The sequence below is a fragment of the Borostomias antarcticus genome (genome assembly GCF_949987555.1).
Source record: "Borostomias antarcticus genome assembly, chromosome: 7".
Classification (NCBI taxonomy): Eukaryota; Metazoa; Chordata; class Actinopteri; order Stomiiformes; family Stomiidae; genus Borostomias; species Borostomias antarcticus.
The window spans coordinates 24589772-24661860 of NC_140240.1; the positions used below are offsets into that span (position 1 = coordinate 24589772).

General features: G+C 45.7%; 2 protein-coding genes across 4 annotated transcripts; both read right to left on the reverse strand.

Annotated features, from left to right (window-relative positions):
• Positions 1-15451: 15451 nt before the first annotated feature.
• Positions 15452-19007, reverse strand: cep20 (centrosomal protein 20; the record flags this gene model as incomplete). Of its 3 annotated transcripts, none has more annotated exons than XM_084441492.1 (4): positions 15452-16087; positions 16288-16372; positions 18446-18643; positions 18980-19007. In XM_084441492.1, the coding sequence occupies 4 exons, from the start codon at positions 19005-19007 to the stop codon at positions 15934-15936; spliced, it is 465 nt and encodes a 154-aa protein (XP_084297618.1). In that variant the 3' UTR covers positions 15452-15933. The 3 variants fall into 3 exon arrangements, with proteins under 3 accessions (XP_084297618.1, XP_084297617.1, XP_084297616.1); XM_084441491.1 differs by lacking the exon at positions 18980-19007 and having other exon boundaries at positions 15452-15734; positions 15918-16087; positions 18446-18839; XM_084441490.1 differs by lacking the exon at positions 18980-19007 and having other exon boundaries at positions 18446-18839.
• Positions 19008-20798: 1791 nt separating this feature from the next.
• abcc6a (ATP-binding cassette, sub-family C (CFTR/MRP), member 6a) lies at positions 20799-46573 on the reverse strand (the record flags this gene model as incomplete). The annotated part of the gene is made up of 31 exons (XM_084441489.1): positions 20799-20907; positions 21254-21448; positions 21598-21764; positions 22013-22171; positions 22319-22465; positions 22819-22920; positions 23179-23305; positions 23576-23775; positions 24274-24584; positions 25307-25514; positions 25664-25781; positions 25912-25993; positions 26093-26279; positions 26473-26640; positions 26762-26938; positions 27112-27238; positions 27333-27402; positions 27975-28062; positions 28260-28406; positions 28648-28851; positions 29557-29649; positions 29776-29937; positions 30381-30558; positions 31427-31633; positions 32221-32352; positions 32472-32533; positions 33719-33841; positions 36742-36879; positions 39586-39711; positions 40640-40816; positions 46532-46573. The coding sequence occupies 31 exons, from the start codon at positions 46571-46573 to the stop codon at positions 20799-20801; spliced, it is 4533 nt and encodes a 1510-aa protein (XP_084297615.1).
• Positions 46574-72089: the final 25516 nt, after the last annotated feature.

A 72089-nucleotide genomic window follows, 5' to 3' on the forward strand; every position in this document is an offset into this window, starting at 1 on the left:
TCCCTCCCTCTACTCCTCTCTCTCCATCTCTCTCTCTCTCTCTCTCTCTGTGCTGCTAGGCTACACAGTCCCATGCTGGGATGACCATATATGGCTGCCTTCTCTGAAGCGGGCTGCTTTTCCGTGGACCTAAACAGCCAGGCAAGTGAACTCCCAAACAAAGCCCTTATAGGGAATAGTATGTCTCCTGCTGGACTTGCAGTTTACTCCAAAATGATAACATGGGATGCGGAGAGGGAGACTGGTGGGGTGTGTGTGTGTGTGGGGGGGGGGGGTGGTAGGCGGGCACAGGGCTTTAATCCTCATGCTTCATAATGATCCCAGTGGCGCAATGTGTGTGTGTGTGTGTGTAATGCGGTGCCACTGATAACCGATATTGATTGATGATTATATCATGCATGACTTGCGTTTCAGCTATTCCTCTCCGGCAGACTTGACCGATTAAGGTCGAAAGGAGGACTAAAGATAAACGTTGATGAAAAAAGTTGGAAGTAATATGAAGGACTATTCCCAGGAGTTTATTTAACGTTTATCAGAAGATTCTGATGAAGATCTACTTTGATCGAAACGTTAAATAAACTCCTGGGAATAGTCCTTCATATTACTTCCAGTGTGCGGACTCTACTTTTTTCATTTCCTGTTTGCTGGTTTGTCCTGCACCTGGCCCACCCAGTGGATGTGCAAGCTTTTTTCTCTTTCTCAAGATAAACGTTGACCTTAGAGTTTCTTAGACGAAACTATAAGTTTGTTTTTTACAGACTCGGACTATGACCCGCTCTGGTCCAGAGGCTTAGCGCCCATCAACCACCCCCTTCTCCATTCAGCAGTCAGTCAGACAAGTCAGACTGCTATGCACTTTCGAGGACTGGGAACTATGCAAACAATCCACTTTTCCTCCTGGGAAAGATTATCACTGCACTCCCTTGGGGGTTACAAAGCCAAACTACTGCACTCATAAAACCCTTGTATGTAACGCTTGCATAAGATACTCTTCTTAAGAGATGGATAATGATGGATAATGTCCATTTGTAACTTGTAACGTTGGTTACAACGCGCAGGAGTAAATTAACATCATGTAATAACCAGGAGACAGATACCAGTTATCCCTGTGTTGTGTATCAAGACGAGATAGAACAGATGATTTTTGGATGATCCCCTATGTCCTGGACATAAGTGGACTCTTCCTGACACTCCCCTCACGCAGAGGCAAGTACACAGCCAGCCCGCGCCCGCCGCACTCCCTTTAACTCCCCCCCCCCCTCCCCTTCCTCTCTCTTCTGCCACCCCCTCTCCACACCTTTGTCTCTCTCCCCTTCTCTCACTCCTTGTCTCTCCTTGTTGTGTCAACGCGTCAGCGTAGTTGTCACTCAGTGTACACTGAGGGCAGCTGTCTGACATGGAGTGTGTGTGTGTGTGTGGGGGGGGGGGGGGGGGGGGGGGTCAGGGTTCGACAAGCTGACAGTTTGCTGATAGGCCTCAGGCTGAGTGGATAGTACAGGGAGAATGATAAGGGCCCTCAGAAGAATTTGATCGTCAATGCGAGGGGGCGGAGGTGCAATCAAAGTCCATGGAAACGCTTAGGTCTCAGCGGAAAAACACGATAACCGCACAATAGTAATCAATGTCCTTAAAATACCCTAATGAATGTACAATAGCAAAAAATGACTTAACTCATCCCCGGATAGAACAGGTTAGTAGATTGGAGGGTCGGCCATTTGATGGATTTGAGGCTGGCCTCCGAGCGTGCGGTCACTAAACTGCCGAGTCTTAATCACGATAAAGTTCAAGATATCCCACTTCTGCTAGCATAATAAATCAGCTTCTTGTCATTTGATATTCCCACACTTCCCAAATGCATTCTATTCAGCCCTGAAGTGATTTAAGCCTATACAGAATCAATGGTCTAGCTGTATTTGATGTTGCATATAAGAGTAGTTTATAAGGTGGTCTCTTTGTATGTATGTCTTATGTCTGAAGAGTGGTAGCTCGAAATGTCACACTGGGATGTTAAATTAAATGTGCAAACTCTCTATGTGTTAAGTTAAATGCACAGACTGTCTATGTGTTTCTGTCTCCATGTGTTTCTATGTGTCTCTATATGTCTCTACTGTATGTGTCTGTGTTTCTATGTGTCTCTATATGTCTCTACTGTATGTGTCTCTGTGTTTCTATGTGTCTCTGTGTTTCTATGCGTTTCTGAGTCTCTACTGTATGGGTCTCTGTGTGTTTCTATGTGTCTCTGTGTGTCTCTATGTGTTTCTATGTGTCTCTGTGTTTCTTGGTCCAGCACCTGCTATGGAGGTTTGTTTTTGGGATGTGCACGACATCTTCACTCTTTGGATTTGATATAGAATCATACACTTTTTTTAAATCAAGGAAATGAACAATGGATATTATGGGATGATAAGTGGAGGCCTTTCAACTGTGCATCAATGGGCCTGCTTCCTGGGAGACCGTGTGACCTTTCTATTTTGGGGGGCGTGGGGTGACCGCTGGGCCTGTGAACGGTTCCATATTCCTCCCCTTCCTTGGCTGCCTCACGAACCCATTTCCTATGTCCTGCTCTCTGCTGAACTCTGTACCCTCATGCGCTGATGTTTCAAATGAATAATTGGCACTAAAATAAGGCCTCATAGTCATCCTGATGATGAAAAACTGTCACTTTGGCTTTTGGCTTGGTCTGAAAAAATGATAATAATCACCTAATAAGGTTTTGATTGATACTCATGACTAGCATGCAACTCATGTAAACATTCAATATGTGATTAAACAAACAAAAAACTAAGCTAAATTCCACTGCACATTATGACTTAACTGTAGGTGGAACATGCCTGTATAATTGAAAGAAAGGAAGAGAGAGAGAGAAAGAGAGAGAGAGAGAGAGAGAGAGAGAAAATAGCCTGTGACTTCAGAATTGTATTAAGATCTTTGAAACCCAGTTAAGCCCACCGCTGGACGCCTGTCTAAAAATAGTGACAGGAACGAAAAGCACAACAACAACAAAAAAGAGGGAGGGGGGGGGGGAGCGTCTCATCTCTGATTGGTCTGGTCTGATAATCTAAGCTTCTTAAAAGGCGTGCTCTCGGACAAGCTTGTGAGCACCACAGGCCTGTTCTGCTTGCAGGACGGGCCTGTTCTGGTTCCTCTCAAGGTCTCTTCCAATTAGGGAGTTCACCCCCCCTCCGCCCGTTTCAACGTGTTCCAATAAGGTTTACTGGGCCATATGAAGCACTTTTGTGACCAAACAAAGTGAAACGTTTGACCGATAAAGAGTACTGGCCCGAGTATTCAGGTCCGCCGTTTTTCGGTCTCCGGTTTCACAAAAATCTTCGTCCCCATGAGTGGCGAGTTAAAAAATTATATCTTCCACACGAAACAGCAAAATCCGCTACCAAGGGATGTAATATACATGCCAAAGCAGTATGTGGCGGTGTAACTTCAAACGGAAAGGACATTTAACCAATCAGAAGCCAGAGTCAATACCGGAAGAGGAGCGCGGAAAGGCGGAAAATACAAAAAAAACACAAACTACAATGGCCACTCGCAGGGCAGAGTAGGTAACATCATTAGAATGTCAACAATTTATTTGGGATTCAACATTCAAAACTGAATACTACCTGAGTAGGCCTACATTTCAACCTGCTGCCAGTGCCATCAGTGCTCGGTTTGTTTACATTACGCGCGCTGCTTGCGTCCATGAATATCCGACGGAATGACGTTCCATCTAGTGTCCGAAAACCGTTTAATCGTTCCTTATGTAGTTCACTATATGGGGAACACTACATAGGAAATAGGGAGTGAACAATTTCAAGCTACTGTTTACTTCCTGTGTATACCGTCGCTCTGACGTCAAACAATAGAGACGAGCAATAAAAGACTGCGGTTATCATATCCACACACAACCGCTGAAACCGGAATTGTCCAAAAACTTCACCCTGGACTCCGGTTTCAAACGAACACGGTTTCAGGGGCCCGGAAGAGCGATTGCATGTGGACGAACTGGCAACCGCGAAGACAAATGCACGGTTGCAAAAGTACACGGCTCGTGTGGACAGGGCCTACTGGCTGACCTGTTGGGACCTGTGCTTTAAACGCCACCTTGGGGTGGCCCCAAGACCCAAGGTCCTTGGGGCAGTGCTTTAGCTCCATGGGAAAGAAACAAAAAGAGGATGAAAATTAATTTCACTTGCTTCCAGCTGCTGCGTATAGAGCACAAAGGTAGACTAACAACATACTATCAAAATGACAGTGGACCAGACAAAACCACACCATTTCTTCAGTGTTATGTGCTTGACTAGAAGTGAATCTCTTACTTTAATTAAGAACCTCGTGTTTTGTCACCTCTTTCCAGAACACCCCGACTTTTCAGAACAGGTGTCTGAAACTAGATTTGAGCATGAGCTCATTCCAGGGTGAGTAGGCTAAGTGACACTCATTCTGTAACCTCTGATCCCTGATGTTCTCCACTGTCACGTCTACCACTGTACGTCATTACAAACGGATAAGATTCAGTTCTCAGTGTGTCTGACTGAACCACAAACCGCAAAGTTCAGCAGCAATGCAGCAGGCAGCTTAATACAGCCATATTAGGAGAAGGGGAAACATGTTTCGAAGCCCCATCCTTGTTTTCACTGAAACAGTAAAAGCCTACAAGTTCGTTTACTTCCTACTGTAGCTATAAGTGCTTATAATGCTGCAGAAGCAAATGTGAATATTCACCCCCATTAAGTAGGTCATAACATGTTCAAAAACAAAATAGAATAGTGCATTGTATTTGCTTCCACAGCATTATAATATGTGTGTGAGTTATTCACTGATAAGTCAGAATTCACAAACATCTTACTTTTCAGAGAAATCAATTAGCCTATGCATAAACCGCTCCTTTTTCTTGAAGTCATGCATTGAAGCAAAGCTATAGCATCTTAGATGGGGGTTCAATCGTTTGTCAATTGTGCATTGAACTGATGCAAACCTGTTTATAAATACAGTGTGATTGATACAGTGCCAGTGCTTTCTCAGGTCAAAATCAGATCAGGACAAAATAAATTCCTAAACTGTTATAATGTATGACATGTTTACAACACACAGCAGACCCTATAGCTGCAAGCAATGACAACACACATATATTTCTATAATAAGATAACAGCTCATGCATCTCATGTCCATCAGCTGTGGGTAAAAAGGAGGAGCGCTCTTAACAGCAAGTGCACGACAACTTGTAGCCGTGAAAACTATCTGGATGCGAGAGACATGAAAATACTCACGAATTTAGCAGACTCGAGCAATCAGCAGGGGGTTTTGGATTTGGAAAGTTAGGGTTTGGAGCGTCCTGGGTAGACGGGGTACTCCAAAGACGACCAGTCCAAATTAGACCGGTATGATACCTCGTATTGCCATTTAAACTACGTCGGCGGGGGCGGAGCTGTGCGGGCAGACCCCTCTCCTGCGCGCACACTTGTCAGCATTAGAGATGGGATTTATGGCTCTTTGAAGGGAGCCGGATCTTGAGGATCCGTTCCTTTCAAAGAGCCGTTCAAAAGAATGGCTCATTTTTATATTTATTTATTTGTAAAAAGCCAGCCTTGGGGTGACCCATTTTATCTGGGAAATAATCACTGGGAGGAATGATAGGGTAATATGTGGATCAGAATCATTCAAACTTAGACCTCCAATATATATTCTATTGGTGGTATATTCTGAAATAATGATTAGGCTATAATTATATGTCATTTGGTAGGCTAATGGCTTGTGTGGACATTTGTGGTAAACATTCCACAGGGTGTCGCCACATGCCTCTGCTTTGACAGCAAGATCATTTTTTGGGGATTTACTCATTGTATAAAATGTGTTTGTGTGTAAATAAACCTGACGTATGTTATTCACGCAGTGAAGTAGTAGGGAGGAGCTTGAGTGAAAAAAGAACGGCTCCCACAACTGCGAATCGGTTCCCATCGTTCGTTTTAAAGAGCCGTTCAAAAGAATCGGATCGTTCGCGAACATCACTAGTCAGCATCCTCCAGCGAAGCCAGAACAGACGGGCTTGACTCGCTTCAAAGGATCTGTTTGATTAAATCACCCAGTATCGAGAGCTTGAGAGTTACTTTATCTTAAAAGGATAACCTGGCTTACTGGAATAAAACACGACTGGTTGTTGAATTATTTTTAGGTAACCAATTAACTATACAATTGTAGGGATGGTGGGTCGCCAGTGCTATGCTAATATGTTAAAGGGGTCCACATTTGCAAAACTAACTTTTTCTTTGTTTTTGCATGTACATGTGAGTCTGATGGGCCTACTAACACAAAAATTATGAAATGAAACAACCCAGTAATTTTGTTGTGGTCAGCCGAAATGAAAATATTTGGAAAAAAAAGTCAGTCCCTACAAGCCATTCAAATCTCCTGTGTCAACTGCTAGTTGGTGTACTGTCCTCCTTAAGGTGTTAACTAACCACAATTTGACAGACAGCCCTTGAATGACACGATGAGAGTCAGGAAATAACGTCCAAGTTCCTTTAATTGTGCTTGACTCAAGCGCATGTATCACAAAGTGGAGTGAAACTGTAAATAATACAGAAAATATATAAATTAAGATCTCCATTCTAATCAACAGAATCATGTACTGTAAACTGAACATATCATGTGACTATGAGCCTACAATCATTTATCACAATCAACTAAACACAATCATGTAACAAACTAATCATCACATACCAAGGACCTAATGTACAGTAATGTAATCAGGTATCCTAAATTTCACAGATAGTATTTTAAATACTATGCTTAGCAAGAGTTATGCATCATTAGCTGAATCCCAAATCGCGCACTTAGGCGAAAGTGCAGAGAAAATTAGCATAATATGACTCCTTTAAAATTAAGTTGAGGGAATAATGTAAACTTTGGAAGCTAAAGTTTATTTTAGATGGCAGTCAGTGTCATCAGCTATGATTTGTGAATAACAGATTGATTTAAAAATTGCACTACAGCAGACTCTGACAAAGTGAGTTAATCAATCCTCAGACAACACTGTATGTGATGCATTGACTTTACTTAAATTGGTAGTGTGCTATTTTGGACATTTAGCCCTATTTGTGGTCTGTCTTCCATGAACCTGATACAAAGATACCATAATTTCACTGATCGTTCCAGTATTGAGCTGGCTGCAGTTTTTTTTCCGAGATGGGATGCACAGGGTATAATCTTACCAGTCTCTGTATACTCTCCTGTGAAATGTATCGCAATCCGAATGTTTATACATGTTTGGCATGACTTGGACATAAGCATTCCCCTGGTGCTTGTTTTCACTGTTCCCACAGAGGACCATGTGCAAGTCATGACAAACACCTAAAAAATATTTGGATTGCGATACATTTCACAGGAGAGCATACTGACACTGGTAAGATTACACCTGCGCTTCCCATCTCAGAAAAGCATAGTTGTTCAACGCATTTACGTATGCCCCATTGACTTCCATTGTAGCTCAGTGAGAGTCTGCAAAAAAACTGCAGCCAGCTCAATACTGGAACGATCAGTGAAATTATGGTCTCTTTGTATCAGGTTCATGGTAGACAGACCACAAATAGGGCTAAATTTCCAAAATAGCACACTACCTCTTTAAAAAAAAAAAAAAAAGTGAAGTTACCCGTTGCCTTAAAGGAGAATGCTAGTTTTTGACAACTTGGACCTTATTTACGGCATATTATAAGACGTTTGACTCACCGAGATAACTTTGGTGTAATTCGGAGGCCTGTAGAAGAAATTTAAAATCCAGCGCGAGCCAAGTATATCCATGTAATGGCGGCAGACGGGGCACTGAGAATGCAGCTTCTAAAAAATCTCTTTTCTGCCGCGAAACGGTTGTTTTCATCAATCTGTCTTTATGAATCGCTAGTTGTGCTTGCATAGAGCGAGGGCTTGTTGTGGTTTTTCACATGCCTCTGTAATATGATCTTTAGAAACGTCTTTAGAAACGAAATAGCTTCCCCACTTGCTCCAGCACGCATGCGCACAGTGCGCAAACTGGCTATTCTCCGTCTGTAGGCTACACTCGCGGCTCACATTCTCTATGCTACGATCGGCGTCCATCATATTCTAAGTCATCTTCTATATCCTCAAAATCTGATAAATATTCAGGCATATTGCACACAATATTCCAGGCACCAACAAGCCGATCGTAGAGTAGAGAATGTGAGCCGCTAGTGTAGCCTACAGACGTAACGGAGAATAGCCAGCCGCTGTGCGCATGCGTGCTGGAGCAAGTGGGGAAGCTATTTTCGGCCTGTATTTGCACTATGTAACTTTTGACCGTGAGCCACGGTTTTCTCTTGCATTAACGTTCTGCTTTACCTTTAGCTCTCCTCTTCGAATTTGCCAGCAGATTCCGTTTTCCTCAGCTTGTCAGTTGTCAACAAATGCACATGAGAGGCGTAACAGGCGTCTCTCAGTGTTTTATGACAATGTGACTGCGGCTGTAATGGCTCTAGTGGCCTTTAGGGGCCGCTAAAGTGCACAAAACTGGACCGCTACATAATGGGGCTTTAAAGGAAAATTCAAGTCTAAGTCCATTTTGTAACCTCTAAACACATGCAATATGTGTCTTATTTACAATGAACTTTAACCAATCCATAAAATGTCATTACTTTTAGTAATAAGTTCAATAAACTGAATGTGGTGGTTACAGAACCTGTTATTTTTAATGACTCAATTGACCAGCATGCATTGCCGAAACTGATCTATCGAGCGGAGGAGAACGGAGTCGGAATTCGGCAGGACAACAGCAGTAGCCATCTTTTTCTCTCGAGCGAACATTTGTCACTCAGAACATTTGTCAGACCCTGTATCTAGCTATATTTTCTATTGAAGAACCAGGCCAGGTCAGGCCAGGTCTGATAAATTAAGATAGGTCTTGTCGCCTGGACACATTAGTTCCAATGCTTCCAATGCTAATCCAGCACAATAAGAGCAGGATAGCCAGTTAGCTCATGAGCTCACAACAACTAGCAGCAGCTTCCGTATCATTAATGGTAGCGGTCATCATCCCCACCAGGTCTTGAACTCCGGTCTCCCGGGTGGGAGTCCAATGCTCTGATCACTACTCTACTTGTGCAGTGGAGATCGGCGGGTTGATTTTGGTGTCCTTCTTGATTAAAAAAAAAAAAAATTGCTGGGACTATTGCCTCTTGTGGTGCCAACAGAGAGATGCAGGCCAACATTGTCGGGAGGGAGGGAGTGATAACCCGACAAACGCTATACTAGGTGCGCTGGCTTCCAGCCACGCACAAAAACACAGACAATGTCAAAATACTGTGCAATTTGTGGAATCAAGGATTTACCTGCACCGGCGGGAGTTAGTTTCCATCAGTTGCAGCAACACTGCAAAAAGTCCAAAGAACTCAGGTAGCCTAAATGAAACATCTGTGCGTCGGCTGTCATCTTTTTTGTGTGTCAACGATCGCATATTTTTTGTTTTGTTCAACTAACTTTATAGGGTAGGCTAGAGCCAGAAGGTTAGCATGATGCACCTGCCTCAAGTTTTTTGTTGTTGTAGTCCTAGTTATTTTGCTTACAGGGATTTGTCGACGCGCCAAATCCCGGGAAGTGCAGACTCTGTGAACATGCTTTTTTTACATGGAGCAACTATAGTCAAGGAAACCACATTTTTCTTTATTGTTTGGCGGGTGTCTAGTTGTTGAGCCTAATGTTCTAGGTTCTCCTTTAAGAAAATTACGTAAAGGAACTTTTCGCAGGAGCACAGATAACTAAGTTCAGTCAAATAATCTGAAATGTGTTCAAGAACAATTAATTAAAAGTAGAACAAACTCAGTCAAAATGGGTAATATCAATAGCATAATGCAATGTAACCGCACACTCAAGCTCTCGATGCTGGGTGCTTTAATCAAACAGACAACGTTTCGGCCTTTTGGAGTATTTCTGTGGGAATTTTTACCCATTCATCCAGAAGAGCATATGGGAGATCAGACACCGATAGTGCCTTACATCACAAAGCCCAATGCCAAGTGTCGGATGGAGTGGTGTAAAGCATGCCGCCACTGGACTCTGGAACAATGGAAACGTGTTCTGTGGAGTGACAAATCACGCTTCTCTATCTGGCAGTCTGATGGATGAGTCTGGGTTTGACGAATGCCAGGAGAACGTTACCTGCCTGACTTCATTGTGCCAACTGTGAAGTTTGGTGGAGGAGGGATAATGGTCTGGGGTTATCTTTATGCGGTTGGCCTAGGTCCCTTAGTTCCAGCGAAGGGAACAGATATTTTGTCCAGTTCTATGCTTCCAACATCTTGAGAACAGTTTGGGGAAGGCCCTTTTCTGTTCTAGCATGACTGTGCCCAATGCACAAAACAAGGTCCATCAAGGCGTGGTTGGATGAGAGCCCTTACCTCAACCCCATCTAACACCTTTGGGATGAACTTGAACAGGGATTGCGAGCTAGGCCCTCATCAGGCAAACATCAGTGTCTGACCTCACAAATGCTCTTCTGGATGAATGGGCAAAAATTCCCAAAGACACACTCCAAAATCTTGTAGGAAGCCAACCATCTTTTAGAAAACATTCCCAGAAAAGTGGAAGCTATTATAGCTGCAAAGGGGGGACCAACTCCATATGAATACCTTTGAATTTAGAATGGGGTGTCATAAAAGCTACTGAAAGTGTAATTTGTAGATGTCCCAATACTTTTGTCCATATATGTTTCTACAGTAAGTTAACAGGGCATCTTTTACTGTGCCTATTGGCGTAGTGGTGTGAGGACCTATTCCCAGAGGAGGAATCCCCTTAGCTGCCCAAAGACAGAAAGATAGAGAGAAGAGAGAGAGAGAAAGCTTCCCCTTGACACACAGCTGGGGGATGATGGGTTGGGATGGGGGGGTTGCAAGCATCTCGGTGTGTTCCCTATCATTACGCACATCGCATTCCACGATCAGCACCCCCTCCTCTCTCCCTCTCCACTGCCTCCAAGCCACTTCCAATCTCCTCTCTATTGGAACGTCCTATATAAGGACAGTTTTCTGTTTGCTCCGATAAATCAGGCACAGCGATGGCCGCCGCAGCGTCTCTGTACCGAGTGTCAGAAGGACACATCGCCGGTATGTGTGTGTGTATGTGTGTGGAATGCTGTTGACAAGGTGGAAGATGGAAGCGCCCTGGGCTTGGTGATGGCCCCGGTTGGACAGACCTGGTCAACGTCAAGACGAGAAGCGCAGAGAGGGGGCAGAAGCAACAGCGCAGAAACTGTCCAAGAAAGAGAGTTAAGTGGAGAGTGGGAGAGAGATGGAGGGTGGGGGGGGGAGACAGGGGAGAGAGAGGTAGGAGGCTGGAGAGTGTGTGAGAGAGTGTGAGACTAAGAGAGAGAAAGGGAGAAAGAGAAAGAGATGCTGTGCACATAGAGAGTGGCGTGTGTGCCGTATAAGGACAGCGGGATCTGCATGGAATCTCGGCAGCTTTCTGTGTTTGAAAGCATATCACGGCCAGCGGGTCCCAGTCCCAGTGACTAAATATGGTCCCGCCACCAATGGCACAGCTCAAACAAACATTGACGCTTCCACGGGGAACATCACTCCACCTTATTTACCTGTAACCTCACTGACGGTGATCAATGGTTGGTGCCTTATCAACAGACAATATATCAGTTTTGGAGAACACATTAGCATCACGCTTCGACCTGTAGATACTAGTATACAGGAGCAGCTGCATACCTGTGCCCCCCCCCCTCCCCATCCTATCTAAGGCCTAAGGAATGTGCAGAGTTTGCAAAGAGCCCCTGAACAGCTTAGGTTTGATAAGCACAACTTCACACAGGAGAGTGAGGAGCTGGCCATCGACCTCCTGTCAAATACACTTACTAAACAAAACATACGGTTTCACCCAAGGGATGTTGAAAGGGTGCGGGGGTCAGGAGAATGAACCCTAACAAATCTCCAGGGGTCCCGACAATATCAGTGGCTGTCATGAGAAGCTGGCTGAGGTCATCTGTGATCATTTTCCATCATCTGAATCAGAATCAAAATTATAATCAGTTTTAGATAGGACAGTGCAAAATACAAAATGGCATGCGATGTGTACATAAGTAAGTAGCCTTGAGAACCAATGGTTCTCGTGCCTAGTGGCCCATAGGGCAGGAGCCTATCCCCTGATTCCTTAGTGTGAAGTAGCTTGATGTACAAGTACACCAGACATGATCCTAGTATGTAGCAGGGACTTACCCCCAATCCAGCCATTGATTCTGAGTGCCAAGCAGGGAGGCATTGGGTACCATTTTTTATAGTCTTTGGTATGACATGGCCGGGGATTGAACCCCCAACCTCCCAATCTCAGGGCAGACACTCTAACCTAACTCACGTCCCCAAGAAAATTAACTCCACCTGCAATAATGACTATTGCCTTGTAGCTCTAACATATCTGGTGATGAAGAGCTTTGAAAGGCCCGTTCTACCTCATTTACAGAGGGAGGTTAATGGGCTGACAAACCCACTCCAATTTCCAAGCAGCAGAGAGGTGTGGATGCAATACTGAATTCACACCCACGCACATCTGGAGAAGCCCAAATCACTTGATAGGATGTTTTTTGTGGATTTCTCGTGCATTCAACAGCGTGAACCCTCACCTAATGAGACATAAACTCCTTCAGATAAATATCAACCCCCACCTTCCATACTTCTCGTCCTCTCCTTCCTCACAGACCGATACCAGACTGTCGAATTCAACGGACACTACAGCTCCAACAGAACCTTATCCACTGGGGTGCTACAAGGTTCTGTCATCTCACCAATCCTGTTCACCCTGTACACAGACGACTGTAGGAGCTCAGATCCTAAGACGCTGTACATAAAGTACTCTGACGACACATATTTGTCACCACTAACTCCAGAAACCGAATCAGTAAGGAAGTCCACAGTTTTGCAAGGTGGTGTGAAAACAACTACCTGGACCTAAATACCAGCAAAACCAAAGAAATGCTGGTGGATTTCAGACGTGACCAGCCCACTGTCCCCACTATCTTGGCACTAGCATCGATCACAAGCTCACATTGAAGACCAATGGTGAGCTGATACTCTCCAAGTCAGGAAGATGAGGAAGATCCAGCTCCAGCCATATGTCTTGCAGGCTTTCTATAAAGCTGTTGTGGTATCCATACCGACCTTCAACATCACAGCATGGTTTGGAGTGATGAGCGCTATCAACCTGAACCCCTTGAATAGGACTGTAAAGATCAGCAGTAAGATCATCAGGCAGGAACAGGAGCCACTCAGCAGCATCCATAAGAAATGGACCAGTAAAGAAGGCCTCACAAATAGCTGAAGACACCACACACACCCTCCACACCTCTTGCCCTCCGGACGCAGGTACAGATCTCTGCCCCTCAGAACCAGGAAGGCCACATCTTATCTAGTTGTTTTGTATACTGAACTCTTAATCCCCCCCCCCTCACCATTCCCTTCAGGGAAACGGACTGGCTGACTCTCTGTGAGGGTTCGGGCCAAGACACACTCTCGAGATTCTCCAGGCTGGGGTTCAAGCTCTGACTTAGGGCCTGTCTGGTAAAGAGTGGGAGTCAACATTTTTGACTGGAGGATGGTTTAAGAAAAATAGTGGATATGGCCGGTCCAGACAAGGAGGAGTCTGTGTATGTGTGTCACTCACAACTGCAAAAAAGTCCAATGATATATGAGCCGCATGAGAAAAAAATGATTTCCCTTCGAAAGCATCTATGGGATCTGAAAACACAAAAGATGAGACATCTGTGTTCTGTCTCCAATAAAGCAGTTACTGTACATGAGATTTGTGGTAGCTCACCCTACCATGTTGGCCATAGAAGGACAAACTTTAGAGAGAACTGTGTATAATATGCGTATGGATGGGCTATATTTGGCCATGTTGGAATGTAATTGCATTCTAATTTGAGCTGAGAACAAACAACGCTACTATCCGTTATGTCGCAATAGCACCGTCGTCAATCGTATTTATACAGCTGTTCCACACACTTCCAATTTATAATGTGGAACAATGCAGGCAATCGTCCAAATGAATAACAAGAGTTCCTCAATTTCCTCTGCATATATAGTTGTAACTGAGTGCCAGCCTCGGTGCAAGGTACCACGCCGCCACGTGAGGTCTGTGACGTCTGTAGGGGGAGAGTGAGTTTAAAAAACGATGGAGGTGAGGAAATGACTTCTTGGAGGGGTCATCGACAGCCCTCTACTGAACGACCTGTTGAGCCTCCCGTGCGAGCGATGCATTAACGCTCCATAAACAGTGAGGGAGAGGTAACAGTAGGGCTTCGCTACTGTGCAGCGCTGCCACAAGTCATCTCGGGGCGCACGTCTTTATATAGTTTCGCCGGCGCTCAAGACGACACTCCGTAAAACACCTCACTACCTCACCGCACGGCACGAGATGAGGATAGGGAAAGTTGGCCCTCTCTCCTCAGACTCTGTTCCCAGTGCCTCTAGCAGCCAAAGGCGTCCTCTGCAAGATAAGAATGTCGAGTTCCCTTATATGGCGAGGCAGGAAGTGGGGATGGGGGGGCGGGGGCTGGAGGCCGTGACCTGCGCCTGTTCTGGGGCCACACACACAGGGGGACGTCACTAGGGTTCTCCAGCAACGTTCCCCAGAGCCACCCCCGCGGAACAAGCCAGGGAGGGGTGTAGTGGTGGTGGTGGGGGGTCTCTAACGGAGGGTTTCCCCATTTCATAATTCGGATACACATTAGGATATAAACTGAAGTGACGCTCTACAATGCCAAGTAAAACGAGAGCTATATGACCAGAGTGCACACCACATCTATTTGGCGGTATAACATTTGATTTTACTATTCATTGTTTCTTTGAAGGCAATGAAATGGGAGATCCGTATGGAATACAGGTCTCTGAATGCGTATGTTCTCTATCTGTCTTCGTGACAGTTTTACGGTGCACAGATACATCTCACTGCTAAGGACATTGTTACAACCTTTTAGTCTTGGCAGCGCTGAAGGCATAGTTCAAACCTCTCCTTATACAGCAACAGTGCTCTGTGATTGTCCTCAGGGAAGTGAGTTATGGCAACCCTTTATAACACAACAACGCAGCTCTGTTAAAAGCGGCCTTAATGCACTCAAGCCCAAGGGAGGCATCTATGTGTATGTCGATAGGGGAACATCAAACGACAAACATAGCATAGGGATGAACTTAACTTGAAAACAAAACAGTAAAAGAAAGAAAATGTGCAGCTTCATTAAGTCTGGGTCTCTTTATGTTTTCTCTGGGGGGGTCAAAGAGATCTGGAATATAAAACCATGACACACCCATCTGATAATCACAATTGCTCAGTGCTGCTGCCATCGTGTGATGAAACGGCACCTGCAGCTCTCAGACCCTCAGAAGACACAGAACTCCACATCCACGTCAACAAAAATATGTGAATATCATAACTTTATTTATAAAACGATTTAGGTGTATACAGTTAAAAATGTGAACACAGATTGTCTGTAAAGTGAGAATAGATCGATAAAATTGCCATGGAACTGTCCACTGAAACCTATTTCATCGACAAGGCAGAATTAAACGTACAAAACAGACACAAAGCAAAGAGATAGATCTCATCCATGTTTGGCGATCAACTGTATAGTACTGTGTGTGATACAGTTTAAGGATTTCTTCACACTAGAGCGTTCTTCACACTACTAATTAAGCGATTCTTCAAAACCTCTTGGCAACTTCCTTTTAAAAACTGCTGATAACCTGCGAACACAAGGAGAATCGTCGTCCATTTCAAACCATTTCCGACCGCATCGCCACAGCCGCAGACAAAGTTTCACGACGAGGTCGGTGGCAGCGAGTTGGGAGTGACGGCGACATCGCACAGCTGCTTTCCCCTGCCGTGGCGTGGGAGGACACCTCTACCACTCTGCCCTCTCGTCTCACCTGCTGCGCGGCTGTGTCAGGACTCGGGACCTCCGGGGACCTCGGGACCTCCGGGGACACCGCTGGCTTCCCTGGTCCCGGCCGGAGCCGCGTGTCTCCGCAGGAACAGCTTCCCTCCGCTGTCGCCGCTGCTGTTCAGGAAGTGAGACAGCAGGCCATACAGCAGAGGCCTGGGGATGTACATCCGCACGCTTCCATGGTTAAAAAACACTGCCTCCTCTCACGCACCTGCACCCTACTCTCATTTTCCCATCTCATATCGAGCATCTTTATGGTCTCATCTGTCATCATTCTGACTTCTTAAACTTGCTGTGTGGGCCGCCGTCAACAAGTGTGGCGTTTTACTCGACGTTTACCCTTTCACACTTACACAGATGTGGAACTAGGATCCTCCACGACCCTCAGCTGGTTGGCCAGGAACTGTCTGTCCAGGGGAGCTTCAGGCTGACCCGATTCTGTGAATAGATCACAAATAATTCAGTTTCATCGTGTAAATTAGAGAGCACAGGAGCTCAGCCAAACAGCTCACTTATCTCTGGACAATTCCTAGCTAAATATATGTGACAAATTAAAGGAAAAACCAACAGTGTCTTAGTAAGGTGTTCGGCCACCACAAGCCACCGGAACAGCTTCAATGCGCCTTGGAACAGATTCTACTAAGTCTCTGGAACTCTACTAGAGGGAGGGCACACAACTCTCCCAAAGGATATTCCCTCATTTGGTGTTTTGTTGGCTGTGGTGGAGAACGCTGTCTAACAGGTCGGTCCAAAATCTCCCATACAGTAGGTGTTCAATTGGATTGAGATCTGGTGACTGCGAAGGACATTTTCATACTCATGAAAGCATTCAGTGACCCCGTTGTGCCCTGTGGATGGGGGCATTGTCATCCTGGAAGAGACCACTCCCATCAGGATAGAAATGTTCCACACAGGTATACGGCATATATGGATATTCCATTTGCCAAGAACCCAAAATCCACCCACGGGTATCATCTGGGTGAGCAAATTCCAGTTGTGTTTTTTGACTTGACATCTTTTTTAACTTCCTCAACATCTCTGGTTCACAGTTTGGCATGATAACCATTACGGTCTTGTAGCTTAGTGGTAGTTATCCTGCGCTGTATCCAACTAATCTAGATTTTTCCTTGTATCCAGATCCCTACTATATTAATAATAATTGATTCACCTTAGGAACACGACTACACTATGTCTCAGAATTAGATGAAAATCACAACATACTGTACCCATGAAACAAGTCTTTTACTTTTCTGGCAAGAACAAAACGTGTACTATACACACAATTAAAATGAAGTAATGAGCTTGTTCCTTAAGTCACTGAGAATCAGTCTGTCAATGAGGGGTCACTCCTTCAGATCAGTATTGAATTTTCTAGATTGCTAAAAAAAATAAGTATTGTATTTTTAGTTTGCTATTCTTGCACTTTGCCCTCAGCACTAGATTATGTTCTTAGTCACTTGTTTTAGAAAGGAGATGCACTTGTGAGTTCTGGCAAGTAGTAGTACATTGACTTTTCCTACGTTAAATGCAATTATTGTAAGTCGCTTTGGATAAAAGCATCAGAGTTTCAGAGTCAGTTCAGGTCTGCCTCTGTGATCATGGTGTCGCTGACTTGCTGAGGCAGGAGGCACCTGACCAGAAGGTGTGGTAACATTTCTTTGATCAACGTTCTGCTTTATCATGTGGTTAAAGTCCTCTGATTCTGTCTATGTGAGATGATTAAGACCTGTTGTTTAGAATGGATCAGCCCTCTCTTTTGGAATGTTTGCATATAGATAAGGTCAGATCATGATCAGGAGGGTATTTCACAAAGCTAACTGAGTAAGCCTGACCTCTGCAGTTTTATTTTATTTTTTTAAAACCTGCAACCTATTTTTTACTTCAGTCCATGTTCCAGATTTGAAGAGACTCATTGCAAAAGTCAGGCTTACTCAGTTAGCCAGCTTTGTGAAATACCCCCCAGGTCAGACCACAGTCATCACTGTTTGGGGTTTGAGGGTAACCTCCATAATCATCCCTTCCTTTGTTATCAAGGTCAGAGGAGTTCGATTTTACTACCTGAAGAATGTCCTCTGTTCACACTGAGTGGTCTCAGTCATGTGTCATTCTATGACTGGCTAAAGATAGTAATGTGGGTGTATCTTGAGTGGGTTATTAGGGTCCTGGGGATGAGACCTCACTTTTATTGGGATTCTTTTCACGAACAACACTCTTGTGCTACTTGTAAACCCATCCCCCTTTGCAAAGGATATGAATAAAACTGATTTATGCTATTGGAGAAATAGGTCTGTATTTTTTGAGTTTATTAGAATAATATCCCCCGACAAGCACGCGTGCTTGTGTGTCATAATGATTAGGAATAAACGACGTGAAATGTCGCCATGTTTGTTGTTTTTTTGTAGCATGCAATACACCTGTATGGAAGCGTCTGCTCATGTTTATCCACTCATTTATTCAGGTAAATTGTCACCAGTCTGTAGCTCGCCACCCTGGAGGCGCGCTCCCGCTCACCTGCAGTCAGGACAGAGGCGGTGTGCCTGTATTTGTTGTAGTCCAGGTACTCTCGGACGAGCTCGTTGATGAGCAGGTTCTCGTGGGAAAGGGCGGGCCGGGGTTCGCTCCTGTCGTCCAGCGCGTTGAACACCTCGGCTCGGATGCGAGCCTTCATCTGCCCCAAGACACCCCGGGACTCCAGGCTCTCCCTCAAGGCTTGAGGTACAAAGTTCACACAGGGGTGACAAAAATACAACTCTGCCAGCAACATTTTGGCAAACAACACAATGGTACCCGGCGGGATCCTACTACTGTATAAAATAGCGACACTAAAACGTTAGATAGACAAAAGACAGGACAGTACGTTAGCTTAGCTAGCTATGCTATCAAGTGGTCGTGTTGTGCAGGTTCTCGAGACAAACGCTGTGGGAGCCATATTCAGAATGTCTCTAACTGTGGACAAACTATATAGCTGCTTTTACGGCATCATATCACTTCGTATTTTTAAGTTTGTGTTTGTGTTTCTAAAGTCAAGTATATGACAGAGCTTACCACATTTCAGTTCTGTTATGGTCGCCATTGCAACAGGTATAAACAAATGACGTCCACTTTCCCTCAGAGTTCAAAGGGGAAAACTGTCTCCACGGGTGATTATCTGCTCCCACCTAGTGGTGTGAATTGCTCACGACACTCAAGACGTCCTAGAGTCTACTCAGAGGAGCCTTCTAGACTACTTTGTATGGTCTTCCCTGAGCTAAGGAGGCATGAAACAAATGGGTGTTTGAATATCTTATAAGATAAACCAAATGCTCTCAAAAGCATTTCTGTCAAGAATTATTCAGGAGTGTCTGTAATATGACATGCATAATTTCAAGGACTGGGCCCTAGGGCCTAGGTATGCCATATATACTGTAACAGGCCCTCCTAAGAGCATTCCTGCACCTATTCACTTTTCCATGAAGTTACTTTCAACTGTGATGTTGTTACCGGAGGGAGCATTTAAAACAATGATTTAGCAGATGTGACCAGTATTTTCAAAAAAGGTTTTATTGTTTGAAGTATTGTACAGACATTTCATACAGTAAATTGGCAATCAAAAATGAACAGATTGAATATAAAAAGTATAAATATAATACAATCTTTAGAATTTTAAGAACACTTACATTTAATTATACATAAATATAGTATATAATTTCTTAGCATATTGTCTAAACCAGTAAGACAAAAACAATAAAGTCACTTCTCTTGGAAAAGTCCATCTCTAGATTGGGATATAGTTATAATTATATGTACAGCCTGTCATATGAAATTAACACAAATAACATTGACATTAAAAATGATATCACTTCCAAGGCCTAAACCTTAGCATTGACAAAAAGGTGACTTGTTTGTGTTTGCATGTGTGTGTTTGTGTCGGTGGGTACTAGCATCTAGAAGTCCTGGATGTACCAAAGTTGTGGCCATTCCTGACTGTTTTCCCCACCAGCAACTTTTGAAAGGTCGGCCGGTCACACATCTGACCGATCCATTTCCACCAACAACTTTTTATGTGTTTACATCGACTGAAATAAAGAAACACCGCAACATAGTTGGAGTGTGTGCTAGCACCTTGGCTCACTCTGCTGTTTGCATTTTTTTCCCCGACTCATAAAAGGATCAAATGGTCAGTTAGGACCAGACTGTCAAAGCCTTGGCTTTTTCTGGGTCAGCCTTTTTGAGGGTAGTGTGTCAGAGAATATCTCTCCTCCCCAGTTGTTCTCGTACTGTGTGGTCTGCCTGAGAACGATCTGTGCAATGATTCTATTGTATTCTTTTGGTTTTTATTTTCTGCCTGGAATTAATGCGGACAGCATAGTTTAGCCTTTGGATTTAATATCAACAAAATGTACTGTACCGTGTTCTTCATAAAAAAACGCTTCATAAAATATAGCAGAGCTATAGAAATGAAAGTCCTTTCTTTCTTTCTTTCTTTCTTTCTTTCTTTCTCAGTACCTACTCGAAGACACAACTCCACGGTCCATTCTTGTAAAATTACTTACAGCTTGGGTCACTTTGATAAGCCCTTTCGAAACCACGTCAACCCATTTTGTGCCCAATACTGTATGAGCACTTGGGTTTTGACCAGGCATGACGTCCTCTTTCCCTTACTGGAAGGAGCACCTGGATGAGAGTCGGTGAGGCGATGACATCGTCAGTTTCACTTCCCGGTCGTCTTTCCGAAAACCAATGCCCTTAGGTAAGAGTCTGAGCTGCCTTGCTGGGAGCACTAAATGGCCAAATCTACACACTGGAAACGATGGAGGTCGGGCCGGGGTCAGTTTTGGAGTCTACCCCAGACAGTGAGAGCTCCTTGCTTGGGTTCCTGGGGAGCCTAGACCAGTCCAGCCTCCCTGCACATCCGGTAGAACTGCCCTCTCTGAGCGATGAGGTTGGCCGGGGAGTCCATCTCTGAGATGTGACCCTTATCCATTACTATCACTCTGTGGACGGAAGTGAGAAGAACAGGGCTCAAATATTAAGTAGATCATAATATACAGTATATTGATCTATCATCCTTACATGAAGACTACTCTGTATTTACAATGACCGGGTTTCCCGAACGCATTAAGAAGCACTTAACTCTAAAGTACCTCTTAACTCCCATGCAAAGTTGGGAGTTAAGAAGTACTTTGGAGTTAAGTGCTTCTTAACTCGTTCGGGAAACCCGGCCAATACTTGTCTCTGACATTGAGATGCTGTGATTAACATAAAATATTGAGAAAGGGGCTTATACCGTATCAATAAGAGTACCTGATAAAAGTAAGCATCTCATTCTAAGTTAGTTACCTGGTGTAGTCCATGATGGTGTTGAGGCGGTGGGCGATGGTGAGCACAGTGCAGTCCTCGAACTGGCTGCGGATGGTGGACTGGATCAAGGTGTCGGTCTCCAGGTCCACGGCGGCTGTGGCCTCGTCCAGAACCAGGATCTTGGTCTTCCTCAGGAGGGCGCGGGCCAGGCAGACGAGCTGGCGCTGACCCAGGCTACGTGGGACAAGACGATTGGAGCACGTGTTTAAAAAGACAAAACGTCCGCCCTGCTCTCCATGCCTTTGACCAGAGCGCAGAATTGTGTTGAGGACGAATAGAACTGTATTTGGAGGTTGGCCGCATGCGTCAATGATTGTTTTTACCTGAGGTTCTCTCCTCCTTCGGAGCACTCGTGGTTGAGTCTGTCGGGCAGGCTGCTCACAAAGTTCTTGAGGTGAGCGAGCTCCAGAGCGCTCCACACCTCCTCGTCGGTGTAGGCGTCGAAGGGGTCAAGGTTCATTCTGAGGGAGCCAGAGAACAACACGGGATCCTGGCGGAGGAAAGGACACGGTCAGTCATCACGTCACATGACCGATTCATATTGGAACTTATTGTACTTTCATTCCTGTCAAAATATATTTACACACTGCATTTATTTAACTACACACCAGCTATATATAGATATAAGCCTTTATTTAGACAGGGAAGAACATACTGAGACCTACTTACAAACAATATATACAGTAATTCAGTGTTGCCAAATATCAGGCCCAACGTGTTCATTTGACCGCATATTACCTGGGGGATGATAGTGATGCGGGACCTCAGGTCGTGCAGTCCGATCTCTGCGATGTTGACGCCGTCGATGTAGATCTCTCCCTTGGCTGCCTCCAGGATCCGGAAGATACCCAGGGCCAGTGAGGACTTCCCTGCTCCTGTCCTTCCCACGATGCCAACCTGACAACCGAAACAAACAAATTAGTCTCTGTTCTTTCCCCCCCGCCGTATAAAACATGAGCCAACAACTAGGTACCAAAAAAGGGGCATTTGCAGGACTCCTGCTCCTAATGTTGACACGTTTACAGTCAAAGGTAGGACGCTGACCTTCTCCCTCTCCTTGATGCGCAGGGTGATGCCCCTCAGGGCCCAGTCCAGGCCCTTGCGGTACTGCAGCCCGTACTCGTGGAACTCGATGGTTCCTGTCTGAGGCCAGGCCAGGGGCAGGGAGCTGTCCTCCACAGTCCAAGCAGCCTGGAGGAACACAGGGTGAGGTAAGGACATGTTATATAAAGTAATGGGTGAGGTAAGGACATGTTATATAAAGTAATGGGTGAGGTAAGGACATGTTATATAAAGTAATGGGTGAGGTAAGGACATGTTATATAAAGTAATGGACGAGGTACTGTAAAGACATGTTATATAAAGTAATGGGTGAGGCATGGTCATGTTATATTATAAAGTAGTCTTATACTGCATGTGCCCTTGAGATTCAAAATTATTTTGCGGCCTTTACGTTATATAGCCTACAGATATTGATGTTCTACAGTCACTGTTCTGAGTGAAATATCTCTTTAAACTATGGGCTAAACCAGTGAAACGCTCACCTCTTTAATGGTGTCAGAGTACTCCTTCACTCTCTCCACTGCCACAATGTTGTTCTCCACATCCGTCCACGCACGCACGATCCAGCTCAGAATCCCAGTCACCTGCGAAAGACGACAAGGGTCAAATTAAAATAAACATACTCTCGCCTGTAGCAACGCGTGGTCGGGGCATTGCATAAACATCTCTGACTTTCATTTCAGAGAGGCATACCGCAAAGTGCCGATGTTCTGAGAAAAGAAATTGCCTTAAGGGGTCATATCAAAATGACCATTCTGGATAAGTATGTAGTGTTTGTGTACGTGTGCGTATGTGTGTGTGTGCATGTGGGTGTGTGTGGGTGTGTTTGCTAGATATCTCACCTGGAGGGAGTGTGACACCGCCAAGCCAACTATGCCAGGGCTCAGAGTCTTTTTCCCCATAACAGAGAGGATGGCTGCAGCCAAAACCACACCGTTACCCACAAACTCCAGATTCACTGCCAGCCACCTGCAAACATGAGATTGGATAACATCTTATTAAGTTTGCAGACATTTTGAATCACTGGGGCCTCAGCACAAATGAGAGAATAACTCAATCACAACGTTAGCACTATGTGTCACAGAAGCTTGATATAATTTCCAGACCAACGGCTATCCGGGTCTGTGACGTTTCGCGCCGTCAAACGCCATACGTTTAGATAGAAGATCTATATCTAAGATAGAAGATATCCAACCGAAACAGACGCTCCGAAACGCGCGCGCGCGGTCCGACTCTCACCTGGTCGCCACGAAGCGGGGGAAGTAGGACTTCTGGTTGAAGTCGACCCTCTTGTTGGCCTGCAGGACGAAGCGGGACTGCTCGTCGAAGGCCCGGATGACGCTGGCGCCCTGCACCGTCTCGTTGAAGTGGGTGTAGATGGGCGAGCGGCTCACCGACTCCAGCCGCCGCAGCTGGCAGGACGTGGCCACGTAGAAACTCTGTGGCCCGGCGAGAAAACAGCAGAACGCAATGAATGAACTGAAACGAGGAGAGGATACTAGGGGAGGTGCTTCCCAACCCTTATGCAAAGAAAATATATTCCCCTGTATATTGACTGTCAATATATTATAGTTGCCTATGTAAAATATATGGAGGAAATATACTGAATAATATATGATACAAACATAATATATTGAATAATACATACAGAATTGCTGCTTTTCATCTATTGAAGTATATTGGAAAGTATAACCACTAGTTTCCTATATATGGAAATGTATTATTTGATATATTACATTATATTTACCAATCGCAATATATTTTGGTTTCATAAGGGAAGGCCTAGCATTCACAAACCAATGACTGGATCAGCACGGTTGGATTTAGAGTCTGAAGGCTTTCATTTTCTACACGCCATGCTGGTGCTGGGAACACAGCCATCACCTTTAGGTATGTTATGCTCACTGACCTAATGAACAGCGGGGGTTGGCGCCTACCTGGACGAAGGCGTAGAGCAGGGCGAGAGGCAGAATGACCACGGCGGCGATCGGCGTGGCCAGCAGCACGATGATGCAGACCTCCATCAGCTTGAAAACGTAGCCGAGCATCATCTTCAGCCCGTCGGGGATCATGCAGTCGATGGCGTCGATCTCCTTGGCGAAGCGGTTGAGGAGGTTGCCGCTAGGCGTGCACTCGAAGAAGGACATGGGCGAGTGGAGCACGTTGCTGAGCAGGTCCATGTGGAGGTGGCGTGAGGCGATGATGCAGCCCACCGATATGGCCACCGTGGTGCCGAAAATCGCAATGCCTAGAAATTACAAAAACAAGATGTTGATCTGCCATTTATGACTTAGAATAATTACATTTCCAAGCTGTTTGTGTCATTGTTCAGTTATTATGTGTACCACCACTTTCAATTGATATGTCAAATGGAGCATTTTTTTCTCCTAAAGCTGCAATCACTGATTTTATTCACATTGTCAAAACTAATTAAAACCACCTGATATCAGATTGTTTCACTGAGCCATAGCGCCCTAATCGCGTCCTACTTCAAGGACTCATCCCTACTGGTCACCACGTCTGTTGTTATTCCAGGATTTCTGCCTGTGTTCTAAATAGCCATCCCGTACCTTTGCTCTGCCCCAGTGCCTTATATGGCTCTGGGGCCTCATTTATCATTGTGGATACACCCTTATTCATTTATACCAGATTTTTGTACTTGCTTTTCTCCGCAAAAAATGTGATGTATCATGCCAAAACACGATGGGAAATATTGGGTATATATCTCACAATATTTCCCATCGAGTTTTGGCCTGATACATCACATCATTTGCGGAGAAAAACAAGTACAAAAATCAGGTGTAAATGAAAAAGGGGGTATCCACAATGATAAATGAGGCCCCTGGCCATTCGTTTTAGCCTTTCGTTTGTAAACAAGTCTCTTTTACTGCCATCTAGCGGAATCTATTGGTAAAATAAAACAACTGATTGGAGCTTAAATGTTTTTTTCCCCCCTTTACGCCAACTCACCTTGTGCGAATCCCAGAGCCCCGTAGACGGCCAGCCTCATGTCGGTGTTGATCTGGGTGCCGTTGACGATGGGTTCGTCGGCCCAGACGCTGAGCCAGTAGTTGTACGCCACCGAGGCGCCCTGCTGGAAGGCGTAGAGGAAGACGACGGGGAGGATGAAGGCCAGGCCGATGGTCTTGAAGTACTCCATGTACATCTCCAGACGCACCTGGGGTAGAGAGAAGAAGAAACGTGTGTGTGTGTCAACGCCCTGGCTGTTTATATCTACATTGTCATTGACATTACATGGTCGATGAAGAAGAGAAGAGAACGTTTTGTTAAAAATGGCTTTCATTAATCAATCGTTTTTTGACTAACCCGTCCAGTATAGGCCTTGTCCACCTGAGTCAGCTTCCCCAAGTCCTCTGGAACCTGCTCCTGGTCAGCCTCAGACATGGGCTCCATACCCTGGAGGCTGGTGCTGTTGGTGTCACCCCTGGATGACCTAACGACAGGGGGTCAAGGGTCACTATGACCTGTAGGATCTTGAGACCATAACCGTGGCCATGGTTGCTTTTCCTGGACAGGTCACATTGTTAGGAAAACCTCCGTCTCAGCTAACTTACTGAATGAGCTGCTCTTGGGAAAGGTCTCTGGAGAACGGCATGAAGTCCGTCACACTGAGCCGAGCAGTAGACTTCCTGGAACCTGCATCGTCACAGATGCATAATTAGCATATGTAGTGAGAAGATTATTCCCTCTGTTGAGAACCCATGGCGTGATAGTGACTACAGCGGTCCTACATACCTCCTCTCTGGATGGCGCTCTCTTTGCGGTCCGTGTTGGCGAAGGTGTGAATGAAGTCGGCGAAGGCCCCATGGCGGCCCAGCAGCTCCTGGTAGGAGCCGCTCTCCGTGATCTCTCCGTCCACCAGTACCAGGATGAGGTTGGCCTGTGGCAGGAAGCTGGTCCCGTGGGTGACCAGGACGCGAGTCTGCGGGGGAAAACCATAAAGAATCAACAAAATGGAGGATCAAGATCGGCTAAATTGACACAAAATGGAGAGACTATAAAGAACCAGCCCAATGGTGCTTCTCAAAGCAAGTAACAACAAAGGGTTGTTATGTCTAGGCTTTGAATAAACAAACATGATTGTTGTTGTACACTTCGTGGTGGTATGTCGTTACCTTGTCTCTGAGCACTCCCTTTGGTCCGATGACTTTGTCGAAGATGTGCTGACCCACGTGTGCGTCTACGGCGGACAGGGGATCGTCCAGCAGGTAGACGTCTGCCTTTCTGTAGACGGCCCTCGCCAGGCTCACCCTCTGCTTCTGCCCCCCCGAGAGGTTCAGACCCTTCAAGGAAGGAACACCCGCGGGAAAAGAATTAGAACATTTGTGCATTTGTCCTCAGGCGTTCAAAACAAGACGTTCAGGAAGCCATTTTGTTTTCTGCAGCACAGCGGAGAAACCACACCTTCTCCCCGATCTCTGTGTCGTCTCCGGCAGGTAGGATCTCCAGGTCTGGGAGCAGGGCGCAGGCCTCCAACACGCGCTGGTACCAGGCCTTCTGTTTCTCACGACCAAACATCACGTTGTCCTGGACGGTGGCGTTCTGGATCCAGGCCTGCTGGGGGACATAGGCCACAGAGCCCTTTGGATGACAAACATTAAAACAAAAGATATCAGCAATGGTTACAACAACCCCAAAACTTTTTTTGTCGATCTTATCAGATAGCCAGACTATTCTATTCCTCAGGGAAAACATGTTCAGGGAGAGACCATAAAAAAGGCACGCGTCGTCTTGAGAGGAGTTTTGTACCGTACCTTGACCGAGACACTGCCGTTCCTCTTCTCTGTCTCTCCAAGCATAGCGGACAACAGGGAGGACTTCCCGCTACCCACGTTCCCCACGACCGCCACGAGAGACCCGCGTGGCACGTGCACGTTGATTCTGTCGACGAAAAGAGCAGAGCGCTGTAATTTACAGGATCTATTGAAATTCCAAAATGCCTTGAGGGGAAGAATTTGGAATACTGCATTTTTACCTTTTGAGACATGGGAGACCTTCTCTGGACCAACTGAAAGTCCCGTTGTCTATCACCACACCGTCTCCGTCTGAGGAGGAGAAGAAAGGGAAGATAAGGAAAGAAATGGATGTCAGAAAAGTCTGCAGAGTTTCCTGTCTGTATAGACCCTACATAATAGCAGTGCTTCGATAATAGTCGAAGCACTCGTGCCTCAACCCGACTATGAAAATAAACCCTTCAAGTTACTACATGGCAAATTGCAGACTGAACATAATTACAAGATATTTAATTAGTTCAATCCTCCGAATTACAGTGTTGTGCTTTCCGGAGCTGAGGAAGCGTTGACAGATAACAGACGGAATAAAAGTATATTGTATGCCTGCTGAAACATACGTCTGGCTTTGAGTCATTTACATTTGACCACTGGATGGTTTGGGTACATCCTATAATTTTGTCTACCAGTCAACTTCGCTTCCAGGAAGTGACCGTGTTTACCATGCAATGGGGTAAACAGCATATCTCCAACAATTTTTATCAGTCGTGAGTGACAGTTTATGGTTTTAGCGTGTGTGGGAAGGAGACTCGTGTGAGAGAAAATGTTGCATTTTGCATGTTTGTGTGTGTGTGTATTGGGGAGAACGCCACTGTTGACAATCTTACCAGAGCTCAAAGGAACCTTGGACACGTTGTCTATTTTCAGCTCCTCCGAACATAGATACTTTCCAAGACGCTTCAGGGAAACAAGTGCCTGGAACGCAGAGAGAAAGAGAGTGATTATTCATCATGGGATGGCATGGCCCTGGAGTTTCTCTTCACCACACAGCCTTGCAATGGAAGGCAGAACGCTCCAAGCTAAATATTATAGAACTTGATCCGTGCTCTTTGGTAAGAGAGAACCGCAGGCGCCTGCCGATGCAATTAGGTCGGCGGGGCTGTTTATCTCACCTGCATGGTGGTGCTCATGGCGAACGGCAGCTGGCTCAGAGGGGTCTTCAGGATGTTGATCAGCGCCATGGAGACGAAGACCTTCTGGGCATCCAGGACGTTCCTCGCATCGCTCATCACGTACACCCCAAACATGGAGAAGGCGATCTGAGGGAGGACAGGATGGTAACGCATAATTCAGATCATCTGAAAGGGGTAGAGATTGCCGCCACCACCAACCATAATACTGTATGTTTTTCAGAAACCAACTGTTCTACGGTGATCCAGAACAATTCAGCACTGGTCCATCAACTATTGGAAGAGTTCAACTCAGATTGACTCTGCTTGGTTTTGGCACCGTGGTGTGAACATTTTTTTGTTGTTGTTACGTCCAGCATACAGTACATACCAGGAAAGAGGAAGAGTTGAAGGAGGCGATGGAGATGGAGTAGAGAATCTGGGACTTCTTCAGGGCCTTGAGCTCCTTCTCCCTGTAGCCCAGCACCTGCTCCAGGAAGGCCTTCTCCCAGGCGTAGAACTTGAGGATCTTGATCCCGTTCAAGATCTCGTTCATCAGCTTGATCCGACCATCTGTGAACTTCATCTGGACCTCCTGGGGACCAGTCAATCAATCGACGTTTAAGGCACAATCAGCAATATTTCCAGTGATTTCAGTAATAGTGACTCGTGACAATAATGGAGCCTCAGAGAGCGAGAAAAACTTGTGGGAGGAAACCGCAGAGGAACATCTGTAGACATGGATTTGTTGATAATTGGCAAGTTACAGCTAACATTGAGCGCTACATGCAAAACAAGTACTTAAAAAAATGACAATTAAAATGTAACAGTATTGGTCACGACTCTTAACACAAGCAGTTTTACAACTAGAAAACAGCAAAGCGGCCAGGAAAGTGGTCAGCACACTCTTGACTGTAAGTTCAATTAAATTGGCATTATGTCGAGCACTGTGGCTCGACCGCAGTCGTTTTTAAATGTGCTATATAAATAAAATTTGAATTGAATAAATAAATTTGAATTGAATTGAGCGTCTCTTGTTTTTCCAAAACAGAAATAAAAATATAGCTTTTACAACCCCTGATTTTTCTGGCTTTTTTTTTTTCATAAACTAACTTCACATTGTTGAGACATCAAAAGGAGAAGGGAGCAGACATCCAGCCCAATGCGCCAACTCACTACGCCCTCTGCACTATCTAAACCAGCTGTGGAATCCCTGACCTATAACACGTCCAGACGCCATGCCAAATTTCTGCCACTGGGGTCAGAGTGCATCAGAATCTCATTATGACCCCAACGGTACCTGCAGTTTGCTCCTTTTCTTGGCGATGAATCCGTTCAGGGGGAAGATGAGAATAACAGTGGCGATGCCCGCCAGGGCAGAGGGACCAAGGTGCTAAAAGAGGAAAATGAAATAATTTGCACAGTAAGATTGAGGGAATTATATTGATGGTTTATTTCAGGAATTCAACTGAATGAAATCGAATCGAATGACTGCGGTAAAAGTTAAAGTCCCACGTACCTGCCAGAGGAAGAAGAGACACAGGGCTATCTCTATGGGGGCCAGCCACACTGCGTTGAAGTACACCACAAAGTCCATGAGCTTCTGAGTGTCCGCCGACACCAGGTTCACTATCTCCCCCACTGTACAGGTCCTTCTGGCTGCACTGCTGATGACCAGAGACTGGAGCGAAGAGAGAGAGAGAGAGAGAGAGAGAGAGAGAGAGAGAGAGAGAGAGACAGAACTTAAAGGGTCGGTATAAACTATTTTATATCTGATTATGGTCATTTGCCCCATCCAAGGCCATTCTTCTTCGCTAGAAACCCGTCATTCTAGACCAGCGGATTCTCCACATTCACAACCGCTTCCAAATGACACAGACTGTGACAGGACTAATAATCATACCGTCCAGAGGGAATGGAAAGACTAACATTAACAATTTCCATTTGAGTCCATATTTACTGTATGTTTCCTGCTGCCCACTGCCTACTGGCTAGACCAGATCATTGCATAATAATCATGATCATAATCATAATCATTTGTTTTATTTATAAAGCACTTTTCTTTGTCAGACAATCTGAAAATTCTGCAACAATCACAAAGTCATTAAGAAAACAGTAGCCCACCTTCCTGTAGACAAGCCCCATCACAGCTGTCTTCACCCTCATGCCCACTGTGAAGCAGGTGTACATGTACTGGTGGTTGAATAGGGACTGGAGACAGGACAGCAGGAACATGAGGGTAGCGTACAAGTAGCCCTTCCACAAGGGGGCGTCTTCATCCTTCATGAAGCCCAGTAGCAAACTGAGGAAGAGAATGTTTTGACTGGGTGAAGTGGAAGATAGGGTCAAACCTTCTAGTACATGAATTGTCTAATTTATCTACTAAAACATATTCACTGTGCAACGCATCCCTTAAGACAAAGCTCTGCTGAGTCTTGAGCATTAACGGGTTATCCTTCTCTGTTTGTCAACAATGTCACACTGCGCCAGCAGACCCTCGCCGCCGTCAGGTTTCCGAGGCCCGCCTCGCGGCGTAAACCTTCACCAACGCTACCGTAGCGAAATGTCCTTGAGCGTTACCGACGCCACAGACCCGCCGCCGGTCCGCGCGAGGCCGCTCCGGTTGCGCAACGGCGGCGCTCTCGCGGCCGCGCCGCCCTCACACTTGGCCGGCGGCTCTCTTATTGTGGTCTGCCAGCGTGACCTCGAGCATTTCTGCCGTTTAGAGCCTCGTTCCTCCCTCCCTGCAGGCCCGGAGCCGTACGGCTCCCCTCCATGCTGGGGCAGAGAGCTGCGGTTACCCCCCTCCCCCCCCCGCCTTCTCCTACGCTCGCTCGCACAGGCCGTGACCGTAATTAACACTTCCACTGAGCTCCGAGCTCTGCAACAACAACAAGATTCCTGTCTGACTTCGCTGGCACTGGGGCGGCAGGGTCAGCCTTGGACTAGTTTGGCTTGCCGTGTTCTGTTTTTGCATGGATGCCGGTGTTATGGTCGTCGAGAAAAGACATAAGAAGGGGTGTTTGGGGGGTGGAAATTTTGTTTTTGTATAGATGTCAGGGTCACCGAGAATGTGTGGCCGATGTCTGACTTGCAAGGCCCATGATGGACAACTAAGAACTGCGCTCCCGGGTGCAAGTTCTGCGGGGAAAAAACGCGCAGGCTCTTACCTGAGCACCTGAGGGATGGCGAACATGAAGGCGTCGTGGACCATGATGCACAGCGTCCCCGTCAGGAAGTAGGGTCCGAAGTTGCGGGCCAGCGTTCTCAGCAGACAGAAGCCGGAGCTCTGCTCCTTCTGCAGCTTCCTGAGGAGCTGGGCCTGGTCAGGCAGCCTGGTGCCCAGCGCCGCGCCTGACGCCAAGGCCTTCTCCTGCCTGCGCGGGATAAGAGACGGGGGGGGGGGGGGGACAACAACAGAACAGACATGAGGACATCTGCGTCAGCGGTGGACCCGACACGGTGCCCAGCTGTCTCCCTCGTCTCTTGAATGCGAAACAGACAAAAGGGAAGAGAACGAAAGAACATAAAAGACGAGGCATCGTTGTTGTTAACATGTCTGTTGATGCACGCCAGATGCCGCGCAAAGCATTAACCGCTAATACGTGGATTGGAGGAGCACTTAAAGCCAAGGTTTGTGGGACTTAACGACGAGATCTTCAAAGGGCGACTGCCTTAACGAGTGTAGGAAAAAACAAGGCTGTAGTCTCCACATTATGGTACTTCATATCCTCAAGGGACTTCTTTTGACCTATTTTCACCCAGAGCAGTGATGAGACGGCCAGAGTTTTGATGACCATGATTGAACTGACGCAAGCACCTCAAGGGGCTTTAATCTGGACAGACGGTCAGCCAAAGGTTGACCGCAGTGCCATAAAATGGGTTTGCTCCATGTGGTTCGGTGAGCCAGGGTGACAGTTAAGGCAACAGTTAGCTATTATACAGCAAAGTAAGTGTTTCTCACTGTTGAAGCTTGGCGCACTCCGTCGTCCATTCTTCTTCCAGGTCTGAGATGATTTTGTCGGACGTGTCATCCTCTCTCAAAGTCCACAGGTCCTCTGCCTCCAGAGGGGTGCGATAGCCCTTCACGACGAGCCTGGGGGAGGATTGCGAAATATGCCCTTTTACACACACACTCACTCACACACACACACAGATAAACAAGGCCTGGTGATTCAGCTTTGTATAATTGCAGGTTCCACAGAGCCGTCTTACCCGGTAAACCACCAGAAGAGGATCTTTGACAGGAAGGACGCATCCTTTTCCGGACACGGGTTCTGAAACAGATTAAAAAAAGCCAGATGTCGGATCGCTGTCGAGTTTCACCACCGAATAAATCTCTCAATGGACACAGGATGAGGGAAAAACAGGGCTCCCTAGAGAGGCCTTTAATGATTGAATGGCGCACTTGGAGCAGTCTGTTTACTGGATGCTAATGAGTTTAAATAGCGGGACACGGTGAGGAGGTCCTTTGTGGGGAGGATGTCAACACTGTGGAGGCTGCGGGGTCTGAGAGGGGAGCGTCAGCAGGGTTTAGCGGGAGGAGGAGGAGGAGGAGGGCCACGCTGTAGGTGGAAACGTGTCGTCACTGTGGCGCTCCCTATCCCCACGCCCCCCCTCACCGGAGCTCTCTCTTTCTCCATCCCTCCCTCCCTCTCTGTGATGGTGAGTGAGTGAGTAAGTCTGACCAGGATGCTGGGAGGAGGGTGTGCCAAGGAGGGGCCCTAGGGTGTGTCACATACCACCAGGCTGCGGCTTACAGCCTCTCGCCCTCACCACCACCACCACCGCTGGGCAGATGTCGGGGGCTTTTCCCCTGGGTTTGTGTTCTTGCTTTCATCCAGGAAAATATATATTATGTCACAAAGGCCAACTAAGCCTTAGCTTTAGTACCGTGTGTGCGTCTGTGTGTGTAACCGCATCACATGATTAGAGCTGGTTTGTCATTTTGTCACATCATATCAAGGTCTCTTGGCTTTTTTATTCCGGTTGGGCAAACGATTTTGTGACGATGATGTCAACTTGCGTTTGGTCTGGAGCGTGAGAAAGCGGGCGGAATCTGATACTGCACGAAGAACTACGTGGGCGTGGCAGGCGTGCGGTCAGGGCGGAGCACGGGTGATGTTATCCAGCTAAGGTGTGGGTTGGGCGGCTGGAAGGGACAGTCAGGACAGACGGACAGACACATTCATTCATTCACACTTTCCTTGGAAACCAGAGAGAGTGGGGCCTAAGTGAGAGTGGGCGGAGGGAGGAAGTGAATCACTCAGCTTCCTCCGAAAGAAGTGGAGAGAGTATGTTGACGACAAATGTTGAAAACCACAAGATGGCTTTCCGGACCTTTCTCCATACCCCAGTGTTTTGGAGGGAGTGCACTTTCTGCACTTTCTGACGGAAGCGGTCGGAGTTTACTGCAATTTGTACCTTGTTGACGGAAGCGGTCAGAGTTGACTGCACTGTACCTTTTCCAGAACTGTTTTTCCCTCAGGCGGTTGGTCAGAGAAACAGCACAGGAAGAGCTGGGCCAGCTGTAGGGCGATGTATGAGAAGAAGGCCAGGTAGCGCACCATGTCACTAGAGATGCCCTGTGAAACAGAAAAACACTCAATAAGACAGGATAAGCATATCAGTACTCATTATAATGTCATTATTTGCACAATTTCCCCTCGGGGGATTAATCAAGTTCTACTACTAATACTAATACTAATACTACTGTACTACTACTACTACTACTACTACTACTACAACAACAACAACAACTACCAACAACAACAACAGTACTACTACTATTACTACTATCCCCTTAATATGAAGTTGGCATGTACTCATTCAAAGGTCAATCTTATGTTTCAAGATATAGGAGATTAGAGCCCAACTGGCACCAGAGAAAAACAACATTGTTGCAGAGAAAAAAAAGTTTCAATTTAAGATCAAAGTGGGTCTTTGTTTGGCCCTGTAAACATTGCCTGTAATGAATTGCTTTACTTCAAGTGGCGCAGGAACAATGTCAATTGTTGTCAGTGTGGGTTTGCGTTTGCGTCTCATAACGTTTGAGCTTCAGTCCCCGATAACAATTTAAAGTTTCCGATCCGTGCACATAAGGCACATTATATAGAACAGGATATGGTTATAAGCCGGGGACCCAGACACAATAAAGATTATTTTGAATCGTTGACCCAAAACCCAAGGCCTTTAATGGTTTACATTATATAAATGAAGCGATAGTAAAAAAAAAATAAAAAAAAATGCAGTCACGCTACGGAAGGCCCATATCTGTAAATAGAGACGCAGAAAGATTGCGGTTGAGAACCAGCAGGCAACCTCTTTTTTCGACAGAGGGAGGGGACCAAAATGGAGATATTTACTACTCGACAACAACATATGGTGTGTGTGTGTTTTTCTTGAAATACAGGGGCCTATGGCCAGCAGCCTCTTTGGCGAGCAGCAGTGTTTACCAGTTGTCTTTGTGTGCAGCGCAGCAGAGGTATGTATGAAGGCAAGTGCCATGGTAAACAGTAAAGTTATTCCTGAGTGATGTGGTGCCCAATGTGAAGATATGGAGGGGGAAGCAGGATCCGGCCGCACAGCAAATACAGGGTCAAGATGGTGGGCCAGGAGTGGGTGGTGGATGTAGGTCAAGCTTGGCTCGCTGAGGGATCTGCAAACATAAACCCTGTGAACTTGAAAGTTTTTTTTAACCTTTTAAAGGTGTAGAGAGCGTCTCTTATTTATCTACTGGCTGCTTGCTGTTTGTTTTTTTTGTGTCACCAAAACATCTCAGATTGAGACTTGATTTGCAGTACTGTATCTAACCCTCTATCCTTGCCCCCCTTCCTCAAAAATAATGATTGAATGCTTTGAAATTGATCTATTTTCAGGTGCTTGGCCCTCTGTTATGGGGTTGCTCATTGCTCTGCACCAGCAAAACAATTCCCTATCTTTCTAGGCGCCCGGTCGGTTCTGTGTTGACTGCGGGGGGGGGGGGGGGGGGGGGGAGATGCGCACGTACCTCAGTCACTGTGTTTACCAGCACTCATAACCAGGGTGCTGACGTGCCTTGGGTTTGACCCTGGGCTGCCATGTCTCACCATCCTTTATCCCAGGGCTGTCATTACCCACCACTCTGCGATGTCTTAATGTCACACTGGAGACGAGGAAACACACGTTTGAATGTGCGTGTTTGTTTGTTTGTTTGCGTGCGTTTTTAGAAATGCAAATTCGATGGGCCCGTGGCGGTGGGGGTTTTTATAGATGCGCCGCCCAATACGACAATGATTGCAGTGTCTGAAGGAGAGCGAGGGAAAGTTAACGTACACACACACACACACACACACACACACACAGAGACTTGGGGGAGGAAGCAGCAGACCAGAAATGGTGATCAACCGCTCAGGGATGGTTGACTAAAGGCTACCTCGGTTAAGTTTGTGGATGTGTAAAAAAAAAAAAAAACGTATAAAAAAACATGCTCCCAAGACATAACATCTGAGTATGGAGTCTAGACTACGGCAGACCAACCACTCAGACAGCTCTGACTCTGTGGGGTGTCTGGGTGCCAAATCAAGCAAACACCGCAGTCTGAATGCATGCATTCTATGCATGCCAAGCATTTGTTGTACAGTTATGTGACGCATCATAAAAGGTTTGTCTATGAAACTCTTAATATTCCAATCTTGTGACGGCAAAAGTTACAGTATGGCATCTAATGCTTTTATACTGCACATCATATACTAGTCTGTATCTTATCGGAACCTGCGTGCTGGCCCCTTTGAAAGACCACTGCATGTCATATAATATAATAATATCAAGTGGTCCGCTACGCCAGTGCTTTCTCAAACTGTTCTGCATGTCCTTCGCATGCTGTTGTTGCCATAAAAGGTAAGTAGCTTTACTTAACATTCAAGGACGCCCTGATGTCTTCCTCTGGGCGATTCAACATAATGTAGTCTAATGGAGTCTACATTATGTTGAATCACCCAGGGGAAGACATTAGTATTATTCTATATTCATAATTCACCGCATCATTTCGCCTTTAACATTCTGCCACTGTTACCATGGCCTTGGAAAGGCCACGTCATGTTTCAACGTAGCCCTGGGTCAAATATGTTGTTTAAATATTTAACATTAAATTAAAATATAAATTGGCCAAATATTACACCTAACCTGACAACCGATGAAAACTGAAAATGTGTTGGCCATGGAATGCAAGTGCACTCACCCTGGATGTTTAGAGAATTGCAACTGGAAGGCCACATCATGTCTCGCCCAGAGTCAAATGGCCAGTGTCAAATTGACCTTAATGTCAAGCCCTGCCTATTGGTTTGCATTGTATTATATTTGATTCGGTTCGGAATCTATTGGATATATTATGTATTTATATATCATATATGTTTGCAGGTCCCACGTGAACAAGTTATTTTTAGGTCTCAATGTGACTCTGTGTAGATAAAGGGAAACATATGATGTCTGTGCTGGTGAACAGTACCTCCTCCATAGCCAGCTGGATCTTGGCCCTGAGGGGCACCAGGGAGCACAGCACGGACAGCAGCCAGAACAGGAAGAGGAAGACGGAGGAACGACAGCCTCGCACCCTCTCCAGCTGGATGATGCATATGGCCAGGACCTGAGGAGAGATAGAGAGATAGATAGAGTGAGAGTGAGAGAGAGAAACAAAGAGTTAACACCGTCTTAAAACAGCGTCACGTTGCACCATAATGCAGCACAGCCAAGCGCCTGCTTTAAAACTGACTACAGCTTTTCGGAGGCTAAATGGATTCACTGTATCAGCGGCTCTTGTCACACTCCCCAGAGTTAAGAAGTGATTCTAAACAGAAACATTTGGACTGAATAGATTTATCTTTTGTTGGTTTTGGGAGACAGAGGATAGATTTGGGATTTTCTTTCCCACAGCTCCAGCTGTTTGCCTGATGACTTCCCCAATAAAGCAAGACATGGACAATCCTCCCTTTATCCACACACTGCTTTCGCTTAACTGCATTATATTTTCATCAGTGAAAAGAAAACAATGTTGAACTCTTATGTTCACAACAGATATGATTCAGTATATGGGACATATCTCTCATGGGACAGGTCTTGGGTGACTTTGTTTTACAGAACTTTTATCGAGTCATTTTTAATTTTTTTCTCCTATCTGTTGGTATGCTTGTCTTAATCCGAAGCAGAACGTGGATTACCCAAGGTGATCAAGTGTCTGCAGCGGTATCGCAGGCACTATACAGAAAAGTCTGTCTGATTTGTGTAACACACAGCTGTTAAGGAAAGCAGAATCCATCCTGTTTGACAGCACCCACCCCTTGCACCCCTTGCAGTTTCAGATCTTGCCTTCGGGTCAGATACCCACTAGCCAAAACCAACCGGTATAAACTCCTCCGCTAAATCAATTGCGCCGCTGGGGTACAAATCAGGTTTTACTAGTACTACTAAATTACAAATGAGATATGGTCCTGTCTGTCTGTCTGCTTGCCTGCCTGCCTATCAGTCTGTCTATCTGTCTGTCTGTCTGTCTACACTCTCACATCTGTCCGTGTGTGGTGTTTGTTGGAACCATAATTATTCTGTGTCTGAAATTTCTGCGGAGTGAGACGTCAATCATCCGTTCAGACAGAGGTGTTTGTTTTTTCCTCGGTTCCATAGCGGTCAGCGTTGGGATGACCCTTCGTAGCCGCAGCACTGTCCCAATGTGAGCCAGCGGCCGCGTGATTATATAAGCTCTTCACGGCTCGTCAACATCCCAGCAGATATGGGTCGGTTTTCCCGGGGCACAGATTGAGCCTAGAAGACCTTTGAAAGGACACTCCCCATTCATATATTTTTTAAACCTATAGACTTGATCTACCGTACCCATGGGAAACAAGTCCATATGGTGAAGTTGTGTGGTGAATGACTTTTCTTTTCTGTACGGTTCCGGGGCCAAATTAGCCATATTTCTCCAGGGCCATGTGGCCTTCTCTATGAATGGAAGTCAGTGGGCGGAACTAAGTCCATTACGAAGCCCCGCCCCCATGCCTACCCAGTAATTATATGAGGAGTCTGGAGCATCGGGAGGAAGAAATAGACCTTTGCGTCACGGTGTCGCTGATTACAGTCAACGGCGTGCTCAGGTCCCGGGCGACCGCGGTGTAAGGGTTGACCGAGTTTGGAGCAAGAAAATCCCCCACCCACCCCCATACGTCGAGTAGCAAAAACAAAGTGGGTTTTGAACAAGCGGGCATACTGTGTTCCTGTGTTGTTGTTTTATGTAGGAGAAACCAAGAGGGAGGGGTTGATGCCTATCATTATCCAGGATTATTACCTTTCTACTCAGATTAGTAGGCAAGTAAATGTCACGTGTGGTCACTGGCACGTTCACGCTATATTTTAGTGCGTTTCACTCTTGGAAATTCGATTTCGAGAGTGGTGTCTTTGGCGAGTTCTTACTTACTGTGTACGTACGTACTGTACGCACTTGGTGTGATTGCTACTCATTCCCCGGGAGCGATAAGTGATGTTCTCAAAATGGACGACCTCTCGCAATTCACGTCGGGCACAAGAGACATCTCAGTATGTTTTTCTCCCAAACAGTCGGCGTTATTGACTTGAAGTCTGAGATGACCGCAGGTGGGGCTACACTGTCTGATCGGGAGCGGGCGGGGTCTGGGGCAGGACTTCTGGTCAGACGGAGGGAAAGGAGGGGAGTTTGTGGCCGGGTGGGGGGGGGGGAGGCGTTATGGGTAATTGGTCTGTGAATCGGCGCTCCGGGAGACATACTGCCCTACATCCGCCCCCACCCCGACTCAGCCTCTAAATCTCACATCACCTCACCTCCTACGGCACGTTTAGTAAACAGTGCAGTATTTCCAAGTTGACCACACATACTGCATTGCTTTTCCCCCATTCGCCCTAATCTCCCCACCGTCTTTACCGTCGCCGAAAGTCTATTTTATTGGAATGAATGGTTTGAGTGCTTGGGTCACTGAGGGCACGTCTCAGGCAATGTTGGCTAGACCGTGTTATCATTGTTGGCCCGGGCCACAAACCACATCAAGGCGTCTGAGACACAGTGTATACAGCAGGACCCGAAGAGGAGGGTTAGGGTTAGGGAAGAGGGGCCCACCGGAGTGGAGGCCGAAGAGAGAGAGAGAGAGAGAGAGAGAGAGAGGGAGGGAGAGAGAGAGAGAGAGAGGGAGAGAGAGGGAGGATGAGAGAGAGGGAGAGAGAGAAGGAGGGAGAGAGAGAGAGAGAGAGGGAGGGAGAGAGACAGAGAGAGAGAGAGGGAGGGGGAGAGAGAGAGAGAGAGAGGGAGGGAGAGAGAGAGAGAGAAGCGGCGTACCACGGTCAGGCTGCGTATCAGGGGACTGAGCAGGAAGACCATGTGCTGGTTGATCTCCTGGCTCCTCTCCAGCAGGATGTAGAAGAACTCCACGAAGCCGAAAGAGGCCAGCAGGAAGCCCAGCACCTGCACGCGAACACAGACAGCGGCGTATGGATCTGGAGATCAATCGGATTGAACTGTAACTGTTACTGTGAGAACTTGAACAACGATCCGTTGTATTTACGAGTCGTTCATAGCAAAGCCTTTGTGGTTTGCCTCTGGATAGCCACTTGGTATAGGATTTCAACTGAGTTCATGACTTCCTATACTCTATGGGTCATGCCCATGGAATTATGAAATGCTGTGGTCGTGGTCAAACTCCATCTTCTCATGCATAAGTCCTTGTCACCACTTCCTACTTGTGTGCTCTATACCACAATTACTTTAGAAGTGTAACCACAACACTGGAAAGTAGGATGAATCCATCAGACATACTGTAAATGTAACCTAACCCTCTTACACTATAGACTCACTTCCTATAAACACATCTGCGCTTTGTTGATTGCCGTCTCTAAACTTTGACAGTGCACGTTTTCCCCTTGTGATTTTCCTATCACGTGTAGCCTACACCGAGGCATGAAATTGTACCCGTCCCTCCTAGCCCTTCTTTCTGCCATGTGTGCCTGGTTTTTCACACCCGCACAAGGCAAATACTGTAGCCTACCGTAGCCGTAGTCAGTGCACTCCAGCACTCGCTCTGCCTCGTATAAAGTTAATGACTTCAGGCCGGTCTGTTCTTGCGGTTTGATATAGCTAGCTAGTTGGTTCTGGTAAGAATACAAAAAGCCGGCCTTTGCTTCTTGAACAATACATGCATTGGTATATCACATGGTACGGGTTCACCAAAGTTTCAGCTGGGCTTTTATAAGGTTTCTACGGGTTGCATATGAAGGTGCTCGTTGTGTTTGAGACCTACTCTCATCCTAAAATGACTTGACACATTGGGAGCGGCCATTGTCTTTTGACATTGCGGATGCGTTCGTGTGCGTCTGCACATGGCGGCTTAACTCACCATCTTGGCGGTGCAGAGGCAGGAGATGCGGATGCGTCCGCGGTCATGGCAGTAGAGGTGGAGGCTGTAGACGGGAGCGCACAGCCAGAGGTAGATGCAGGGGACCCACACCAGAACCGTATTCTGGAAACACTGGGTCAGGTCTGGGTTGGCCGTGTACCACGTTCGGTTCCAGTCCTTATTGGGAAAGAGAAAAGCAACATTGCAGAAGGTAAAAATCGGACATGAGCGAGGATTTGTGTGGCTGTGGATGAGTAGTGAAATTCAATATTGTTCATATTTGGTCGGGGTTGTGAGGTTGGTTCAGTCTCATCTCAGTTTACATGTAGGGATCGAATTGACCAATTCATGGGCATAACTTTCTGGGAGTTTTGGGGGGTCGTGGCTTAATAAGAAGGTCTGACACTTGCATGAATTGCTGATTTTACTTGTAGGCCTACAAAAGTTTTCTTTTTTGTTTTCAGCGGTAGTGGGATGCTGGATGTATTTCCCGCTTAAAATTCACGTATTAAATTCCCGCTTAAAATATTCCCGCTTAAAGTCGCACTGAAATGAAAAAAGCATTCTGTCCCATTTTGGTTCACATAATTGGTCATAGTGTTCACCTATTCAACAATCTATGCCAAAAAAATTACAAAATTCTACTTTTGTTGTAATCTTATATCAAAGTATATCATTTCTTACTTCCTGGAAAACGGTAGGTCACGTGCAATGGCGATAACAGGTACCTTAGATTTTAGGCCAATAATCTCACGACATCCACCCGTCAATCAACACTATCCTTCTGTCGAATCTGTCTAAAGTTCTTAAAACCCGTCCACTTGTCAATGTTCCAATCAAATTCCTCTAAACATAATGTCTCACCCTCATAGCTTGTTTGCGTCGGAAATACGTCAAACTACGGAAGTTAGATGATCTCAAACGTCTGTTTCAGTGCGACTTTAAAGGACAATGCTCGTTTTTGACAACCTGGACCTTATTTACGACATATTATAAGATGTTTGACTCACCGAGATAACTTTGGTGTAGTTCGGAGGCATGTAGAAGAAATTTAAAATCCAGCGCCTTGCCTCTGTAATATGATCTTTAGAAACGTCTTTCAAAACGAAATAGCTTCCTCACTTGCTCCAGCACGCATGCGCACAGCGTGCTGGAGCAACGATTGCGCGTGCTGGAGCAAGTGAGGAAGCTATTTCGTTTCGAAAGACGTTTCTAAAGATCATATTACAGAGGCATGTGAAAAACCACCACAGGCCTACGCTCTATGTAAGCACAACTAGCGATTCATAAAGACAGATTGATGAAAACAACCATTTCGCGGCAGAAAATAGATTTTTAGAAACTGCATTCTAAGTGCCCCGACCACCGCCATTACATGGATATACTGACTCGTGCTGGATTTTAAATTTCTTCTACATGCCAAAGTGATCTCGGTGAGTCAAACGTCTTATAATATGTCGTAAATAAGGTCCAGGTTGTCAAAAACGAGCATTGTCCTTTAAAATTCACTAAAAATCTCCTGAGGGGGCATGTCCTTGGACATGCCCCCTCAGGGTCCCCTAATCCCTCTAAGGGTGTGGATTTGGACTTGATATTTATAGCATGCCCTTGCCCCTATCGTATGTATGAAGATTTTAACACCACTCTGAGACTTTTTGAATTCACTTGTTTGACATTAGCCTATTGAGCTCATATGAATGGTCTCCTTTCCAAAACCCTGGTCCGCTTCTTTGTGGCTGAGGGGAATGATCTAGGCTAGGCTACCGCGCAGTTCCGTAAGCAACGTTTATTAACGGAGAGATGAGCCACAGCTTAGGCGACTTCTCCCAGTATTCGTCCACTGAGGGATCATTCACAGTCGACAGCAGACATGAGAGCAGGCCTGAGGCCAGAGAGACTGGGCCGTGGTTCAGGCCGACATCGCCTTCTGTGTATCTAGGCAATGGAGAGTGAAACCGCAGCGAGTCAACAGAGGTCCGTGTATGCGTTGGACTTGGGGAGGCTTTTCGCTTCTCTAGCCTAGGCTACTCTTTTTTTTCTTTCTTTTTTTTGAAAGAGCTGAGTCAGTCTTGGAATTTTCTTACCACGACTCCAGCGCGCTCAAAAACTTTCCCCTGCTCCTTCCGAGGGTGGAAGAAGTCAACACATTACGTGAAGTCCGAGCTTTTAAATAATAAAAACACACGACGGCAGAGGTGTGGAGGTCCCAAATGTTGCTGAATGTTGAGATTACATCATCAGCGACTGTCCCATTATGCAGAGATAAGATGTCCATTATAAAAGACTAAAATATACCCCTAAGTGCCCTGTTGTTTTCTCACCTCCCTTGTTTATTATCTCGTGGCTCTGACCTAACGAGGGGTTGGGTGTCTAGCCTGCCTGAGCCAGACAGCCCTGCGGAGTCGCTAGAGGAAGTGGTTTATGGTCGGACGCGCGTAGCGCGCAGTCGCCAGACTCTCAGGCAGCTTCAGCTCCCTAAACGACCGTCCTGGGGATTAGGAAGGGTGACCGCAACATCATCGCCGCTGTAGCCGGAATCATTATGCAACAACACCCCTGGCTGGTCCTGTGCAGCCGCCCCGGAGCTCTGCCGCTGAACCACGACAGGTTCGGGCTCGGAGCTGCTGCTGGTGCTAGCGCCAGGCTATCTGCTTGTTGATTTGGGCCACTCTTTATTTGGACAGAGACCTATGGAGAATCTATACACTCAGACTATCAACAAACTTATCAACCGACATTAATATTCTCGTTAAGGCTCATTGGGTATACACTGGACCACTGTATTGCTATTAGTGTCACGGGAGGCATAAAAGAATGGATCAAGTTCAAGTTTATCTTTCATATCTACTGGTACAATGTGCAATGAAATGCTTACTGAAGAGAAATAGGGTTAGGGATTGTAGATAAGTCTTACTTACTTACTACATGAATGTGTTATTGCACTGTAATGACTGTGTAACTACATTGTAATAAACAAGCCACTACATTAAAAAAAGATAGGGCCTACTGTAGCCTACTTAATGCTGGAGGTTTGCTGAATTACTGTACACTGCAGGTCTGTGAGACAGTTACCACACTGTTAAAATGATAGATTGTCTTTGACAGTGAGTGGGAGGCTTTCTCACATACCCTCCCAACGTCTGGCTGGTGCAGGCAGGTGAACAGACGTTTTAACAGCTTTCATTCGAGAATTGTGACTTGACAAACAAACTCAAAGCTCTTTCTTGGCGACCTGACTCAGCGCTGAGATGGCCGCAGAAATCTCTCTGAGGCTCAGGCCTGGATGGCAGCATGCCGTCTATTTTTAAATGGTAAATGGACTGCACTTATATAGCGCTTTTCCACCTTAGCGGCACCTTAGCGCTTTACAATGGCGCTTTACAATGGCCTCTCATTCACCCATTCACACACGCATTCACACACCAATGGCGGCAGCTGCCATGCAAGGCGCTAACCTGCTCATTGGGAGCTATTTGGGGTTTGGGGTTAGGCTGTCTTGCTCAAGGACACTTCGACATGTGGACAGTCGGAGCTGGGATTCGAACCACTGACCCTTCGATCATTGAACGACCCGCTCTACCAACTGAGCTACAGCCGCCCCTACCCACCAGACCCACCGATGTGAACGGAGAAGAAGAACCCGGCGCAGCACAGAGTCTTTCTCCAGTAGTTGAACAAGAAACTCTGCTTTCGAGTTTTGAAATCATATAAATGTTGTGTTTTTTTTGCTATTTCACCTGAATTCCAGTTTCTTTATCAAATTGGGTTGTTAGTAGTGTTGACCTGCTGTCTTGGTTGGCCCACTACTTTCCCTTGTCTTGTCACTCAACTTGCAGTGCACTTTGATTTAGAAGCAATAATTGCTCGTCACCCTCCCTCAGGCTTGGTACTGTACCTTCTGAACCATAACTTTAGCATGCAAGGCTGCCTTTTTCAGCATACAGTGCATAAGCCAAGGCTCATATGAGAACAATAGATTGGTAGGGATTCAAAGCATTTTGTCTGATTCCATTAAAGTCGCACAGAAATGAAAAAAGCATTCTGTCCCATTTTGGTTCACATAATTGGTTATAGTGTTCACCTATTCAACGATGTATCCCCCCCAAAATTAAAAAATTCTACTTTTGTTGTAATCTTATATCAAAGTATATAATTTCTTATTTCCTGGGAAAGGTCACATGCAATTAGGTAGGTCACATGCAATTACGACAACAGGTACCTTAGATTTTAGGCCAATAATCTCACAACATCCACCCGTCAATCAACACTATCCTTCTATCGAATCTGTCTAAAGTTCTTAAAATCCGTCCACTTGTCAATGTTCCAATCAAATTCTCTAAACATTATGTCCCACCCTCATAGCTTGTTTGCATCGGAAATACGTCAAACTACGGAAGTTAGATGATCTCAAACGTCCGTTTCTGTGCGACCTTAAGGAGAATTGCCAACAAGGTGAGATGGTGACATTGAGTTTGCAAAGTTCTTTTTGGATCACTGAATCTTGCTACTCTGCTGTAGAATTACAATGTTACTACAGTATGTACTTTGAGCGCTGGAGTCCCCTGTGGAAAAGTAATCTGTTTTATTTCCCAATTTGGAAACTTTGTTGCGCATAGTTTATACTATACTGTACTATTAAGTTACAGTATTGTATCACATCTGGAGACACGCCAACTGATAGAGGTCATCTTTTACAGATTTCGGTCAGCAGTGCATGTGGACCACTGGTGGCTTAATACACGTGTTCTAGGGCTGCAACCTCACCTTTTCTCTGTGAAACTGGAAACAAGTAAGAAGGAGAGGTAGAGAATATGTGAGGGATATAGAGAAAGAGTTAGAAAGGTGCTGGTTGGCTAACAGCTTTATTTGGATCCTTGCCAACCTTACATTTGTATTTAAGGTAATAAAAAACTGAAATTAGCTCATGTGCCATGAGATTCAGAATTAGCAGCACCTGTGCACTTGACAGGATACATGTTGCATTGTAGCCTCTGGCATTTCCATTACTTTTAACGTGGCATTTCATCCTTACAAAGTGGAGGTCTACTTCCCACTCAGCTTCCTCACTCAGACATGTGCCACTAGCTTTTGTCTGAGTCCATGCATACTCGCAGGATGTACATAGGTACGGGTGACATTTCAGAATGCCAACGTAGACACAGACCCCCCTCTTTAGCCCAGCGCACTGGGGGTGCGGGAGTCTCAGGTAACTTTTGAACGTCACCGTTCAGAGACGGCAGTTTCTCACTCTGAGATCTTTACTCGAGGTCGCTGTGTGAGGTCAATGAACTCCCTTTTGGCCACCTTCGCTGCCATGGTGTCAGCCAAGGAGACAATACTGCCACACAACCTCGGTGTGCAAAGCTACGCTGGCATTGCGTCAATACAGTGTTAATTGTGGCATGCATTGCTAGTGTATTACTTACTTATTAGTTACGTAAGCTCATAGTATGATACAATAAGATAAGATTAACTTTAATAATCCCCGGGGGAAGGGGGAGATTTGAAGTTCATCTTATCTTATCTTAAGCCATAAGATTCAGAATTTCCAGCATCTGCGAACGTGTGAGAGTCCAATGTCTGGTTCAGTGAACCAATTAAAATTAGGGTTATGCAAATTAACAGTACGCATATATACATTTGAATTCAGAAAGACCAGTTAGACCAGATGTTTCACACAACAGAACAAGCTACACTTTTACCATCAACTACAATAATGAAGATCGCAATAGATACAACGGCATGCAAATGTTCTTCCACCTCAAATGAACAAACACATTTACAAGCAATACCACTCTGACAAAGCATAGAATATCAAATTGACAAAAGGTCATCAAATATGTGCATTAAATGTCCTTCAACGTTTGACATTTTTTCCAAATGTCCACTCACCCACAGAGGGTCCAAGCCACTGAGTCTGCAAAAGGCATCCATCCACCCTCCCTCCACTTCCTCTCTGATGCTGCACTTGTTGCTGGGGTAGAATATCCCTGCTCCTCTCGCCAGGCAGCGCAGTCAGGCTTCAGTGTGTGTGTCTGTGTGGCTGAGAGTGTGTGTGCGTGTGTGTGTGTGCGCGCGTGTCTCTGCGTGAGAATTTTCCCTCTCGCAGTAAAGGCACTCTGTTGTAACCCTGGTCTCTGTTGCTCTGGCTGGGTGTCTCAGTCACACACACAGTGTGTTTGTGTGTGTGTGTGTGTATGTGCGTGCGTGAGAGAGTAAGAGTACAGTATGTGTGTGAGAGAGTCAGTGTGCGTGTTTGTGTATGTAACACTTTTCTTGGTGAAAGATGTTGTAAACTTCCTAGGCTCCCTCTCTGTTTCTCGACACCTTGTGCTCCTCTGTGATGCTAATGTCTCTCTGACTCTCCCTCTCTCTGACTCTGCTGTTTATGCGTGTGCCTTCTAGTTAGGTGGGTGGAAATCTCTCTCTCTCTCTCTCTCTCCCTCCTTATTGCCATGTATGCTGGATCTCGATCAAGACACCGCAGCTGCTCCCCTCCTGGGATGACAGCTCCACACCCAGTCACACTCCCCCCCTCGCCCCGCTCTCCTCTCCTCCCTCAGCCCCGTCCTCCATGTGGAGGCTCTCTCCTCCTCCTCCTCCCCGCAGACCGCCAGCCCTTTTGCTCTGTAACCGCATGGGACTGTTTTCATGTTGACACAGTTTTTTTTTTAGACAAGACTTGCAACATAGTAAGATAGTCTTCCCTTATAGTTGCCCTCCTTTCCCTGACCTTCTAACCTAGATATCCGTGTCCAGTCGCACCTACCCGACGCTTGTGAACGCTACGCGCAGCTGGGAATGCGGAGTTTAACCCCGCACGGCGGCGGATACTTGCGAAACCAACGCCTTTCGGCCAGGTGCCCGCCTACGCACATACACAACATGTAAGATTTTGAGGATGATTTATTTGGCTTTCAACTTCAACCCAGTTACGCAGTCCCAGGCTGACCACACAGGCTGTGAGAGTGCCAGCTAGCATATGGGTTCCACAGACGGTGTCATTTCTGAGGAATAATGGCTAAGATGCTATGTGGAATGCAGCAACTGATTTTCTTGTGAAAACTTTTTTTTTTTGTATTTGTTTTGTTAGTGGAGCGTGAAGCACAGGTGGGACTTTGGGGAGTAAGTGTGAGAGGTCCAATGTAAGAGTAGGTATGCTGAGTGTTTCATACTGTATCATCACTTTATAAATCTGTGTGTGTGTGTGTGTGTGTGTGTGTGTGTGTGTGTGTGTGTGTGTGTGTGTGTGTGTGTTTTTGTGTGTGTGTGTCCGTGTGTGTGCTGATCTGTGTGTGTGTTGGTCTATGCCACTTACTACTACAACACTCTACAAGGCCAGATGTGAAGATGAGTAACCCTGCAATAGCTCTTCACCCTCAAAACCAAGTGTTCTTTTTTGAGAGGTCACCGCAAAATCCTCCTCATCAGACAACCCCCCGCCTTCCCATGTCCGTCCATAGACGTTCTATACGGAACATTCTTGTAAACCAATGAAAGGAGTGTCTGTCTCCATTAAGGCTCTTTGTAGTCTGGCTCTGAGAAGAGAGAGAGAGAGGCAGCGGTAAGCAGACCAGACCGAGACGATGACCGTCAGCGCCTGGTCAAGAAGGCGCAGGGGGAAAAACTCCCAGCAGCCCTGGCGGCAGCTGCAGAGGAGGAAAGTATGACACCGTCTGGTTCTCCTGTACCAAACACGACCGCAGAGAGGAGAAACATGGAAATTACGGTCGAGAACCGTGGAACGCCAACAACCACGTAGGCGGCCCACGGTGCTCGTCACGCTGCATTCCCCTGTGTGTCTGGCCACGTGCAGAGAGCTTAAAAGCGAATAGCACATTATTATTGTGAAGAATGATTCACCCTTCAGACTACAGAAAAGGCATCTGGTCTGGTACAAAATGGAGGTCATCCGATCGTTTCTAGTAGAGAATCTGTTCACTTGAATATACGACTAACTATACTAAGATTCGGGACGTTTTCTTTATAGAAACCAAAAAGGTACAGTAGTATAAACAGAACTATTACAGTACACGTTTGTAATGTGTCTGCAGCTGCACCACGGCTTTAGCACTACACGCTACAACTCTGTGAGCTTTTGGAGTTGTGTTATGTTGACCTACAACCAGGGTCGACCTAGCCTGGCTTCGCCAGCGCCAATTCACAAAAATGCCAAGGAAAGGTCTGGAAATTCTCTGTTCATTTTCGATGCCCAAGGGCCTTACATGAAAATGCCTCTGGACACAACTGGATAAATCTATAACCAGTCAGAGCAGAAACGTGAGAGTTTGAAAATGCCTCAATAGCACTCCTTTGTACAGTCATCATATCCCCATATTTGTTAAATGGTTGTGATTGGCCTGGTCATGAACAGACCGAGTGGAAATCTGTCTGAACAGGAGCGTTACCAGACAGATCTGTGGAGAGGAAAAAACAGAATTCTGAGCTCATATGATCAGGATGGCACCGGCAGGCCGGGCGGACCCCCTCGTATGTATGACACACTGAGGTCTCTCTGACATCATAAGGGAGGAGGGTGATCATTATGGAGGGGTGGACGATATCTCTCTTGACCAGTATAACTCCCAGTAGCCCCCCCCCCTCCCCCTTATCAGGCCAGTTCGGTTCCAAGTCTCTATCTCACCGTCAGCCAATGGCAATGCGAGTAACTCTATGTCTGGTTTGCTTGCGCAATTGCGAGTGTGGAAGATACTGTAGCTACCTGCCTCCACTTTTGTGAGCATTTTGTGCGCATTCACGTACTGTATTAAGAAGCAAAATGTCTCATTGACGATCTGTGTGCCTTCACTTTGCAAAGCACAGTGACCATGCAAAATGCAACAGTAAACTCATAACTTGCAAGTCTGGCACCACCACCAACCAGGTAGATAGGAAACCACACGCACATCCAAATATTTGCAAAATGAGAATTCCTCATCATCAGCTAAATAAACTTGACTAGCAAACATGACTAACGCTAGCTAAATACTTGAAGACGATGTTCCATCTTCAGGATCTCTTTCTGTGGGTGGAAGCATGCTATAAGGATGCTCACTGGAGGACACAGTTGTCGATGGTGGTGGTGGCACCGGTGTAAGTTTGTTTTTTCTGCAGTCGAAAAATTGCAACTCTCCATCTTCATTGGGACTCCTTGGGGACTCGATGGCCAGCCGAAGTCATCATCCCGCTTTCTGAGTCATGGCTGTTTTGAAGGGTACACACTCACATACAGTGCAAATACACTATATTGCCAAAGGTATTCGCTCATCTGCCTTTACACGCATATGAACTTAAGTGACATCCCATTCTTAATCCATAGGGTTTAATATGACGTCGGCCCACCCTTTGCAGCTATAACAGCTTCAACTCTTCTGGGAAGGCTTTCCACAATGTTTAGGAGTGTGTTTATGGGAATTTTTGACCATTCTTCCAGAAGCACATTTGTGAGGTCAGACACTGATGTTGGACGAGAAGGCCTGGCTCACAGTCTCTGCTCTAATTCGTTCTATCAGGTTGAGGTCAGGACTCTGTGCAGGCCAGTCAAGTTCTTCCACACCAAACTCGCTCATCCATGTCTTTATGGACCTTGCTTTGTGCACTGGTATGCAGTCATGTTGGAACAGGAAGGGGCCATCCCCAAACTGTTCCCACAAAGTTGGGAGCATGGAATTGTCCAGAATCACTTGGTATGCTGAAGCATTCAAAGTTCCTTTCATTGGAACTAAGAGGCCAAGCCCAGCTCCTGAAAAACAACCCCACACCATAATCCCCCCTCCACCAAACTTCACACTTGGCACAATGCAGTCAGACAAGTACCGTTCTCCTGGCAACCGCCAAACCCAGACTCGTCCATCAGATTGCCAGATGGAGAAGCGTGATTCGTCACTCCAGAGAACGTGTCTCCACTGCTCTAGAGTCCAGTGGCGGCGTGCTTTACACCACTGCATCCGACGCTTTGTGTTGCACTTGGTGATGTATGGCTTGGATGCAGCTGCTCGGCCATGGAAACCCATTCCATGAAGCTCTCTACGCACTGTTCTTGAGCTAATCTGAAGGCCATATGAAGTTTGGAGGTCTGTAGCGATTGACTCTGCAGAAAGTTGGCGACCTCTGCGCACTATGCACCTCAGCATCCGCTGACCCCGCTGACTCGCTCCGTCAACTGTTGGATGGGTGAGTGAATACTTTTGGCAATATAGTATATGTCACCTGTGTTCACCGTGTTCAACAGAATGTTCTGCTGAAGGTCAATCAGCACTAGGGATGAGACGGTATAGCGTAAAACCGTGAACCGCGGTATAAAATGTCCACGGTATTAGAACCGTGACATTCCCTGTGTTTAAGGTATTACGTTCACGGTATTACACTATAATAATGCGCTGCTGAAACTTCACATTTCAAGTTGCTTGCAACAGTTAATTTTGTAATTTAATATAAGCTTGCTATTAATAAACTGAGCTTAATTACAATAGTGTGTATTTTCCATCATGTGTTGCACTGTAGTTTCTTCAAAGTAAAATACTTGTTTTTTTATGTGTGTTGGGGAGGTGAAATGCCGTATACCGTGAAATACCGTAAACCGTACCATGTAACTAGATACCGCACCGTACCGTAATGCAAAAATCCATACCGTCTCATCCCTAATCGGCACAAAACCCTTTTGTGACAATAGCGAAAGATCTCTAGAACTTTGCTATGGGTCCATCTTGGGGAACATAGCATTATCCCTGACAGCACCATCAAGTACAGTAACAAATGACCAGTCCAGCTGGCCAGACCGGCTTTAAACTGGCCAGACCGGCTTTAAACAAGAACTGACCGACCCACCCTTGTGTTATGTCTCAGTCAGTCAGAGGTCGGAGAGGAGTGTCCTTACAGGGAGAAATCGTCCAAGACGCTCCTTTGTGCAATAACAACCTAAGAAAACGCCGCAAGACTGCTGGGGGGCCCCTCCAGACCATAACACGCTCAGTTGTTTACTGGCAATCGCTCAGACTGGACAGTTTGGGAACACAAAACATGTCAGTATGAGCCCTATCCGCTAGTTAGAAAACACACTTTAATCACTGCGGCGTCAAAGCGTGTTTGTGTTTGTCATCGCTAATCAAGGCCAGATGGGTGGGAAGACCTCGTAATTGAACAGTAGCGCTAGAACATTCTGTGGGATTGGTGGGGGAGTTGTCCTACTTTCGAAAGGGGCCCCTTGTGGAGCGGTGCGGTGTAACCTGCAGGGGCCCAGGTTTACGTTCTGCCCCCCTGCTTGTGTCTCACGATTGAGAAATGCGCAGATGCTGGTGTGCTGTCTTGAGTGTAAACGCTGTCTATAACAGGTCTCGGTCAGTGTTACACATTCCACATGTCTCCAATACGCACCTTTGATTGGGAGAGAGGGAGAGTTAATGGCTCCGGATGGCCAAAATAAACGTAATGGTCGGTGCCTCTCTAGACTTGGCCTCGTAGTCAAGCCAAGTTTATTTATATAGCGTTCATACAAGCAAATGCAACACAGTGCTTTACAGAATGAAAACTCATCTAGATTTTAAAAAAAAGTACATGAGGCAGACAATACATAATTAAAAGCAATACATACTGTAATTTTAAAAAAAGATCCAAGAGATTTAAAATAATACAGATAAAACTACCTGATGAAAAGGAGATTAAAAAGATGTTTTAAGATCTCGCTTAAAGGTTTCCACAGTTCCAGCCATTCTGTTCTCTGGCCGGGTACTCCTGAGGGTGGGGGCATAAAACCTGAAAGCTACTGTACCTCTCCGTCACTTGGTCCTGGCTCTAGGAACCGTTAAAAGTTCAGTGCCAGAGGACCTCTGGGATTTAATGGGTGTGCATCTCAAAATCATGGCTGAAATGTATGCAGGTGCATGACTATGGAGTGATTTATGTAAGAGATAACATATGGCCAGCCGGCCATTATCGAAAAATACGCTTGGAACCCTGAGGTGAACATACATCATTAATACAGACAAAATATTGACTAGAATATAATTATTATTATTTGATGTTTATTTTCTTTATAGCAACGACAAAAATACAGCAACAGTTGGCTTCAGCTATGCTATCAACCATCAACCCTGCTGCTTGGCTCCGTATCAACATCGCAACATTAAATAGACTAGGCCTATAGCTCCGTTATCGTTTCCACCTCGCTTTTTCTTTCACCAGCGAATGAGCTTAACGTTAACGTTTGAACGGTGTTGCCCCTTGCAGCGGTCATTATGGCTCCGCTGCCCCTAACGTTGGTCAGTTGTTGAGAAATAAATGACCATAGAATGTGTTGAATGTCCAATCAGAATCAAGTATTTCAGAGAAAGCCGTGTACTGAAAACGAATAAAATAATCGTAAAATCTATTCTGAAACTAACAGGTAACCAGTGTAGTGATTTTAAGACAGGTGTGATGTGTGCCCTCCCTCTAGTCTTGGTGAGGACGCCTGCTGCAGCATTCTGGTCAGACACAGACAGGAAAGAGGTCGCGTGTTGCAATCCAGAAACGGGAAGAATGCACATACACATGCACCCACACACACACAGGCACAGACATCCCCCCCCCAAACACACACACACACAGGCACACTCTGTTTCTCCTCCACATACTTACACAATCTCTACGATATAAAATACCAGACAGTGTAAACCACTCCCAGAGGCCCAAAGGTGATGTACACAAACACATCATAATGACCGTCTGGGTCTGGCCCATAAAGACACAGAAACACCAGTGAACCAGACACACCAGTCTATTTACACCAATGGCGAGAGAGTGAGAGAGAGAGAGGGAGAGAGAGAGAAAGAGAGAGAGTCCGGTCCGAGCCAATGGGAACCAGGCGCTGGAGCGGGGCCACTTGTGGTCATGGCGTAGTAGTAGTAATGTGGGCCTGGCGAGGAGGAGGGGAGGGCAGGTCGAGGGCGGAGAGGGTGGCGGTGGCCTGTGTGCCGACCGTGGTCCGACCGTGGTTAACCAACCCGGGTCACCTACACTTCCTCTGGCCTCTCCCTGGGAGGAAAAACAGTCTAGTCAAAATAATGGTGTCATTTTGGGCTTCTTACGTTGGAGCGAGAGAGGGACAGAAATAGCAGCAGCCTGCCAGGGGCGGTGCGCTGAAACCGATTAAGAAACGAAACCAGCAAAATATATTTTCTATTTTTTTAAATTCCCATCCCCCTGATTTTTTTTTGCCCCTCCTTTGAATAAGCAGAGTTGTTATATGTGTGGCGCCGTTCCAGCTTGGAGGCTGTAAAAAGAAATTCAGATGTGTCAGCCTACACAAGCTATTATGACTGGGTTCTGTCTTCCGCTGGTCTCCTTACTTCCCTCCCTCCCTCCCTCCTTCCCTCCCTCCTTCTCTCCCTCATCTCTCCCCACTCATTCTCCTTCTTCCATGCCCACTTTGCTCCTCAAGTTCAAAATTCGAGATTTCTTTGTCACATGTAACGTACGTGTACAGTCACGGTGATATGTTCCAATACTCAATCTACAAATTACAAATTTACAAATTACACAATAAGTAAAATTTTCTATACAGTATAAAAAGGGGTAAGAAGATAGATCGGTCTGGATGGATTATGTACATGCAATATGGATATGAATAATAATTAAATAACCCGGGGGGCAGATTATGGGTGTGTTAAGTACACATGCTATAACTATAAAACTTAATAACTAATCCTGGGGGGACGGTATATTAACATTTCAGTTTGTGGTTATGTTATGTACACTAGATATTCTTTGTACACTAGATGTTCTACATTGAGTTATTCAGGAGCCGGAAGCCCTTCCTGAGCCTCTCCGCGCTCGCCATGTGTGGTATCTCTTCCCTGACCATAGAAGAGAGAACAGTCCATTTCCTGAGTGGCTGGGGTCTTTCAGGATCCTGTTGGCCTTGGTCTTGCATCTTCTGGATGCACCACCTGCCCTCCTTCTGCCTCTCGCTCAGTGGGACCCAAAGATGGGAAAGTGTGTAAGTGTGTGTGTGTGTGGGTCAAAGTGTGTGTGATTGTGTGTGTGTGTGTATCTGTATCAGTGTGTGTGGGTGCATGACTGTTGGTGTGAGTGTGGCAGTGTGTGTGTGTGTGTGTGGGGGGGGGGGGTGCGTGACTGTTTTTGTGAGTGTTTCAGTGTGGGTGGGTGGGTGCGTGAGTGTTTCAATGTGTGTGTGTGTGTGTGTGTCAGACCCCAGGCTCCAGACTACAGACCCATCTCACATGCCGCTGTGAGTGTCATGGTCGAAAACTATTTACCACCCAACTGTTTTGGCACCTGTAACAGAGCTTCTCTCCATTCAAAGGGATTAGACCCACCTGTAAAATGGACCTGTACAGTAGTGGACTGTCTGACAATGCTGTTGGGTTTCCCCTATAGATTCTCAACCATCAACTAACATTCAACTAATGGCCTTGGTAACCCAACCACGAAATACTTTGGGTCTAGCCATATTAGTCTGTTGTGTTTTTTCTGTATTTTATTTATTTTCTAGCCATTTTCAGACTAACGACTGTGGCCAATACCTTAGTCACTCTGATCTCTGTACCCTGTGTACCCTGAACATAAAAAGCCAAGACCAGCAAGGTCTTGAGGCGAGGTTGCAGTCAGCAACAGTCCGTTAAAGGAAAGCGTGAAGTCTGTTCAGGCAGCTGAGCTGATCGAGTTAGGGGTTATGGTCCCTGTGGGCGAGAAGTCCCCTTTACGGGTTCGCTCTGTGCCCTTGTCTCAAGTCACGGTTCCCTGACGCTGGATAAACTTTTGGGCAGCGAAAAGGAGTTGATTCTGTTACGGCCCGAACGACGGGATGAATTGGAACGGGAGAGACGGGAGAGTGACGCCCACCTGGGGGTGGAGAGGCCGAAGCAGCGCGAGGGGCCAGAGTGGGAACGGTTCACGGCTGCAGGCTTGGATCGGATTTGATCAGCGATGCTAAGCTTAGCAGCGAGGCTACGTCACCTGGTCCTGGTTCTCCTGTGGTCCTGCCCAATTCTTTTTGATGTAGGTAAGGTTGCCTTCGGTTCAACGAGAAGGATCCAGACACATTTTTTCTGTTATTCGAGTGGCTGGCAGAGGCTAGAGGTTGGTCTGACAGCTTTTGCTGTTACCATGTGTACTGCCTGTTAAAGCCCAGGCTTATTGGGCCCTAGGGACAGATCCTGGTCTCACATATAGATAAATGGTTAAGGAAGCGGTTCTACAAGATTGTTATTAGTTAGTGCCTGAGGCTTATCACCAGATGTGGATGTGGAAGAAGCGGGACAAACAAAGTGACTGTAAATTTGCGTTTGAGTTGTTGACCTACTTTTATCGTTTCATTGTTTGGCATTAGGCGTTTCCACATTTGAGCAGTTGTGTAACCTGATTGTGTTGGAGAAGTTTACTGATTTATAGTGAGTCCAAGGTGACAACTGCGATGGAGGTGGCTGCTCTAGCAGATGAATATGTACTAGCTCATAAAGGTTTTAGTGCGCTTGTGAGGAGTTTCCTCGTAGCGGAAGGGACTCTGTTGGAATGTCCGGAGCGTGACTCGTATGATGTGGATCGGGGCTCACGTGGGAGGTTTGGGCCTGGTAGGGAGCCTAATGCAAACTCAGTAGATCATGGCTCATGTGGGAGGTTTGATCTCAGTGCTGATTGTAATTATTGCCACGGTGGGGGTCACTGGAAAGCTGAGTGTCTGATTTTAAGGAGTAAACCAGGGCTTATGAGTGGGAAGGTGGAGGCTGTTGGTCTTGCAGCACCTGTCCATGTTGTGTCTACCCCTGTGTTTTCGCCTGTTCACTGGGGGCTGCCTGACGTGTGCCTACTGTCCTTTCATTACTGAGGGCTGTGTGTTGTTGGCTGGTCAGGATACAAAGGTCCCCGCTTTGCCCTTTTCCCAAGAGATACGGAGGAGAGTGTCCTGATCCGGATCCGGGGATGGGGAACCTCAGCTGCTCGTTTTGTTTGTCTGCAGAACCTCGTCTGTCTGCCAAAGCGGTCAGGGGTGGGGTGGGCTGATTTTTGTGTGTGTTTTGGGTTTTCATGGGGGGGTGCTGATGAGTTGGTGTGTATGTCTTGTCTGTGTTCTGGGTGTCCAGTAGGTGGAGTTTGGGAGGGTCATCAGCAGTTTTGGGCAAGTTACTGAAAATTAGTAATTGAGTTACCGTTACTAGTTACTGCTTTCAAAAGTAACTGAGCTACTTTATAAATTACTGAATATAATAAGTAAATAATTACTAGGGAAAGTAACTTTTGTGTTATCTGCTTGTTTTGCATTGTGTCTCCCTTGGTCAGAGACACTAGCACTGTATGCACATGTGTTTAGATTAGTTTGTAGAAGCTGTAAGGGTAAAAAAATAGTTCTGGACAATGTGTTTGGTACCTTAACTCAAGGACAGTGTTTAATGTTTAAGATGCCACAGTGAGAAGACAAGGGGTTGGGGTTACAAAGGAGTTTGAAATGTGTTTGTACAAGTAGCCTAATCTGGTGATCTGGTAGTCTTACAATCATGGTGGGATGGAAAGGGCAGGCTCCAATGGTCTATGTCCTGGGGAACTTTATGACATATACCTGGACTATGTCTAGGTTGTGAGTCTTATGGTGCATTCCAGGCAACCCGTAACCCGTGTTTTTCTGACCTTCTACACGTGAAAATGCACTGCATGGAATGGCAGTCAAACCCGTAACTTCCCACCCGTGAACTCGTACCAGATCGATGTACTCCCAGTTGCACTCTCTGACGTCACACAGCCCTCTAAACAAGATGGCAGCCCACATGGGTACGGCGACAAAGATAACTTTAGGGCAACGTAAAGTAAATCTGTACGTTGTAATCAAAATAATACAAACGATTATGCACTACAATCTGCTATGTGTATGTAATGATGGCCAAATATGTTGACAAGAGATAGCTATTGCTAGCTAGCGCTAGCTAGTTAACGTTAAGGTAAACCTGAACTTGACCATGCAAACGGCGAAAAGTCGATCATGTCAATAAATAAAATTATGTAACGTACGATTTCTTAGCATAGCGAAATTAGGCATACAATGTTTAGCTTGCAAGCTCTGACAGTGTGCCAAATCTCAAGCTTTTGCCATATTGGCTTGTTTACATTTATCCAGAATTCCACGCACTCAGACAGTTTGCCTGGAATGCTATGAAGTTGTGAGTCGTGACTTGAAGTCGTAACTTACGGGCTCAAAATCCTATCTGGAACGCGGCATTAAAATATGTCCTGATTGGTGGACGGGAAAGGGGCAGTTGCACGTCTTCTGGTTAAATTGTGGAATGCAGAGTGCAGTGGGCACTCTCTCAACTGACCAGCCTTGCTGCAGGTTTGCTTGACAGAAGCCACAATCAAGTGTTTGTAACTATCCTTGGATGAATAAATTCTTGTAACTGTGTTGAACTGTTTTGTTTCTTAACCCATATTGAACGAGAAATTCTACAACAAAGCGGATGTCCAAAACATGTGGATACTGTTCTCACACCTGCACATACACTACACTTCTGTGTAGGCTAGTGATTGAGTAATTCATTGTGTTACCTTAAGGTGCCCCCTTAAGCTCGGGTGATGTGTAAACAGGAAATCTGTTGTCTGCGGTTGTCCATTTCGCAAGACAAAAGTAACTAATCACTAACCCATTTAAAATTCAATAACTAACTGCATTACCAATTTGGAAGAGCAATTAGTTACATTACTAGTTACTGCCCAAAGTAGTGGAGTTACAGTAACTAGTTACTTAGTTACTCCCAGCACTGGCCATCAGCGGTGATGGGGTGCACCTGGGCCCGCTGTGCCATGAACATAAAAGCCCAGACCAGGGCTGTGTTCCGAATCGCGTCCATACTATATAGTATGCCAAAAATGGATGCATTACATACATGCAGTATGGCAAAACTACATCCGGTCGTATTTTGCAGTGTGCAAGCCAGCACACTTTTCTGGCTATTCTGACCCACAATCCTGTGCTCAGCGGAAATTATGTCACATGTGCGAGACGCGCCGGAGGTGTTTTGATTAATCCCAGCTGTGGATGTTGCTCCATGGACAGCGAGAGATGTGGTCAAATTTCAAGGCGCAATGTTAAGACAAGATAGCATGTCCCAATTGGATGCATCATGCGTGCAAAGAACGTACTTTCTAGGGGCAGCTGTAGTACGTCCTGGAAGTAAAAAGTATACGTGTGCGATTTGGAACGCTCTTCTCCCCTCCTGACCACCTGCATGTTGTTTGGTTTTGGTTAAGATTAGTTATCACCTATTATTATTTAGTTGAATACAACACTCACACCGTTCCCATTCATCACACATGCTTCCAGTCACTACACTAGGCTTACTGATATCACTGATTCTTCACAGCTCATTTACATGTTTTCTGCTGTCTTTTCTGATGTTATTTATTTAATTATTCTGTTAATCATGGTTCTGGGCGTGTGGCTCCCTTTTCGTTGTGACTTTTACGAGCTGGCTTGTGACAACAGCAACACACCTTTATGCAAAGTCTTCCGAAGACAACACATACTTATAGTAGGGGAGAGCGGGGCACGTTGGACCGTGGGGCGCGTCGGACCGCAGGGCTTTTGAGCTGATCTGTTGTAGCTACACAAACATTTTGGTGAACACATCTCTCTACGTCACGTTTAATGCTTTTAATGTCTCATGTAAAGCACCTTGAATTGCCCTGTGGCTGAAATGTGCTATATAAATAAACTTGCCTTGCCTTGCCTTGCCTACGTGGTGCAGCTAAAAGCTACTCCATCAGTCATGTCTCCCTGTTACGCTACTTAAAAAAAGGAGGGACATGCAAGAGGCAGGCAGCACACGGCTCCTTGATGTTGGCTACTATTGCCATGGTCAAGTGTTCAGTAAGGGTCAGAAGAGGGAGCTGAGGGACTACCTACTGACAGCATCTGCCATGTTTCATGGGTTAAGCCCAAGTCAGGTAGCCTAATTCAGGAGATAATAGTTAATTTATGAGTTAGATATTCATATAAATCATCAGCCAACAATCTATACATTAGCCTATAATACAATAAATACAAGCTATATACAGAAATAATAAATACAACTATATACATAGGCTTATGATGAAATAAATACTAAATATAGGAGCAAATATCGTATAGAACATGACATTATTAGGCCTGTACATTATAAATATCTAACAGTATAAATAATGCATGCAGGTAGTGAAAAAACATGTATGTAGCACATAACATATAGTTGTAAGAAGATAATGTTATTTGCATGGGTTTTTAAGGCAATGTATAATATTGGTCCAATGGGCCCCACTACGTGGTCTAACGCGGATCACCCATGAGGAACGTTGGACCGTTTTCACATCTGCCACTTTTGGCAAAACTGTAAGAAACTGGTATGTGCTGGAAACCTCGTTTTGATGTCCTTTTGTAGCCAACAGATATAGGTATACATGTATAGCAAAATTCATAATAAAACCGAAATCATTTTTAAATAAATAAGCTTAAAGGAGTTTATTTTTGGTTATGAAACAGTCTCATTTTATTGTGGGTGAATCTACATTACCCACACTTGTTTATGTGTCCATTTTCGACAAATGGCGTTTCTTCTATGTAGTTTATTTTTTAAATTATTATTTCATGGTCGGGTCGTCCAGAACTTCCTTGGAATGACGAAATGATTTACTGCAGTAGCCTACGCCTCCGACAAGAGACAGCGCGAGCAAATATGACCATTATATATTGTCAAAAGTAACGTTACTAGTAAGACCTATGTAATTACCTCGTCGGTGGCCATCGTTCCGTCTTCAAAACACCCGGCTCAGCTAGCTAAGGTTTACGACAGTGCACGTGGAGGCTCATGGGAAATGTGGTCTTTTTGGGAAGAAAACACTTCCGCTTCCCGAAACTCCTCGTAGGGCCTTTAAGGCAAAAAATGGTCCAACGCGCCCTGCTCTCCCCTACCACACCCTCCTCCCCAAACCAGAATCTTCTCATTCTTTCATCTCATTCTTTCATCCAAGAGAGAAACGCCAAAACAATCTAGAAGAGCCATCATTCTCTGGTTTCGATCTCCCCTGTCCTGCTCCCTCCGCCGGAACCAGTAGGTCTTGATGATGAGACGCAATGTGATTACACCACAGGGGAAAAACCGCTCGCTGGGTACGTCAGCCCAGACAGTCAAAACAAAGGTGGTGAACACCCGAGAGAGCCAGAAACTCCAAACATTCCAGGGGGACAAGACGCCTTCCCTCTCCTCTCCCTTCACCGGAACCGCTAGTTGTTGATGATGAGACGCGCCGTGATTACACCCGTCAGGGGAAAACCGCTCGCTGGGGACGTAAGCCAGCCGGTCGGAATGAAGGTGGTGAGGACTCGTCATAAATGATCCGTCTGTCTGGCCTGCAGAGACTGTGACAAACCGTTGGCTTTTGATTTAGAGGAAGCTCTAATTATAACCCAGAGCTTACAGTCGCTCTGTGCCGTACATTCACAGACATGAAAGGGGTCACGGCTCGACTTCCGCCCTCTGAGTGTTTTGACGATCGCGACCGTGGCGTGGCGTGTTTATTGCAAGCGTCGGTACTAGTCAGTCGCTACAGCAGCACTGCTGTTATTTGACAGTTCAATTCCCCCACTTGAAGCTACAGATAATCCAACTATCTATCTATCTATCTATCCATCCATCCATCCATCCATCCATCCATCCATCCATCCATCCATCCATCCATCCATCCATCCATCCATCCATCCATCCATCCATCCATCCATCCATCCATCCATCCATCCATCCATCCATCCATCCATCCATCCATCCATCCATCCATTGTATTGTCAGTAGCCTACTGTATATCACCCAGGTCATCTGCTGAGAGTCAAGGACAGGCAGCCCTTTGAGTAAACATCGCTCAATTACTTTAACTAGGCTTAATAGGATGCTGCGGCTTTGGGGTAAACTCAAAACAGACCCGGTCCAACCCAGAAATAGCAGCCAGTTGAGATCCGTGGCTTAGGCTCCCAGTCACCAGGCCCAATAACCCAATAACCCAGGAGACAGTTTCACTGACCCTAATAGGGACCGGAGCCCATCTCCCACTCACTCTGGTGCTCCCTGACGTAGGAGCACACACACACTCACACACACACAGGCGCACACACACACACACACACACACACACATATGCACATATACGCATAATCTCTCTTTCACTCACAGACCCATACACACACTGAATCTCCCAAATCTACTGTAGGAACACAAGTGCACACATACACACACACACACACACACACACACATACACCAGTTCTTCCTGATGTAGGAACACACACACACACACTCTGGTCGTGGTCCTCCATGACGTAGGAAAGCTCCACCGCGTCACGAGTTACAGCACAACTGTGGCGAGACGCTCTGTTGACACAGACGACCCACAGTCTCTTTATTCCATGATTGTTGTTGCTGTCCTAAAAATACCTCCCTGAAACTGAGGGGGCGGCGGCTAGGAAGGTGGCGACATTTATTAGGGAGTCGTTTCACTCCTCCACAGAAATAACTACGCACTGTAAAGAGTTGTAAGTGGTGAGGGGAAAACATGGTGCTCCGCCACAGTGTACAATGTAGATAAGGTCTTATATACCGCAGTGTACAGTGTAGATAAGGCCATTCTTTCCTCAAGATGGAACCCAGCATGAAGTCCTTCAGTCAATTAAAGGGACTTAATCATCAGCTTACTGGTCTGTTTCACTTCCTGGTTGGCCCTGATTGGTTCCTCCTTTGCCAGCCAGCAGCTGTTTACCATATGTGTGCCACTGAGACGGTTACGCAAAAACAGCAGCAAAAAAGCAACATGTAAACACAACTATTACCCCAAGATAAAAGTGGCAAAATACCCAATCAAAAGTTTTCATAGATGTTTTTGAATTGAACCAAGGGTAGTCCTCCTTGTGCAATTTTTCCAAAACAACAAATTCCACCTCTTCCTCTGTGAAAGAAGGAAACTTACCAGCCAACTCCCTTCACAGTGTTAATCATGTAAGGATTGATGTAAATTTGTGTGAAAAGACAAACAACAGACATTTACTCCCATTTTATGACCGTTTTATTCTGGGCTCCATTCCCCACCGTCAACCTCATCGTAATAATCTTGTAAAATAAAACCCCACATAGCCACCGTTACATAATTGTGAATGCACCCTTGTGACCAAACGCCCACCGCTTGCGCCCTTCATTAAATTCCCATAGCGAGGCCATTTTGTTCTGTACATTTCTACCGTGGAACCCTCCAATTAGCACTCTGTTAAAGAGAGGGGGGGCAAGACTTCCGGCAGATTCGTCAGACGGGGCGGGGCGGGGATAATGTCACAGAGATCATTCCACATCCTGTGGGGAACAGGAAATGCTAGGTAAATGACAGGCTGGATAAATAAAGGCCTGGTTTTGCCGTCGTACCCATTAAAATAAACAGCTGCCCCGCCCTGTGTACTTTCATCTGTGTCAGCAGAAGTGGGACTGATGATTTTTACAAATGTGAAAGGAAAATGACGTGGGTTTGGAGCCCCAGGGTTGACCTTACACAGGCGGGAGGTTCACACCACCGATTTGCTGTAGCTTAACCATTGAGTTATGTAATGGCTATGTAAAAGTTGTACTTTTCTGACTATTATCTCCCATCAGTTTTAAAATACTCAAATTTAAAATTATAATAATAATTTGTTGAGTTTAAGAGTTAAGCAGTTTTTAGTTTTGAATATTGCATTTTTAACACTATCGGATTGAGTACTCTGACTTAAAGCAATACATCGCGATATTTGGACCTTTACAAACATGTCTGGTGCTAATTCCCAATTAGATTTACTAAAAGTAAGCTGAATAGTCCAAACAGTCTACTCAGAAAGATAATACATTGACATTTTATACCTTTTCAAACTCGCGCCCCCGGGGCAGCATTCAGTCGAAGTGCGGATTCGCAACGTTGTGCTTAAACAACACAGTAGTAGCTAACTATTCTGATGTCTATGGATATCATGCATTTTTTTAGCTCAATGATATCATGGCGGAGCTGAGAAAACCGAAGCGAAACATCACGGAGGACGCCAGAAAAAGAAAATCTGATAAGCTATTCTGACGTCTATGGATATCATGCATTTTTTTAGCTCAATGATATCATGGCGGAGCTGAGAAAACCGAAGCGAAACATCACGGAGGAAGCCAGAAAAAGAAAAAGACAATCTGATAAGGTTACGACAGTACGACAGTGCACTTACTCGCAGAGCTTGTGGGGGCACAAATCTGAGAAAACGCTATGTATTGCTTTAAGGTAAAATAAATAAATAAATAAAGTAAAGAAATTATAAACTTTTGTTATGTAGAGCGAGTTGTCTCAAAGTGCATTGACATGCTCCTGCCTGCCAGCGTCTGTCTTACTAAGGCCTACCTCAAACACTCTCTTTGTTTACTTTGAGACAGTCCTACTGAAATCACAGAGAAACAAAAAACCTCCCTCAGGTTTCCTCTCTAATAGCAGTTATTACCAGGGTGGTTCATTGAGAAATCCCAACCACCTTTTACCCGATTTGCCCTAACACGACAGTGATTAGCTTGATCTTTAAAACCCCTATCATACAGGTGGACCTTTATGCTAGAGTAACAGGCTTAAGACTTCATCCTGTGTAATCTCCACAAGCCATGCAAATAACCTCTTGACTAGACAGCTCCTCTCAAAGAGTACTATAGAGTGTGTAGGCTACTATATCCTAGGTGTTTGGTGTGTATATCCTGTGTGTTTGGTATGTGTACTATATTCTGTAACATGGCTCATAAAGCCATTCTCCAAGAGGCAAAATATATAATTGACTGCTTCTCTACACCCATGGCACTTCTTCAGCTTAAACTGTCAGACAAGGAAAGTGTTTTGTCTATGTATGAGTCAAAGAAGGCCACTGGCAAAAAAGTGTCACAGTTGTTTGAAAAAACAAACGAGGTGCTGTCTCAGAGAGAACAGGACACCTTTAACCATCTCTAACGTTATGTGAAAAAGGCTGACCAAACCAAAGCTGAAAAAATCCTGCGTTTCTGTACGGGTTCTTCAGTAATATGTGTTAACAAAATTGGGGTGTGCTTTAATGCTGAAACTGGGCTCAAGAGAAGGCCTGTTCATACTTGTGGGCCTACCCTTGAAGTGTCATATACTTACAGTTCTTACCCTGAATTTCGCACAGAGTTCGACAACATCTTGTCCAGCAACTTCCTTGAAATGGACATCATTTGAACTTGAGCAGTCCTTACAAGGCCTAATGGTACGGTAATGGGCATCATTGTACGTTTGTTTTATATATATATATATTTTGAGATTGTGTTGGAAGGGAAAAATAGTTTAAAAATATGTGATATATGTATTAATGTGTGATGTAAAAGATTCACAAATATGCATTTTGCAAATATGAATTCGGTTCACAAATATGCAGACAGCCTTAAGCTATCTGCTTAAGTTCAGAATAACTGCCTGCTTGTTGCAAGTTTCCTGTTAAAAGCGTTCAACAAGTCATCTCTCACTGTGTGTCTGAGATCCAGTCCTGGGTGCTGCACTGTATGTAGTGAAATTTGTAAAATAAACAGCAGTGCAATTCAGACAGGTTTAATTTCTTCCTGCACCATCATGCCTATAACACTGGAGGTGAATTCCACTGATGTGTGAGTCCTGAGGTTAGAGCAGACCAGGCTAGGTCAAGCTAGGCTTGGTTAGACCAGGGGCCTATACTATGCAATTTCAACATATCCAGGATAAAATGCCTGACAAAGTTTATCAGGGTTGACAGCATATACATTTTATAACAATGGAATTCAAGTGAAGGCCCTGAGAACAGAGAAGATGGAGGGATGGGCATCCCCAGCAAGGCTAGTGGGACAGACCACTCCTGCAGACCCCGGTGGTAGTCTTACATTGTCAATGTGCTCAACATGATAGTCACTTTCACTAGACCTTTTTATTTATGGGACATTAAAAAAAAACATGTGGACTGTTGGTAAAATCATGGTTTGTCATTTTGAAACTATTCATAGAATAATACATGGGCATTGTGCATATATAACCACATAGAAAATAATTCTGAATGCTGCCTTTAATCAATTTAATGTATTACTTTTTAGTAAGCTTACTAGCCAACATTGTCATTGAAAAGCCCATCAAACCACCGCTGACAGCCACTGACAGATAATGACAGCTAGTCCAGTGGGGGAGTGGTTTAGGGCGGGGTTAACCAGCTACTGTTCCCACCCATTAACTTTGAAGCCCTTTTTCTCTACTTAGTGAATTCAGGTGAACCAACATTCACAGAAGCATATCTTCTTCACATATTTGCATATTTCAATGCATGGCACATCATCTGAAAGCTTACAATTTACACATAAAAAATAAACTGAAAAATGACCTTGGCAGACATCAGGACCAAACATCTGGTGGCAGTTATGTGATCACTGTTCGACAGTGGAAAAATGACGTCAAGCACTGACCAGACTGATGATTCAGATGATCAGAATGATTATATTACTCATGTTTTAGCTTGCTAGCTAAATATGAACTAGCTACCGGCAGTAGCTAGCAAAATCTCTGTATCCAGAGATTCCAGCTATTCGACGTGAAGTCACGTTAGCCAGAAGCTAGCTTGTAGCTAGCCACTTAGCTAACTAGCTGGCTGGTGAACTTTGCCTAGCCAAAACCGTAACATGCAAGGTAACATAACACACCTAGACGAGATACAAAGCCCAAAACGGACAATAATAAAGGCATTTCTATGGAAATGAGTCATGTCGAGGTCCGATTGGTTATTAGACAGTTAACTCAACGTTAGTGTACCTTACGGCTTGTTCTTCTGACTCATGCAATGCTCCAGCCTGAAAGCGATATAAACATGCAAAAACTAGTGTTACGCTAATATTCGTAGCTAACCATTATGGCTAGATATGTAGAAAAACGCCGAGAACAAAACAGATAAAGCCTACCGTTTGCAGCAGGCAAACATATTTCCTCATACTTCCCAGCAGAAAGACAAAAATTAGACTGTGTTTATTCTCTTTCAACGACGATCATGTGAACGGTTGTGGAAGTTCATAACACCAGTGGCTTCCCCCCATTCTGTGAAATCAACGTTCAGTGATGATTCATTCATTCATTCATTCCATTCATCATTCAAGTGAAGATTGAAAGTCTACCGAACAGCGAACTATTAGCTTAACCATAGCTAAACTCAGTGGTACTGCAGTACATTTGTAGGCATACTGTACATTTCAATGTTGATGGGTAAATGTTGATGAGTAAGTTTTGCGAGATCTCGCAATCGTTTTTGCGAGATCTCGCAAAACCTTTTGCGAGATCTCGCAAAACTTACTCATCAACATTAAACCATCAACTTTGAAATGTAGCCTACTTCCAGGTGTAGGCTACTTCCAGGTCACAGCAGCGACCACTGACACTGTTTAGCTATGGTTAAGCACAACATTTACCCCTCAATAATTCAGAGAGGGATCTTGTTTCTGTCTGTTGGTTCAGCCCTGACCCTATAGCCTTAACTCTCGGTGTCTGTTTCTACCTGTGTCAGTAAGACTACTGTGCGGGGAGTGGGGGGGGGGGGGGGGGGGTCTCGAAAATGTTAACAATAAATCCTATTTTGGTTGTGCATTTTCTCAATTTGCTGTATCATCATCATGTGTAATGTGTAAAATTAGTCTATTTTGATGTGGTTGCTTCTGTGTTAAAGTAAGCCCACTTCTCCTAATTGCAGCAGTAGGCCTAACTGTATTGTGTCCTTATTACTCATTTATTATCTTTCTGTAGTAGGCTATGGTTAATTGTGCGCTGGTTAGCCTACACCAGACCAGGGCGGGTGTAGCAATCACCATCACCCAGGGTTACTAGACGGGCGCAGAGACAAGGGGAGGTAGACTGGGAGGGAGAGAGGGGGACGGAGACCCGAAAGAGAAAGACAGGGAGAGGGAGAGAGGGGGAGGGAGACAGAGAGAGAGGGAGGGAGAGATAGGGAGGGGGAGGGAGACAGGCAGAGAAGGAGACAGGGGGAGGGAGACAGGGAGAGGAGACCGGGGGAGAGAGAAAAGGAGACAGGGGAAGGGAGGCAGGGGAGGGAGCTAGGGAGACTTAAGTATATATTTTTCAACCATGTTTTTTTTCTTTTTCTCCACCATGATTTTTTTTTTTCCCCATGTCACTTTAGGGGCTCCGTACGCATCACCCCCCAAAGACTCATTCTGAGCAAGGAAAATCCCTGTATAGGCCTACCTACTATGAACAAGTTGTTGCTGCAAACATTGACATGACATTGATTTACAAATGCCCCTCTGGGACAATAAAGATGTCTCACTCTCACTCAGACACGGACCTATTAGCTTTGCCTGCTACAGAAGGCAGAACTCTCAGAATCTCTTATAGTTAGAAAACAGCTTGTTTGGATTCTTTAACAATGTCTGCTGAGCGCCAAAAGAGTGATTTTTTGAGTGTAAACAATTCAATAATGCCAGAAACATCACTTAGCACTGGTCCCAATCGTATATAGGCCTCTATAAAAAGGGTTGGGTGTCTCTTGGGGAGACTTAGCGAATTTAAATCCAAAAACGTTTTTTTTTTTACAAGACAACAAGCCTTTCCAGAGGGATACCACTAAGCTATAAAAAAGTGACTTTCAGCCTACGTTCTACAACGCCTGACAGACGAGTATTTGGGGATCATAACAGATCAAAACAACAGTTAGCTTGAGTCTCAATTTATATAATGAGAACAAGTACCATTATGTTAACTGTGGGTTATTCCCAATGCTTTATCAGCAAAATTAACTTTTTAAAATGTTTTATTTGTACTATTTTACTGTATATATTTATTTTCTGGTATGTGGAGAACATTTACCAACAGTGACAACCTCTAACATATGTGTAAAGTCGAGTGTGTTGCCAAGTAAAGCAGTCCTGCTAACAGCAGGCTGTCGTGTATCCAGGCCAGCCCTCCCTCACATGCATGCACCTAAGTTGGCACAATGGAGTTATAATCCCCTTGGCCATTTGTTTAATGAAGACAGCACTTAGCCTCCATGTTAGGACAGCATCCCTCACAAACCTGCCTCATTCCTGGTGGTGATGGGAGGAGAGCACTTATACCATTGTAAGCGGATCAATGTGAATTCAACGTCAATCATGGGTTGCGTTGCGTGGCCCAATCAGGATTTTCTATTGATAAGCAGATGTGGTTCTATCACCAATCAAGCTCAGAAAATAGTCAATGGGGGGGGGGGGGTTCTGTGGTGGTGTAGTGGTCTACTCCATCATGTTCCAGTGCAACTGCCTAACGCAGGAACTGGGGTTCGTGCCCCGATCTCGCCGGATCCCCAGAGGGAGTGGCATTTCCGGCCGCCGCTCCCGAGGATGTTGAGTGTAATCTCGGCTCAGATCAGCCGCCTCGCATCGCCGACCGGCCGGGTTGTGCGACGTATCCTCAACAGCTAGTAGGGGGTAGTTGGACACTTAGGTCAGGGTCAAATGGCTACCATGGGTGAAAACAGGATAAAAATCCAAAAATAAATGTATATACATAAAAAAGAATACAGTCAGTGAAATTGTATTTCAGACTCTATTAATCAGATCATACAGAAAGATGCTAGTACTACATATCTCATAATTTCATGTCACCCCAACTTTTAGCTTTTAGTGAAGCTTATTCACTCTTCCTCCTTAACAGTTTGTTGTTTACCTGGGGTTTGAAATCCACACCCCCCAACATAAGCACAGGACACACACACACACACACACACACACACACACAGACCACACACACACACACACACACACACACACACACACACTGGGTGTCCTACCTAGCAGGCAGGGACCAGGCAAGACATGTCATGTCGCAGGGCTGGCTAGCTCCCCTCCATGAGCAGACGGTGTTGACTCACCCTAGCCCAGAGGCTTGTAGCCCAGAGTCCCACCACAGCTATGCACTGTCTGACCAGAGCCCTGGAGCCAGGGTGTACACCACACACACGCAGACACACACACACAACGTGAGCGTGCAAACACACACACCGCACATACTAAACATACAAACATTCCACGTGCGCACACAGACATACACATGCACACACACACACACACACACACACACACACACACACACACACACACACACACACACACACACACACACAGGCAGCTACCAATGTGCACAGGCTCGTAAACTGGCTGTCACTCAAACCCTGCAGTCTGCCTCTCATCTGTTCATCCAGTCACAGCCGACATGACAGAGGAAAACAAGTGTACTCTTTCCCATTCCTCGTCCCTTCCTATTCTGTGACGACCGCAATGATTGGTGAGCAGACGTCTGTTGACAGATGTACGGCTACAGACATAGGGTATAGTGTTCAATCATTTAACCGACGTGGAGGACCTGAGAGTGAGCCTGTCTGTCGAAAAGCACGCCACAGAAAGTGGTTTCAAAGCTTATATAAATCCACCACCATGGTGACTCCGGAAACACAAGGCTCTTTGAGCGTGTGAAAATGGAGATTACCTGGGACATAGACAGACCTAACGCGGGTCTAGCCGTGGACGTCAGATGCTTCTCCAGGCCCAGTCTGAGGTTCTGTTTGAAGCCCTCTGTTTGTCTGAAGCTCAGACTGGAGTTCTGTGCTTCTGTTGGACCTCAGACCTCTCAGCTCCGTGCCGAGCCAAGCGGCGTCCAGACGTTCATCACGCCACCTCTCCCTATGTTGCCCACACACACACGCACACACAAGCATGCCATTGCCTACACACACACACACACACGCCATTGCCCACACACACACGCCGTTGCCTATATACGCACACACATACGCACACAAGCAAGACATTGCCTACACACACATACAGACACTACGTTGCTGTTTCCCATAGTGCCAACCAAACAGTGCGTTGCCGTCTTGCGCACACACACACACACACACACACACACACACACACACTGCGACACCCACTACCATCCCAGGCTTGTTTGCCCATCACCATAACAGCTCAATAGCAGACAGTCAGCCCCACCATTCCTGGGATGTCTCAGTGCATTCTTTCACCGGCTTGAAGAATAGCCGCGGCCGGCGTCTGCTCCGAACCGGTCAACATGAGCCTTGTCAAAAAGTTGGATTCATGGTCAGTCTGAGAATGGAGTCTATGAGACTGATGTGTGTGTGTGTTGGAGGGTGGGGTGTTCAAAACAGGGGTCAGTATTAAATGAATATCAATGTCTATTATGGTAAATGGCCATCACTTATATAGCGCTTTTATCCAAATGGTAAATGGACTGCACTTATATAGTGCTTTTCCACCTTAGCGGCACTCAAAGCGCTTTACAATGGCCTCTCATTCACCCATTCACACACCAATGGCGGTAGCTGCCATGCAAGGTGCTAACCTGCTCATTGGGAGGGTTAGGTGTCTTGCTCAAGGACACTTCAACATGTGGACAGTTGGAGATGGGATTCGAACCGCTGACCCTTCGATCACTGAACGACCCACTCTACCAACTGAGCTACAGCCGCCCCTGAGCACTTTACAATGACCTCTTATTCACCCATTCTCCCACACACATGCACACACCAATAGCGGCAGCTACCATGCAAGGTGCCAGCCTGCTCATTGGGAGCAATTTGGGGTTCAGTGTCTTGCCCAACACTTCGAAATTGTGAACAGGAGGAGCCAGGATTCGAACCGCCGACCGTGCGGTCATTGGGCGACCCACTCTACCTCTTGAGCCACAACCCCCCCATGTAGGCTATAATGTATCAGGGTGATTAAAGTGAATGCTGCTTTGATTGAATGTAATGCTTTTTTGTTGTGTGTAAAATCTGATTGAAGTGTGGATTAGTCCACATTGGTCCCCTCTGTGAAAAACAAGAGGACTTTGATATCACAAGTTAGCATATGCTCCTAGTGAGTTTTGCAATATCTTCCAAAGCCAGCTTCAGTAGCCTACTTGATTGTGCCAACCTCTCTGTCTGTGCAAGGCTGCCATCTATGGGTCATCAAAGAAACTACTTAATGTTCTTCCCATGTCATTCACCATGGCTATGGAACATGCAGCCAAAGTTGTGAAGGTTTTGGCAAGGACAAAGTAACGACAATAAGTAAAATAGGTTTAAGGTGAGCATCTCGAGTTCAAGATGATCAGTTTAGTTTAGTTACTTTCGCCTAGGGCAATTGCATTGAAACAGTGTCACTTCGAGCTTGTGTTCTGGGCAGCAAATAGGTTCAGAACTCTCTCAAATTTAAAAAATGAAAGGCTTTGAATGAATGGGGGGTAGGCTGAATCATAATTGTGTTAACTCAATTGGCTGTAGACAGTTGCGAAACGGACATTATGAAACATTTCGATAAGCTATTGTTGCTTTAATAAATGATCATGTTGAAAAAAGATGCGCCGTGGTGACGTCATATGATCGCGCCACCTTCAGTCTC